The 60,948-nt window shown below is 35.7% G+C and overlaps 1 long non-coding RNA gene across 3 annotated transcripts; it reads right to left on the bottom strand.

The window, feature by feature from the left end:
- Window positions 1-14,225: 14,225 nt before the first annotated feature.
- Window positions 14,226-46,505, bottom strand: LOC119871553. 3 transcript variants are annotated; one of them, XR_005358526.1, is made up of 5 exons: window positions 46,169-46,505; window positions 34,883-35,062; window positions 33,086-33,256; window positions 26,250-26,332; window positions 14,226-16,299 (listed from the first exon to the last, which is right to left on the bottom strand). It is a non-coding gene; the product is annotated as an uncharacterized LOC119871553 (long non-coding RNA). The 3 variants fall into 3 exon arrangements; XR_005358524.1 differs by lacking the exon at window positions 14,226-16,299 and adding an exon at window positions 21,721-22,292; XR_005358525.1 differs by lacking the exon at window positions 14,226-16,299 and adding an exon at window positions 21,721-22,292 and having other exon boundaries at window positions 34,883-35,042.
- Window positions 46,506-60,948: the final 14,443 nt, after the last annotated feature.

The raw sequence follows: 60,948 nt of genomic DNA, 5'->3' as shown, positions 1-60,948 counted from the left end.
CAATGTATATTATGTAATCAATGCAGGAAGAAAAAGAGCTTGAATTGAAAATAGGGAAACCTGATTTGAGAACCCAAGCTTTCGCTGTGGGAAACTACTTAACTTCTCTTTTTTTCATGCTTATATATTTTAACATAGATCTAATCATTAATCATGAAGTAATTATTATCCATAACAATTGAGATGTTTGATAAACCAACATTTTAATGGTTATAAAATTTAAATGTGGGAGTTTTTCTTAACCTTTTCCTGATTCTTGGACATTAAGTTTAAGTTTTCATTATTATAAATACTGCTGTGATTTTTTTTTACAAAATTGTGACCATTATTTTTTTATCTTTTTTCATAGATTTTATTTATTTATTCATGAGAGATACAGATAGAGAGGCAGAGACAGGCAGAGGGAGAAGCAGGCCCCATGCAGGAAGCCCGATGTGGGACTCGATCCTGGGACTCCAGGTAAATGTCTGTCTACCTTCCTGAGAAACTGGAGGACAGACAAGAACCTAGAAATTATTTATAGCTATTGGGAATAGACGAAGGAGTTAATAGAGAAAAGAGATCCTGAAAAATGAAATCATTTTCAGGATCACGCCCTGGGCCAAAGGCAGGTGCCAAACTGCTGAGCCACCCAGGGATCCCCTACTGCTGTGATTAATATCTTTCTATATATTGGTTTTTTATTTCTTTCTTTCTACACATAAGATGACTTATTCAGGAAAAATCAACAGAAGTGTCATTTCTGTGTCAAAAGACCCGAATATTTATTTATTTTTTTAATTTTTATTTATCTGAGAGAGAAGGAGCACAGGCAGGTGCAGGGACAGAGGGACAAGCAGACTCCCTGCTGAGTGGGGAACTCAAGTAGAATAGGGGCTCAATGCAGGGTGAGGTAGGGCTCCATCCTAGGACCCTGAGATCATGATGCTTAATGGACTCATCACCAACATGCCCACCAAAGAGCCTACTATTTCTAAGCCTCTGATGGAGTGTTCTAACATTTCTAAGCCACTGATGGAGTCGGAGAGAGAATCTTACTCTATACTGTGGGGTGGCCTGAATAGAGGACACATAATGGTTTAGGCAATTCACTGTAATGATAGTTAATGTCAATCAGATGAAAAGAGACAAGTGGGCAGATCTCAGGCCATATTATTTAGAAACAGAAATGGCTATAGTTCCACTTTCCTGTATAAGATAATATGCAAAGAATGTTACAGGGTATTTGAAGCATTTTTTCCTTACATAAAAACTATTTGTTGAATTGAATAATATTTCACTTTGCTTCCCTAACACAGAACTCCGACTTAAAGGCACTTTTCCAAATCCTTTCACAAACTTTAGGAATTGCTTTATAAAAGCAGGCACAAAATCCAACCAGACTTGAATCTCAGAGCAGAGGAATATAAGGGAGGGTGAAATTTTCAGAGAAAGGCTGAATTGAATCTTAAGGAGATAGGGCCAGTAGCCAAGCTGCATCACTGAAACGACTTCATTTGGAACTTTCTCCCTAATCTAAAAATAATAAGGCCTTGGCATAACTAGGTCAGAACATTAGTTATAGTTATTTCTTTGATTAAAAATGAAGGAGAAGCAATCCTACCATTACAGGCAATATTTTGGTAGAGGTTTTCTGCTAAAAAGCAAACAACATGCATTTTATTTGGACTCACTCTTAAGATGTTTGGAAAGGAACTTTCCAAGAAGGAACATAGTGTTTTCTTCTTTTAGTCCTCTAAAATGGTGGAGTTCTAAGCTATCCTCTCTTTTCTTCCATGATAAGATTGTTGACAGATACATACAGGTCATGGGAAGTTTTGGGGGTTTGTTGTAGTTGTTTGCATGTTTGTTTCTTTTTCCTTTTTTTTCTTTTTCCTTTTTCTTTTTCTTTTCTTTTCTTTTCTTTCTTTCTTTCTTTCTTTCTTTCTTTCTTTCTTTCTTTCTTTCTTTCTTTTTTTTTTTTTCATGTTTGGTTCTTAAAATTAGACAAATAGAGGGACAAGAAGAGAAATTGTTTCCTCAGCAGTAATTTGGAATTGTGCCTTCTGCTTATCTTTTGGTTCGTCATTCTGGAAGTTTAAAAGCAACTAACCAGGAACATGTACACCCTAGCTTATGCCCAGGAGCATTGTCTGCAGTCCCCAAGTGAAGAGATATTTTCATTTCTACCCTGGATCTTGATTCAAGGAAAAGCTAGACCATCATGCAGTCAGGGACAATACTAAGAACTCCTGGTTGGGTTAAAATTTCTCTTTAGTTATATTCTTTAATTATATTCTATGAAATACACAGATTGTTTAATTCACTATGAATGAGAACTGTTTTATTTTTACCTTAGCCAATAATTTGTTAGGACTGAAACCAGGAACTGATAAAACATCCTCTTCTGTAATATCTTCTCCCATGTTTTTCCAGACTTAGTGGGCCATCAAAAGACTTCCATGTGGTCAGCTGCTAGAAGTCAGCTTGACTGTCTGAGGGTTCAGGTGAGAGGCTGAATAGGAAGCTCACTGTATATTACATAAATCTTCTACCTCTCTATTTTTAAATTATCATTTTCTCTTCAAATTCTGCTGATGTGATTTTTCTTTTCATTTCTAGTTATTTTCTCTTTTGTGATACGTTTGGCAACATTTGACAAAGTAAACAGTAAATGAGAAATCACATTAGAATAGAATAAGGTTTTCTGCCAGTGGATTCTTAAAATTAATATGTTTTTTTGTCATCACATCAGTTTTGATTTTTAACTTATCTATCTACTTGAAAACTAAAAATAAGTATATGCATTTGGGGGAAATCAATTAATAGAGCAGATTATAAAATGAAAAATCTTACTGGTGTATTCCCCAAACCCCATGCCTTTCTTCAGAGATAAAGTTCTTCCTGGCAGTTGTTTTCCTACAGGATAAACTTATTGAAGATATTATTCTAAGTGACTTGAGGACAATTAAAAGAGAGAGGGACACCTTTGAAAGCAACCAAATGAGGTCAGCATGGAAGATGATGAATTTTCCTAGAAACAAACAGAAACAAAAAGGAACAGATGAATTATAAAATGGATAAAATATCTGAAGAGACACCTCATCAAAGAAGATGTACATGGCAAATAACAATATAAAAGATATTCAATAGTTGTATGTTATTAGGAAATGCAGTTTAAAACAACAAGATAGCACTACACACCTATTGGAATGGCTAAAATTCAAAATACTGACAACACCAAATGATGACAAGGGGTGAGCAACAGGAACTCTCATTCATTGCTGGTGAGGACACAAAATGGTACAGCTGCTTTGGAAGACAATTTGGAAGTTTCTTACAAAACATACTATTACTATATGGTCCAGAAATTGTACTATTCAAATTTACCCAAATAAGTTGGAGAATTATGTCCACATAAAAACTAGTACAAGAATATTTATAGCAGCTTTATTCATAATTGCCAAAACTTGAAAACAACCAGATGTTCTTCAATATGTAAATGAATAAGTAAACTGAATAAATACCCAGACAACAGAATATTAGTCAGTGCTAAACAGACATGATATATCAAACCTTGGAGGAAACTTAAATGCATATTACTAAGTGACAGAAGCCAGTATGAAAAGGCTACATACTGTAAAATTTCAACTATATGACATTTTGGAAAAGGCAAAACTATAGAGACAGTAAGAAAGGCAGTGGCTGCCAGGGGTTGAGGGGTATTTGGGAAAGAAGAAAAGGTGGAACATGGAGCACTTTTAGAATAGTGAAACTATTCTATATGACACTATAATGGTAGATACATGACATTTTACATTTGTCAAAACCCACAGAACTGTATAACACGAAGAGTGAACCCTGGTATAAATGATAGACTTTAGTAATAATGTATCAATATTGACTCATCAGTTCTAACAAATGTACAACAATAATGTAAGATTTTAATAATAAGGAAATATGTAGTCTCCTTTTTTAAAAAATAACTCATTCTGTATTTTGTCACTCATTTTTGATGTGTACTTTATTAAGCTTACATTTTCTTTCAGATCTTCTAAAGAGAAAGGACCATAGGGATATTTTCCTTTCTTTGGGGATAAATTCTGTTTTGTTTTGTTTTGTTTTACTTTGTTTTTGGAGGATGGAAAATGTCCTTGGAATTTTTTGGTATCTATGATATTCTCTACTTTTGATGCATTATAATCAGAAAAAGTATTCCATATTTATTTGTGGGGAAAGGGAGCTGTAAAATGTATATTCTCTGTTATCAGAATATAGATTTCTATATTCTGATATTATTATATCAATCATGAGTTTTATTCCCTGGCAGTTATATTATTTTTAATTTTTTTTAACTTTTATTTATTTATGATAGGCACACAGTGAGAGAGAGAGAGGCAGAGACACAGGCAGAGGGAGAAGCAGGCTCCATGCACTGGGAGCCTGACGTGGGATTCGATCCCGGATATCCAGGACTGCGCCCTGGGCCAAAGGCAGGCGCCAAACTGCTGCGCCACCCAGGGATCCCCCTGGCAGTTATATTATTAATTTTACAGAAAGTATAAAAAGTTCTGTTTCTTGATATATCAACTTTAGATAGTATTTATTAATTTCCAGTAAGACGAGACTTAAACCTTTTAATGTGTATTTATCACTACATTATTTTTGCATTCTCTGGGCTTATCTAATTTATAATCTGTGTACATTTTCCTACCACTGTTTAGATCAGCTCCATATTTCATTGGAATCAGTATTCACCACTAGTTCTTTTATTTTGATGTCTACTGGTGACAGGGAGCTCATCAGCAGATTTTTTTTAAACAATTTTTGTCTACTATATTCTCAGAGTTCTTTGTAATGTCTGTCTGCTTCTTTATATGTGAACAACGGTGTGGCTATATTAAAAAAAAGGTCTTTGAATTGTATTAATGGATTTCTTTTTTTTAAGATTTTCTTATTTATTTGTGAGAGAAAGAAAGCATGAGTAAGCGAGAGAGGGAGAGAGAGCACAAGCAGGAGGAGGCAGAGGGGCAAAGGGAGAAGCAGACTCCCCACTGAGCAGGGAGCCTGATATGGAGCCAGATTCCAGGACACCAGGAGCATGACCTGAGCCGAAGGCAGACGCTTAACCAACTGAACCACCCAGGCGCCCCTATATTAATGACTTCTTTCTGTCTTTTCCATTCTTTCTTTTTTTGGCTATTTATTTTGCCCTAGTTTTGCATAGGATCATGCTGTTTCTTTTAAATTTATTCACGTTTATATTAAGTATCAGGACCTTGGTTTGCTCTGATATGGGTGAATTCTCCAAGCCAATTTTAGTTTTAGAAAGATACATCAATGACTTGGGTCAGAAGACCATAGCCCTCAGGAACTCAAAGGACCATAGAACTAATGTTTTCAAAAACTTAAGCCCAGAGAAGCAAATTTCACAAAACTCCTAACTTTAATACAATTTTCTTTTCATTACAACAGTGTTTCTCAACATGCTGAAAGATAGGTGGCTCAAATTTTGAATGTACAAAAGTTATTAAGGCGACATTGATTTCAGGTGATGCACTGACCAATATAACCCTTGAGCTTTGGTTTGTCCTATTTCTAAAATCACCTATTTAAATCTGAATTTATTACCCACCAAATGTCACTTATTTCAAGGAAAACTTCCTCAGCTCCTGACTACTCATTTCAAGGAAAATTGGGCTCAACACCAAGCACCCTCTACTCAGATTTGGCTTTTGAATACCCTTGTTATTTGTCATATTTGCTTAAAATTTGCTCAAGCAGTGATGATATTTTACTAGTAATAATGACAATAGCTATTATTATTGTTATTGATAGATTTTATTGGGCACATATCAAGTACTAGCTATATACTTTACGGTATTATTTTATTTAAATCTCATGGCAATACTAAAAGGGATGTACTATTATCCTCACTTTACAGAAAAGGATACTGTTATTAAGAGAGTTTAGATCTATTTTATAGACATCTTCTATAGGGTGTGGAAGGTTATCTAGCCATGAAATTATGTATTCCTATTCACAGTGTTACTGGCCTCCAGGCATGATTACACATGGGAATAAACTCTGTGGATAGCTCCAGTAGATATGTAGAATGGTTATTTCATCTATCTGAATATTTTCTCCTTCAAAATCTCCTCCCTCCCTTTTGCTTGCCTGCCTTCCTTCCTTCCTTCCTTCCTTCCTTCCTTCCTTCCTTCCCTCCTTCCTTCCTTCCTTCCTTCCTTCCTTCCTTCCTTTCCTGCCTTCCTAGTGTTCAAAAAGTTAAATGATTAACTAAACAGTTCCCCAAACACTTCAGATTGTTCAATTCTTCAACAGTCTTTATTCCTTTGCATGAAACCCAGATAGTGCAACTGTTAGTCATCAGCTCACAAATCTCTAGTAACTTCCTATTGTCCACAGGTCAGTCTCCAGTCTAGAGGCAACATCCTGTAGCCTATGTTCTTTCTCCATACTAGAATCTCTAGTTTCTCCTTTCGTCTCCTCTCCTCTCCTCTCCTCTCAATATGTTCACAGTTCAGTTCTCTTTCAAGTCATGTATATATTCATATTCATTGCCTATAAAATTTCTCTGACTACTTGGCTTCTTGAAATTAATTCTAGAAAGACTAATTTTATCGTAAGCAGATAATGAATGAAGCATAAGATTTTATAGCTGAAAAGACTTTAGGAGTTTTGTATTTCAACATCTCACTTTACAGATGAGGAAATGGGGGCTTAGACAAGTTAATTGATTGGCTCAAGTTTGGATACTAATTTTTATCATGGTAACTGACTTTCAGTACAGCGCCTTAATTCCTTTTAATTTTAAGTAAAAGAAACATTTTAAGGTCTATCTTAAAATCCACAAACCATATTTTTTAAAATTTAATATTATTTATTATTTGTATTGCTACTCTATTAATGAAATGTCTAATAATATTTGGAAAGAATGACTGGATGAATATTTAAGTACAGTCTCCACTGTATCTCACAGAGGTATTTTATCACCTTGATACTTTTAATAATGGCCTTTGCTCAATTTAATGTCCTTATAAACATAATCTCTACATAAACAGTTTTACTTTAAATTGATATTATGCATTCACTGAAAACTTGATAGTCTATAAATTATGCCTTACTAAATTGTCTTTCTCAGAAAATAGAACAACTTTTAGATGATAGCTTAAAACTTATGACTTCACTAACAACTTCAAGTTCTTCTGAGCTAATGCAGCAGTTCTACTTGTAAATAAACATCCACCTATCCTGTCTTCTATATTCTCCTCTGTCCTACTTTCACTTCTGAATTGGCAGTGGTGACCTTCAAATGAAACAATAGCTAGCAATAATGTTATTAGGCAGGCTGGCTTCCTGGCCGGCTAGAGGGCCCAGATATATTCCATGCTGAGGTCTTCACTTTATTCAAGACAAGACATTTGTTAGACTGATGGGATTAATGCAAGCACACTCATCTGCACTGTTAAACACTGTTCAAAGGTTCAAATATCACAAGTGGAAGGGAGAATAGCCATTGGATATGGAAGGCTTTATTGTTTATAATTGAGAGCTGTGGAAGCACCTGTCTCTACACTGTACTCTGAAGGCTCCACTTTATAGGTGCCAAGTGTGGTGAAACTCTTCAGTGGTGCTCTTTGAATGAACCAGAGGCAGGACAACATGGCAGTTAAGGACGTGTATGAGACTCACATTTTGATAGAGCTAGAGTTGAGTCCTGACTTTACCACTTCCTATGAACCGCTCCACAGGGAAACTTTAAATCTCAGTTTCTCCTTTGTAAAATACAGATAATTATGAATACTTAGCTCATTGGGAAGCTATGAAGATTAAATGAGATGATGCATACAAAGTGTTTAATGCATTGACCTACTCCTGATAAGCCCTGGTTAATAATAAATCATTGAGGCAAAAAAAAAATCCCTGATTGGTAATCCTGCATTAATTCTTGTCCCAAATTTTATATATTTTTTAAAGACTTTATTTATTCATGAGACACACAGAGAGAGGCAGAGAAATAGGCAGAGGGAGGAGAAGCAGGCTCCATGCAGGAGCCCGATATGGGACTCAATCCCTGAACCCCGGGATTACATCCTGAGCCGAAGGCAGATGCTCAACCGTTGAGCCACCCTCTTGTCCCAAATTGTAAAGGCATGGCTTCTGAGGAAATGCTAAACTCCTGCCATTGATCAACAAAGTATGAGTTGCCTGCATCAGATATGCTGAGGCAAGGTACATAAATGCAAGCAAGCATTTCTCAGACTCTAAGTCATATCATACACGTCTCTAGATCTCAGATGAGCTGGCAGGTTTTTCAGAACAATTATTTAAATGAATGAGTTTGCATTCAGAATGTCCTGCAACAAAGTCCAGGAACTGCATTAACATATATTGCTTGGCTTCTAAGGAGTTTGATTATTTATATCAAGTTGTGACCAATTCAGAGGCATCATGGCAAGATGATTTCCTCTGACAATGCTGTGCTTTTGAGCCCTAACAGATGGTCTGTGTTGTAGTTATTACATGCTTGTGCCCCTCTACCATGAGCAGGAGCTGTATTTCACTTACCATTTTATCAGTGATACATAAGAGTGTGCCTAGGACCTAGAAACTACTTCATAAAGACTGGGTGACTAAGTGGGTAAAATATGAATTCCAGCTATGTTATTTCATTACTCCCTAAATAATCTTCACACTGTCTTGTCAATATGCTAGTGACTGCCAACTAGTCTTCAACTGCCAACTAGATCAACAGAACACACTGTTCGTTCATATTCTATAGAGTGTGATTTCAAATATGCGGAGACCCCACCCCCATCCCTCAACACGGCAGTGTAGAACAGGAGTGGGAGCATGACTTCCAGAACCAGCCTACATGGCTTCAAATCCTGACTTTGCCACTTCTCAGCTCGTGACTTCAGACAAGTCACTTAGTACATCTGTGCCTAGTTTTCTCATCTCTAAAATAGAGATAATTATTGTACTTACATTAATAAAATTATTGAACAGATTAAATGAGCTAATATTTGTAAAATGCATAATTATTGACTAGCATGTGGTTAAGTACTATATAGTATTAATTATTAATATTTTTACAGAATAACAATAAGCTCATAATGCAAACTATAACCAACCAGCTCTCCGAATAATTGTTTTTTTCAACTTTTTATTTCAATTTCAGTTAGTTAACATAAAGTATAATATTAGTCTCAGGTGTAGAATTTAGTGATTCATTACTTACATACAATACCTAGTGCTCATCACAAGTGTCCTCATTAATCCCCATCACCAGCTTAACCTTTCCCCCCCACTGGCCTCCCCTCCAATAATCCTCGATTTGTTCTCTATAGTTAAGAGACTGTTTCTGGTTTGCCTCTCTTTCTTTTTTCCCTATGGTGATATGTTTTGTTTCTTAAATTTCACATATGAGTGAAACCATATGGTATTTGTCTTTCTCTGACTGACTTACTTCACTTAGCATAATACTCTCTAGCTCCATCCACATCATTGCAAATGGCAAGATTTCATTCTTTGTTATGGCTAATATTCCATTGTATATATACACTACTTCTTCTTTACCCATTCATCAGTCAATGGACATTTTGGGTTCTTTCCATAATTTCGCTATTGTTGATAAAGTTGCTATAAATATAGGGGTGCATTGTATCTCTTTATATTAGTATCCTTTGGGCAAATACCTAGTAGTGAAATTGCTGGATCATAGAGTAGTTCTATTTTTAACTTTTTAAGGAAGCTCCATACTGTTTTCCAAAGGGGCTATACCAGTTTGCATTCCCTCCAACAGTGTAAGAGGGTTCCCCTTTGCCTGCATCCTCAATCTCTGAATGATATACAGGAGCATTAAGTGATGGTTACACTTATAGCTGGAAGAAGCTCTTCCCCCACATTTGGGCTGTATTGTGCTCTGTATCTCATTGTATTATTTCCTTGCAAATCAAACATTGTGTGGCATTTATATTAATTAAATTTGGTTAAGCCAAATACTCCCTCATTCAGCTATCAGGATAACTCTGTTTCATACACCTAGTTTTCTTGGGTAGTTTATGACAGATGTTAATTTGACACTAAGTGGTAAATTTAGGTACATCTTAGGTACTGAATAATAGAGTCATAAGATGCAAATAAAAATATAGATTAAACAAATTATGTGCTTAATCAGGATAATTCCATGGGTTTGCTGTGGAAATAGAAATGTAATATTATCATTCTAGCTTCTATATCTGTGCTAGATCTACTGTGCCCATTGTATCTGATTCAAAGATAAAGTTAAATTCCATTTATATGCTTAATATATCTAATATAAGTATTCATTCTTAAAGTAATGTATTCTATAAAAGTCTATACTTCATATAACAAAATTAATAATTTTAATATCCATTCTTTGCTTAATAGTTTTCCTAGTTTTAATTTTTTAAAAAGGGTATTTCAAAGGTTAGAAATAAAAAGAAAAAAACACTCAACCCTCAAATGGAAGATTACATGGCACAACATTAAACACAACAGAAAGAAGGCAGTAGGAGTTGGTATCTTTTAGATTCTGTGTGCCAAGCAGATAATCTTTATTCAAATGTCAGTTACAAAATCAGTGAGCCTCATAAACTGTGACTAGATAAGACTAGACAGACACCAAACTTGCCCTAGCAAGGTGAAGGGCATCTAATTTATAATAACACTTGACTTTTCTGAAGTTTAATCTTCTTTCAACCTCAACAGAGCTTCCATGCAGAAGTAAAGGAAAATAACCTTCTTGACGTGGAAAGGATTGTCTCTAGCCATTATCAAGCAGATAGCATTTTATTCCTATTTAACAAACAACATTTCCATACTGGATTAAATAATATCTTCGCAAAATTCATGTCCACCCAAAAATCTATGAAGATGGCCTTATTTGGAAATAGGATCTTTGCAGATGTAATCAAGTTAAGATGAGATCATATAGGATTAAGGTGGGCCCTACTCCATATGATTGGTGTCTTTATAAGAAGAGAGAAGTTTGGACCCAAGGATACGGACAAAGAAAGACCATCGCCTGATGGAGGCAGATATTTGAGTGCTAAGAATCCAGCAATCACCAGCAGCTACAAGAGAAGCATGAGATTCTCCTCTAAACTCCCAACAAGAAACCAACATTGCTGACACTTTGATTCGAACTTCTGGCCTCCTGACCTGAGAGAAAATAAATTTCTATTGTCTTCAGTCCCCTAGTTTGTGTTAATGTTACATCAGCCCCAGGAAACCAATTGCTTGGTTGCTTAGTTACCTGCCTTCCCATCCCAAGGTTAATTAAAGCAGTTAATGAAAAGTGATATGAATGTATATTTTGAAATAGCCCTTAATTCTCAAAATGGTTTAACAGTTGTACTAGTTCAAGACAAATGGGAGTTCTCTTTTTGGCTGGTGGGACCCCATCAATATCTATGCACAAGTTGATTGACAGAAAAATCAGAACAATCAGAGTGAATGTATGTGGGGATAAAGGAGAGGTGGACAATGCAAGAGAATGACATGGCAACTCTCCCCAAACTCCTGGCCTGCTAGCTGGTTCATCAGCACTTGTGGAGGGACGGGTTTAAAAGCAGAACCCAAATCCCCTGTTTTCATGAGCAATTGCCTGAGACATTGGTGTTTCTAGGATCAATGAACCAAGTAGAAATCAAGATGAAGGAAAGTTTTTTCTTCCACGTTTTATTGTGCAGCTCTTGTACTTGGTCTCTTGTCATGAGGACAACATAGGTGAATTAACATATATTAGAACAGTGCTTAGAACTGGTCTGACATCAGTAACAATTAGAAAAGAGAACATAAGCAGACCTATTTCCAAGTACATGGAAGACTCCCCTAGGGATACTCCAAAATAACAGAAGGATTGCTGGGAAGTAGCAATATGGATATTCTTCTTATGTCTCTAAGAAGAGACAATAACCCAGAGGAATTTGTGTTATTAATTAATATTCACTAATTTAATACATATGTGTTGAATGCCTTCTAAATATATAAACTCACTGAAGGGAGAGATCATGTTTAGCCATGCTACCCCAGTGCAAAAGCAGGCACTGAGCTGTGACTGAGTAGCTGGATGTACCATGTATTGCAACTGAGAAAGGAATACAGGGAAGAAGACAAGACATCACTGCCCTGTATGACAGCAGAGCCAATAGGTGTCAGGTTAAAATGATAAACTTGATCCACATTAACAATTTTTAAATAAAGTTTAAAATTTTTCCCAGTGTGACTAAAATAAATCGTTCTGTGGGGTACTGGAGTGGCTCAGTCAATTTAACATCTGACCTTGGCTCAGGTCATGATCTCAGGGTCCTGGGATCGAGCCCTCACACCATTCTCTCCACTAAACGGACAAGTCTGCTTGTCGCTCTCCCTCTAAACCCCCTACCCTTTGCTTGTGCTCTCTCTTTCTGTCTCTCAAATAAATAAATGAAATCTTTAAAGTAAAATAAAGAGTTCTGCTATAATTATCTGGAAAATTAATTGACGTGGAATAGTTCATTTCTCCTGAACTCTCAGATAAATCAAATGAGAATGAAATTAGGAAAAGCAACCGAAAATTAGTCATTTCAAGCAACTGCTCTAAAATGAATGCATTTCCTTTGAAAACTCTCAGAACATAAATCCCTAACCATTGAAGTAGGTTTTACTAAATTCGGGCAAAGCATTTTTTACTCTTACAGCTCTCTTTGAAGATAGAAATACATTGTAGCATACCCAGTCACAACTTCTTGTTGGAGTCAACTGGAATTTATTTCTTCCTGTAACTTACAGCAGAAGTAGGCTGATTTTTCAAGCAGCATTATTAAAAATGTTACTTTGAAAAAAATCAAATAGTCTCTTCTGATCTTCTGCAGACAGAAAGAGTTAGAAAAACATCACCTATTGTACTATCCCTTGGGCTTTTGACTGAACTCCAAATATTTTGGCAACCTTTCTCTGGTCTCCTTACCCTGTAAGTACTTAATGTTGCCAGTTTCCTGTAATGTAAATGCATTACTAGAACAACATGACAGCTCTGTGTACAAAACATTTTGCCAGGGCGTGCAAGATGGGAGCAAAACCCTTGGAACAAGAGTTTTAATAGAGTTTTAATGATAAATAGAAAGGGACTGAATCTCTCAACTCCCATATCAATTAATAATAAATTTCTTTGCAGACTTACTGAAAAAAGAGAGTTGGGTTCTAAGGTTCAGGAAGGGCATGCCCAGTGCCAATCCTTATCTTAAAGAAGGGAGGAAGTCCATTGCCCTGTGGAGGAAATGGTTCCATTGTCCATTTTAAAATGGCAATGTAATCTTAGTAAAAATATATGTTGTTATACTGTAGCGTGTGGCATGTAATAGCTCACCATGACACTGCTCAGAATTCGGAGGGATCATCTAATAGTTTTAGAGTGAAAAATCATAATTGTAAACAAACAATAGAAAGGAAATTTAATAAACATTTAGCATAGATGCCTAGTTAAAATACTTAATACATATTAGTTCCTTTCTCTGCTTCTTACTTCTCCTTACTGTTTGTTAAACTTACAAAGTGAGTATTTACTTCTAAGATTTTTAAAAATTTTATTCTCTTTTCTACCTGAGTTGGTGAAAGGAGCACACTTATAATTAATGCCTGATAATTATTCTGGATGAACTTGCTTAGTAGTGGGACACTTAGATAATGTCATAAGTAATAGAGCCGAGACTATAGTTCAGTGGGAACACAAAGGAGGACATAGCTATGAACCTTTAAGATTAGATTGCTATCTTTTGTAGGAATGAATCTTTTAACATGTATTATCTCTCACAGATATTCAATTAGTTAAAAAAAAAAAACCCAAAACACCCCAACTGATCTCTCCTTCTTGTTCTTTCCCCAAGTGAGTTCATTATCTTTTGCTGGTTTCCATTAATTTTTCTGACTACTATGTAAATAGAGCTTTTAAATAAATTATCCTCAATTACCATCCTATCAGGACATTGATACATCTGTCATTTTTCCCCCTCCTTTTGTTCAAATATATTTCAGGAAGTAGGAGAGAGATGACCATATAACAATCTAGATAGTGTATATTAAGATAGCGTATATTGGGATCCCTGGGTGGCTCAGCGGTTTGGCGCCTGCCTTTGGCCCAGGGCGCGATCCTGGAGATCCGGGATCGAATCCCACATCAGGCTCCCGGTGCATGGAGCCTGCTTCTCTCTCTGCCTCTCTCTCTCTCTCGCTCTCGCTCTCTCTCTGTGACTATCATAAATGAATAAAAAATTAAAAAAAAAGATAGCATATATTATATGTATTACAGTAATAGGGGCTGACAGTGGTCAACATTCACCATTGATAAGATACAAAGAGTGAAGTGGGGAACAGAAAAATGTGATTTTTAATTCAAGTTTAACTTAAATTCCAATACTTAAATAGAGAAGTACAATATGACCACACTTTATTTCCATATTTTCCCACAAAAATGGGAGGGATGACAGGTTGAACTTGCTTTCCTCTTTGCTTCCCATTAATGAATCACTTTTATTTCTATCATCTCTTTGGCCATGCTTCGTGGTTTAGATGGAAGGGTAATGCTGGCTATGACTAAACATAGCATATTATGGGGAAAAAAAAAAAAAGCACAGGTTAAGTCAAGGATGCCTTTGGCCCTTGGAAAAAGAAAAACATGGGAAATGGAAAAGTGAAGACAGTGCCATGTAAATCTCACATCTGTCCCTGAGGCATGCTGTCTTTCTAGAATGAACATTCAGAATGCTCCAAAAAGCCTGCCAGGATTTATCTATCTGATGATTGCTATCCACTTCCACTGCTTCACATGGGGATCAACAATATAAGAAGAGAAGAAAAGAAAGAGGCCTTCTTTGTCATTGTGAAATTTGGGGCAGGAAAGTGAGTGACCCTTAGGCAATTAAGTGCTGTATTTCACTCCTTATTTCAATTGAAGAATGAATCTACTTCAATAATCATTATAATGTTCAGCAATGATTGAGGAATTATACTATGTGCCAGGAGCTAGACCAACTACTTAAAATAAATATATCACCTCATTAATCACAACAGCTCCATTTATGTAATAATAACCCTTTCTACATGAGGTTCTTGAAGCAGTATTTAATCATATTATATGAAGTTAAAATGGGAATGTAGAGAACTCAGGATTTAAGTTCCAGCCACCTTAATCCCTGGGCTAACCTGGGCTCCATATGGAGTATTACTCCCAAGAGGTAAGGGGACTTGCAAGAATAGTTGACCAGTTGGAGGATAAAGTCCATTAGAATTTATGGAAATTACCATGGTCTTTTTTTTTTTAAGATTTTATTTATTTATTCATGAAAGACACAGAGAGAAGGCAGAGACATGGGCAGAGGGAGAAGCAGACTCCTTGCAGGGAGCCCAATATGGGATTCTATGTGGGATTCTATGTGGGATCGATCCAGGAACTCTGGTATCATGCCCTGAACTGAAGGCAGACCTCAACCTCTGAGCCACCCAGGTGTCCCTCCATGGTCTATTTTAGTGAAAGGACTGAAATTTGTTTATATTTGAGTGATAATGCATATATGACTTAGAGTCTAGTTATTAGAAAAAGTATTGGCTAAAATATTATCATTAAATGTATTGCTCCACATTCTCGCACAACCCATACAAAACTAACTGGGTAGCCACAAAATTAATCTAACAGTAAATTTTTTTTTATTTTAAGATTTTAACTGCTGGAAGATTAATCTTTTCCTAACTACATGAACAATAGCTCCATCCTCTCACTCAGAAGAATAATGGATCATCACATTGACTTTTTTCCCATTCAGAAACTAGAGAAATTTACCCTGCCTAAGAATCTGACCTGACCCAAAATATAAAGTGAGTTTAATTTGAAAGCTTCTTATCTATCTGAAGAAAGAAAGATGACCACTGTTTTAGCTTGCAATCCCCAGAAGCAGATCCCAAGACAAGGATTCAAGAATAAGATATCATTTGGTTGGGGATCCCAGTAAGCACTATTAAGGAAGGAGGACATAAGATGGTAGGAAAGTGAGATCCCCCACTGAGGCTTCCCTCCAGAAGTTAAATTCACTAAGGAATTTGGAAAGAACACTTCTCAAAGTAATCCATCCAAGATCAGGTATTTCTTTACCAAATCATTGTCAGTCAGGATAAAAAATCTTCCTGCAGAGAATCATTCGAGTTTACAGAATGCAGCTTTTGGTCTCAGCTACAGTCATCAAAGTTAGAAGTCATTGGAATTGTCTGTTGCTTACATAGTGATAGGTTCATGAGCAGAATCTGAAAACAGGAGAATAAACAAAGGAAAACTTTTACTCCAGCACATTGTATAATCAAGTCTAGGAGCAAATGTACTAATTATGTTGTAGTTAGTAAAATATTTCTCTACTTCAGTAAGAATTTATACTATAGTCTTTCTAAGAATTAATGGTTAGCCTAGGAAGATGTTTGTAGAGGTGTATTTTTGATCCATTTAGATTATCAGGAAAAATGAGACATGCTTGCCACAGGTTTTGCTGTGGTATATATATCCCATTCTGTAATTCATCCATCCTCATCCCCCAACTCCTCAGTCTTTCTGAGATGAATAACTCAGTATTTGGGCTCTTATACTAATGGATTATAAGATCCACAGGTTTCCTGAGGGTAGGAAGTGAATGGTTTCAGACTTATACCAACCTGTGTAAATAGGGAATGGGGCTGTCATCAAGGAAAATTTGAAGGAGGGATCCTTAGAGAAGAGGGGAGGATCTAAATATAGTGGCACAACCAAGAATTGGGTTATAAGTATCAGATAACTCCCCATGAAGTGCTTAATATTTTTGTGTTTTTCCTTGGATCATGAAAGAGCCCTGTTTGGCATTAAGTCTTAAATGCCTCTGATCTTCACTGCAATTTTTTTTATTGACCTGCAATCTTTCAGTAAAGGTTGATAAATACCAGATAGACTTCTGTGGCAATGATGGGAAGTATATCCTCTCCTGTATTTATTCATCACTGAATAATGGCAAAGAGATAGCCATATCTACTTATGTATGGATGGGAGATTTTAGTCCAAGAATTTCAGGGTAGGACTATCAGCAAAAGAAAGGATAGGCAGTTCATTGGAGACCTGGGACCAAGGGGAGGAATATGTAATAGGATAAGTGACTCATTGTAGATATGAAACAGTTTCCTAAATATTCCAGAGAAGGGAATGCGAGTGTTTGATACTTGCCTTATAATTAGCAACTAAGAACAGCTGTAAATAACAGTCATGACCAACTCTAGATTCAGTAATGATGCTGCCCTGATAGCTACACTTATTATTGTCTTCATTGCTAAGCTTCATGGGAGCTCAATTAGAGCTCAGGAAACTCTAGTAATGAGTTAAATTTAGCATACAAATGTAAACTTTAAGAATCTTTACTCCCTTAGTACTTAACTTAGTAAATATCCCTTACATATGCATAAAATTAATTCCTGTGGAACTGTGTGCCATTTTCCTGTATAATCTCGAGAAAACATTAGCTTTATATATGATCACTTCTCAAATAGGCAGTAACCCAGGAGGCATGACCAGATTTTGACAAAAACTGTTGTAACTTAGGAATCAGTTATTATGACCAATATCTTCTAAAACATGAAAAAGAACCATAACATGGGAAGTAGTATGAGAAGATAAATGCATTAAAGAATTAACATATTTGGAAACCATGGATACTGAGAAATACATATGTAATAATATAAGATAGGAGAAATAAATATAATCAATGGGAGTATGAATTGTAACTGAATAGTGCATAGAATCTCACAGTGGAATCCTTTGGGCAAAATAAAAATAGGAATATACCAAGGAAGGATGAAACTTATTCCAAAGAATCATATCTTTTAGAAATAAAGATGGAATAGCATTATATGTCAAGAAGATGTAATTTAAAATAGCTTTGTTACCTTTTCTGTTTATTAAGTAATACGCAGTTGTTAAAAAAACCCAAACATTCGAGAATTAGGAAGAATAAAAGTACCACTAATGTCACCATCACATATTTATGTATTCTAGAAGACATATTTATATGTACATTCACATAAACCTCCATATTGAAGAAAAAAATGACAGAAAGTGTTTGCCTAAAGACAAATACAGGACAACATGGGGATCTTGTTAGAGGTGACTAACTGGCTGCTTAGATGGAGAAACTGGACATTAGGGCTGACAGTTCACAAGCTAGAAGAGGCAGGGTAGACTAGTAATGGAAATAGTCACAAGAGTTAATTATAGAAATTTTAACAATGACAATGAGAGCTACTATTTATTATGGGCTAACGTTATGCCAGGTACTCTACATGAATTATCTAATACCACAGAACAGTGAACTGGATACTATTTCCTTCAGTTTACAGATGATACTAGATAATTTGCCTCTGTATGCATAGCATGCAAATTACATTAGTGGTCAAGGACTTAAACTCCCAGACATGTGCTAGAAGTTTCCTTCAGGACGGCACATGAAATACTCAGGAGACTGCTGACCGTGTCATGACCCTTATAGCTGGGGAAATCATCCAGGACCCCCTTTGGCCATCAGGATAGAATTTGTTGTTGAAGTGATGGAAGAAATATTGAACCTGGGGGAACAGGGCATTTCTACACCGCTCTTGTCTCCACTATAGCAGCTTCTCCACCACACCTACTCCTCTGGGTTATGATCATCTTACATCTTATTCTGAGATGGAGAAATATCAGGTTGCTCCCATGGACTGCACTGTAGCCCTGGGAAGCTTGGGAAGCAAGCATCTGACCTGTCTGGCTATTAGGGTAGAGGCCGTCTGTGCTGCTCACCACGGCACAGAGTAGAGGACTCCACAAACACCAGAAGGAGGTCAGGTCCCGGGATGCCACGACACAACAAATATCCAGCAAACAGAGGGAGGGAGAAGACTATCTCATTAGAGGAATTTGCCATAGTGGAAGGAAATACTGAGAGGAGAAACATTTAAAAGAGAAAAGAAAGAAAAGTCTGCTATGTGTTAACTTTTCCTCTTGTACTTCCTTTTGTTTTCACTACCTTTATATTTTTTTCAAGAATTGATAATATAGTCATTTATTTTTCACACATTTTTTCTCTAGTCAACACATTTTAAATTTGTAAGTCAGAAACTACCTGCACCTCTTAAAAATATTCTTTTTTCCTATCCCTTTATAAGCAGTGTTTTTTGAAATGTCCTTTAGGTGTCCTGAGGAGATAACTTCAAGAGATGAGAGAGCTCTAGGCCATTTTATTTGTTTCATTTAATTATTTAAAATTTTTTAAAGCTATACTGAGGTATAATTGACAAATACAATTGTAAGATACTTTAAGTTGCATCATGGTGGTTTGATACACATCTATTCCCTCACACATTATCTTGTTCTGTTTTGTGGGAGGAGAGTGGCAAGAACATTTAGGTTCTACCCTCTTAGAAAATGTTATTTATATGATAGTTCCATTATTAAGTTTATTCACATTACTCAATTAGGTGGCAACTCTTTAGAAGCAATAAAAGGCTATTTGCTTGATAGTAAGCTATTCTGTTGCTTTAAGGGTGCATATAGGAAATAAGTAGTTAGTTAAAAGGATTTAAATTCTATTGGGTCTTTGCAAACAAGAGACAATACCAGAGTGCACCTTTGAACTTCAAAGCTTTCAAAATGGGGCAGGGTCAGAAGAGTTTAAATGGGAAAAGAGGGAGGAACATGGAGACTGAGTGTATTTGTTTTTGGAGGGTGAGGATACAGATGAAACTCTGCAAGGAAGCTAATTTTTTTCTAACAGCAAACCAGAGAAATAGGCCATTCGTCCTCCCATCAGGTCATCATATCAGAGGTATGATTTCCTGATGGTTTTGTAGGGAGTGAGTTACAAATTTGGTTTTAAAACCTATCTTCAACTTGTTCGAGTGTCAAGAGCTCTTCCTAGATCTTGTATTTTCAGCTCTTATTATAGCTATTAATGCATCTAAAAGTCACAAACATTTTAATTAAACAGTTAATATTTTACTTAAGATATTTAATTGTTTTGAGGTAAAGTAAAAAAAACAAAAACACATATCTCATGGAAGATTTAACACATTCCTGAAAGCAGAAACTCAAACCACTGTTTGTTCCTTCTCTAGTCATAGCAATATAGTTTTTCTCTTCATTTGCCATAAACATCTACCATGCTGTCAAACAATTTTATACAGAAGTGCCAGTTGAAAGAATAGGCATATAATGAAATGCCTTTACACTAGAAAATATCCTTTTCAATAGAATTGGTTCTGTTCAGGTCTTTTTTATACTGCTGAATTATCTAGTTTTTGTTGTTGGTGGTGGTGGTTTTCTCTTTCAGATAACAGAGCACTAATGCAGCTGTGGACCATTCTACTCTAAAAACTCTTGATTTGGGTGCCCTGCTGGGCAGAAATCACCTTCTATAAAACTATCATACATTTACAGTTTGCCTGATTGGTGTCATACACTTTATGTATATCACTTAATCTCTATAGAAAATACCCTTAGTGACAGCAGAACAGAATGTCGTGCTTCTTGCTACACCTTTTCTTCCTGGTTGTTCTAGCACAAGCCTTACTTTATCAACATTATCAAGAATTTTTAGGATTTCAGCACTAGATATCTATTGAAAGAATATAAAAGTATGCATTGAATTGTATGTTTCTTTTATCATATTCACAAATAACATATCCCCTTGAAATGTGACCATTTACATTGAATCAAAAATTACATTCTCATTTTCCTCTGTTCTTGCTCTATGAGGCTGAACTTGACTTGTGGGATAATAGACTAGCATCATTTGTTGGTGAAGTTCAAGCTCATTGGTAAGATATTTTTTGCTATTTATTTCAATATTAGTTGCAGTTTTTCGTGGCACCAGTAGTTCAGGGACAACTGAAAGCACTATGCATATTTCAGTCATCTAAGGTAAATTCCAATTCATTGCTAAAACAGGCATGTTAATGCAGGAGGTCAAATCGTATAACATAAATGAGTGCCCAATAAATACTAGCCATATAGTTTGGTAATGATGATGATACAGATGTTGGTTAACTATAAAAAGTTAAAAATTTTGCATTGCAACTAAATACAAGTTTCAAAAAAGGTAAAACTCTAGTCTTCCCTTTATCTCAGGCTATTTTAGGAAATAAAACAGAGGGGAATATTTTTATTTGGAAAGTCTAACTTCGAGGTAAGAATCAAAAGGAAATGTAATTTGATTTAGAAACAAGCCAAAGCAAAACCAAATGAAGAAAAAAACATATATATAATAGAATACAAAAATGTCAACACTGCCTAGAGACACACGGTGAAAACATTTTTGAGGACAAAAATCCACTGGCTCAGCTTCTTTTTGTTGTGCCCAAGATCGCGAATCCGAGAAACCACCAAGGAGCCGACACCGATGCAAACACACGAGGGTTTATTACAAGCTCGAGCTTGGGTCCGAGTATACCCGACACAGCGGAGCAGGGGCTTGGACCCCCGAGGTGGGTTCCAGCTTAGTTTTAAGGGCTGGTCTAGGGGACCTCCAGAAAGGGTGGAGCAATTCCTCAAATTCTGTTTACATTTTGATATGGGGCCTTCAAGGGCATTGAGCTCTGTTCTCATTCTAATAGGGGCTTCCTGCCCTTAGCTTGGGCTCTGTTTTTATTCTAATATGAGACTTTCTAGGACGTTAAACTGTAAGCTGTTTTCTTCCTGTAACTGACAAGTTCAGTTCTTATTCACAGGGGCCTGGGATGGCTGTACTTGTGATAACCCTGAACTTAAAGTGGAATGGCCTTAATTTTCTCGGCCTCCACATTTTATCAATGGCTTTTGCCAGAAACTTGCTCATTGGCATCTCTAAATATCTATAGATGTATTTATTTTACTCTTTATATCTCCCTTAGCTGCTGATTTACATGCACATCATCTTTCTATCTATGTCATACTAAAAAGGACAAGATGAATGTCATGGTCAATATTGAGTATCAAGTTATCTAATCTAGTGCAGGGAGTGCAGGAATAACCTATTGGATGTCTTATTTATCTCAAGTCATAACATTTACATTAATATAATCTACTTTCTTGTTTCAGAACTTTACTGTAAGTGGAAGAACATTTTAAAATTCTCTTTCTAAAAATATTGAAATTTCAAACTGTCGAGAAGGAAGTTATTTGTTTTTAATTGCACAGAACTTTATAGAGAGTCTTCTCCAATATGCCACCCGGAATGTTTCTTCTGGAATGACTTTTCTTCCTTCGCATTTCCTTTCTTTGAAAAAAATGAAACAAAACAAAAAACAGCTTGATTTTGCTTCCCAATTTATGACAAACTTTTTATATGATATTGAGCAAGCCATTTTGGTTTTGTTTTATTCCTTAAATAGCAAATGACTTGTAAAGATAAAATGAAAATTTAAAAACAAAAACAAAACGAAAAAACTTTTAAAAGCAAAATAACATTATTCTATAATTTTATAATAAATATTATACATCTAAAATCCAAAAGAATTTCCTCAAGTATTTTTAGTGTCCCATCTCTCATGGTAAATTAATGCTCAAAACATAATTATATATATATATATATATATATATATATATATATATATATATATATGGCATCAATGTTTTTAAGCTACTTTTGGCTATGGACTGATCCATTTGGGTAGACTATCAGGAAGTTTCCAGATGGTCTTTATCACTTTACTACTGGTAGAAACTGGTGCTGGTGGAGAAATTTGACATGAAAAGTTAAGAGAATTCTGTATCACTGAAGTTGGAGGGCTGGCTTTCATTCTTGACTCTTGTCTGCAATTATGTCATTGTGACCAAGTTAAATCTTCTCTGGATCTCTGTTTCCTCATCTATTAAGTAAAAGATTTGACTTCATGATTTCTAGGATCCATCCAAGTTTTTCTCTCTTCCATCCCTTCACTGACAATTTAGATATATTCTCAGTCAAGATTCAGTAACAAATATATGAGGAAACAAGAATAAAATATTGTTTCAAATTTTTGGTTTTAGTTTTAGTTCTTATATATTTGAATTCTTGCCACATTTTTTCAAATGTTCATAATGCGGGCAGCCCAGGCAGCTCAGCGGTTTGGCGCCTGCTTTCAGCCCAGGGCGTGATCCTGGAGACCCGGGATCGAGTCCCATATCAGGCTCCCTGCTTGGAGCCTGTGTCTCCCTCTGCCTGTGTCTCTGCCTCTCTCTCTCTCTCCCTTTCTGTGTCTCTCATGAATAAATAAATAAAATCTTTTTTTAAAAAAAAATGTTCATAATGCTTTAAACAAGCTGGAAAACAATGTCTCTCATTAGCAGGATGAATAAAATTATGACATAGTCATATCACATGTATGACTACATAGCTACATACAACATAGGTGAATCTTAGAATACTCAATGAATAGAATAGAACATAAAAGAATACTTATGGCTTTATTCCTTTTGTGGAAATTTTCAAACCAGGAAAAACTAAACTCTATTGTTTAGGAGTGCTTATATAGATTACAAAACTATCTCTTTTAAAGGAAAGGAAGCTATTATTCCAAACATCATGAAAGTGTAGAAAATTGTTTTCCACTAAAACTTTTGATTTAGTTTGCATGGTATCTGTGGATTATGTTCACACCTTAGACAATGTTGTTTATTTTATTGAGGACACTGTGCTGCTTCACCTAAGGATATACCAAATTGATTTGGTACCTAAGTAAATGAAACCTAAAGGAATAATATAATAATCAATATTAGCATAGCTACGTCTACTAGTAGGGACTACTACTAGTAGCTGTGTCCTTTCTTATAGGGAACAGACACTGCCATAGAAGTCTGTATTTTCCTAATTTTAATCTGATGATTTCATTTAGATGATATTAAAGTGTAAGTTATGTTTGATTAGATAAGGACAACTCAAAATAAATTTATGTTATCAAGATTTTAAGCATTGACTGATAAAACACATTGCAGTGAATTTGCCCACAAGATGTCGTATTACATATCAACCTCAATGTCATATTACATAATGTGAAAAGGGAATTTATAATTTAACCCCTCCCTTCCCCTCCCTTTTCTCTACAATATAAAGATAGGTATTAGAAAGTGCTGAGGAAAAAAGAAAGGCAGCTAAGAAATTACCCATGAGACACTTATAAATGGAGTCTAATTTGTAATTTTACAAAGTGATGACAAAATGTTCACCTTTCTCATGTTTTCATGACTTTAATAAAGCCATTAAATGATGGCCCAGATTTTACACTCTGATATCTTACCTGTCCAGGTAGATCGATATTCTTGCTCCGACTTCCTTAAAAATGAATGTTCTATACATCCCTTTCCATCAGGAACCTATTGTCTAAGACTATATGGTTTGTTAATTTGTACCAAGGCGTTAACAGATAAATAATTGTATGTCATTCCATTTTCCCAGGTGTATTTCTATTTAATTAATACTCAGACCAAAGTACACACCAATTTTGAGAATTCTAACCTCTGAGCTGGTTGGGAAGAGATATATTTTTACCAGAATGGGAGAAGATATTTTTTTGCTCTAATATCCAAAATTATCAGTGGATTTTTTTTACATAATTTCAATGTACATATTTTCATATATCCAAAGCATTACACTACCCAAAACTTTCTTCAGTGTTAATACCACCTGAGCTTTCATTTATTCAATAAAATTTTGTTTAGTTCATTTTTTTGCTGCAGTCCCTATGTTGGACACTAGAGACAAAGATTAATAGTCTTTATGATGAAGTATTTCACTGTGGAATTCACAAACTGCAGTGGATACAAAGTTGTACCAGTAGAGCAAAGTACTATAAGAGCATTGAAGGGGAGCACTAACAAATTGAGAGAGCTGGGAAATGAAGTAATCTGTAAAGGGCTTTCACTATGCCTACCTAGCTCCTAATATACGCCCCAGGCTGCAGTTCATACCATTTTCTCCTTGTCATTAATTTACTGAGTGGGTAAGGGCAAGGAACTTTTCACATTAGGCTTTAAGGGGATACACATATAAAATAAAGGAAATGGAAAAACCATCTATGATATTTCTATCACTTCTAATTTACAGCATTATAAGGTTTAAAGAGGAAGGATTACATGAAAAGTAATAACCTTTATTTTACTGAATATTAACCTGTGTATTATTTAAATATTTCTAAAGTCTCTAAACAGTATTCTAGATATTCCTATAAATGTCTCATGAACACATTTAGCTGCCTATTGTGTGGCATCTAACATTTCCTTCCCATTGGTATAATTTCCTATAGTCAGTCAGTTATGCTTCAGTAACAAACAAACCCTGAAATCTCAGTGTCTGCACACTTAAAAGTTTTCTTTTTGTTTATTTGTTTCAGATTTTTATTTAAATTCTAGTTACTTAATGTATAGTGTAGTATTGGTTTCAGGAATAGAAATTAGTGATTCATCACTTGCGTATAATACCCAGTGCTCATCACACAAGTGCCCTCGTTAATGCCTATCTTCCACTTAGCCCATCCCCCACCCAATTCCCTTCCAACAAACCATAAAAGTTCATTCTTACTCAGATTATGCCAAATTCTCTGAGGATCAGAAAACCATTCTGAGACAGCATGGAATTCTCCTCCAAGATGTAACTTGGAGTTCCAATCTAAAAAAGGTTCCACCATCTTATCATATTTCCAACTCAGTAAGTGACCTGAAGAATCATTAAGGCAAAGAAAGAAATTCTGGAAGGACTTGCATTGGTTCTTGAATGCCTTGGCCTAAAAGTAAACAGGTCATTTCTGCTCACAGAGCATTGACCAGAAGTAGTCAAATAGCCATATAGGCTCACTTAATTGTAATGAGACTAATAATGTGAGGAGCACATGGATATTTGGCAAGAAATTAACATCTCTGCCTCATTTTCCATGATCATTTCCATAGCCATTGCCTCCGTGGATTCTTTGTGGCCAACAAATGTCAGAGTGGTGCTTTATTTTCTGGACACTCAATGCATTAGAACCAGACAGTACTCTATCCTGCAGTGTGGAGCACCTTCCTGCCAGCTTTGTGCTACACATCCTTTTTGGCCACTTAAATAATGCTACTGGTGAACCAAACTCACAAAGCTTTTAATGGAAATGTTTTCACTTCCCGTTCATAAACTCACATATTATAATAAATTTATATGTAATTACCTAATGGTTATCCAAAAAAATAGAAATCACTTTCTCCTTTCTAGGTTATATACTCCTACCTTTAACTTTTCTTTCAGTCATTCTCTTCATAGAGCACCACGTTCAGGCCTTATGATATGAGGCTTGTGCTTTCCTTAGGGTTCTGTCAATAAAAACAGATTAAGGTTTTATTAAAGGCATGAGCTGGAAAATACATACCAGTCCTTAGTCTAGTTAGAAGTTTAATTCAAGCCAATTCAAAGAGACATGGGCATGGAACACAGTGTTTGCACCATTTCTAGGCATGTTATATTTAAGGAGATCAATGTAAATAATTTCATGATCAGTTTATGCTGTGGGGAGATCCCTATCACATCTCAGAACTTTTTCCTCTTACCAAAACTTCTTACAAGGCATTGGAAGGCAATCCCTTTTCTGTGCATAGGGAAAAAATAGTGAGGGCTATATGTCACACCATTATACCTAGGTAGTTTTCTCCCCATTGTTTATCTTCCACCACAGCTAACTTCACCTTTTGTATCTTTTGTGCATTTCATCAACATTTTAACTCTAACTTTTAAAGGTTTGTTAGCAAGAATGTTTAGAAATCACGCTATATGATGGGTTGAACAAGTTTGAATTTTTTTTCTCTCTCTCTACTATGAAGCCTGAAAGCCACTGGACTTCAGCAAATCCATGTCTGTTTGAATCAACTAATATTCCAGCTATTGGAGAAGGTTTTATCTCAGAGCTGCCTCTGGAAAATTCCTGTGCTATATGTCATAAGCCAGGCTCTGGCCTCCTGTCTGAGACACTTTCCTGATGGGAAAGGCCACCCAAGATGGGACTATCCCTCAGGCTGAAAGAGATGGAGTCAGGTCAAGCCAATTTCCTAAACTGCCAATTTAAACAATGACATCATTTCACATGCCAAAAATCTATTTGTACATAATCAGGGAAAGATCAAAAAAAGAAACTATAATAAGGATAATTTCTAGTGAGTTTAAATCCATGCCTGACCATGTTTGTTTACATTATTTCTCTCTCTGTTAACTTTTAGAATGTTAGCTCTTTGAGGACAGAACAGAGCTTTTTAATATTAGGTACACATTCTGTCTTTATGTGACAGCTTAATAAATGTTTAACATATAATTAGGCCAAAATTGTCCTTATAGTTTAAAAAAAAGAAGTAGTCCCTCTTTTGGGTAGAATGGTCCCATTTAAAGAAGAAAAAAAAACTTTAATTTTTTTTTGAAATAATCATTGGTTTTAACTACGGTGTGTGTGTGTGTATGTGTGTGAAAACTAAATTTGTTAGTACAGATCAATTGAGTTCTCCTAAGTACTGATGTCATTATTTATACATAAATTGTTAATAAAATTATACAGAATATAATTATTAAAATTCGATATTTACAATAGTATTAGAAACAGCCTCAATCTGGGGAAAATATTTAGACATTTAACAATATACAGAAATATGTGAAAATAGGAAATTAGGCCCTTGTGAAGCAGAAGGTTTTGAAAAGAAGGGGAAGATCTAAAGAAGAGAAAGTTATCATAAAATTTTGGTAGTTACCAGGATAATTATATGAGTTTAAGAATTAGTTAATTATACTAACCTAGCAATAAATTCAGAGAAATTGTCAATCAGTGAAAATTCAATTACTTTCACCACTTTGTCTAAAATTTTCTTGATTTTTATCCTTTTTTTCCCCACTCTGAGTTTTTACTTTGAGTTTAATTCTGAAAGAAATTATTTCCCAATCTATCTCAAATTAGAAGCTCTGATCAAGAGACTAACTAATGCCTGAGGACATAACGCTGAAGAGCATAGTCAATATTAAGAGATAATATTGCCCGTAGACCCTGGGCCTTGAAACTTAGAAGACATTGCTGCAGTCGACTTCTAGCTATTGCCCTTTCCAGCAGGTGAAAGTCTGCAAGGTCAAGAGGATCTTTAATCTAGACCATTCTCTTAGTACCCCTGAACCTGGAGTTCCCTACCCTAAGGCACCACGCCCACCAGGGTCAGTGCACATCTCTTTAATAAGTCTCTCAAGGGCAGACTATTATCTATTATATTTATGTGCTTCTGTCTAAAAAGCATATTTTTGCAAGTGTACCACATAAAGTAGTATAATATTATTTGAAAATAGACTCTATTAAGGTACAGAAGCTTAATATAAACCCATGACTATTCAACAAAATATAAAATAAATCAATGGTGAATATAAAATGGAATCTTAAAATGTACATAAATAATTATAAAGAACCAAGAAAAGAGGAACATTGGACAAACTGCAGATGAGCAATTAGCACATGAGTTGCAAATGGTAGATTTAAAAGCAACAATCATACTGATAACTATTTTAACTATAAATTATATAAACATACCATTTTAAAAGGCAGAGATTATTATGCACAAAAATAGACCTATATGACATGTACAAGAAAATCAGATAGATGAAAGTAAAAAGAATGAAAAAAGATACACTATTTACTCAGAATATGTGTAAACATAAGAAAGCTGGAATGGCTTTATTAATATCAGACTAAGTAGATTTTGAAATAGGGAAAATTACCTCAGATAGATATAGCAAAAACTGACAGAATTTAAAGAACCTACCATCTCTGTCAGAAGACAGAGATGACCTGAACACTACTGTCAACCAACTTGATTTCTAAAGGAACTCAAAAAAGAATAATGCATGCTCCTTCAAGTTCATATGAAACTTTCACCCAGATATATGCTGAACCATTAAAGGTTAAGTAAACAAAAAGGACTGAATTTTTAATAATTTATAATTAATGTAGTTAGTAATTTTACGTATTTATTTTCTTCCAAGTTTTTACTTAAATTCCAGTTAGTTAACATATAGTGTTATATTAGTTTCAGGTATGGAATTCACTGATTCAGCACTTAACATATAATACCCAGTGCTCATCACAAGTACCCTCCTTAATCCCCATCACCTATTTCACCTATCCCCCTGCCCAGCTCCCTTCTAGTAACCATCAGTTTGTTCTCTATATTTAAGAGTCTGTTTCTTGCTTTTCCTGTTTTCCCCTCTATGTTCATCTGTTTTGTTTCTTAAATTCCACATATGAGTGAAACCATATGGTATTTGTCTTTCTTTGACTTCTTTCACTTAGCTTAATACACTTCAGTTCCATCTACATTGTTGCAAATGACAAGAGTAATTTGATGGCTGAGTAATATTCCATTGTATATATACATCACATTTTCTTTATCCATTCATCAATTGATGAACATTTGGGCTCTTTCCATAATTTGGCTGTTGTTGATAATGCTACTATAAACATAGAAGTGCATGTATTCCCTTTATATTAATATTTTTATATCCTTTGGATAAATACCTAAGTAGCACAATTGCTGGATCATAGAGTAATTCTATTTTTAACTTTTTGAGGAACTGCCATACTCTTTTCCAAAGTGGCTGCACCAATTTGCACTCCCACCAACAGGGTGAGAAAATTCCCCTTCCCCTGAATCCTCAGTAACATCCGTTGGTCCCTGTGTCATTAATTTTAGCTCTTCTGATTGGTGTGAGATGATATCTCATTGTAGTTTTGATTTGTATTTCCCTGATGGTCAGTGATGTTGGGCACTTTTTCATGTGTCTATTGGCCATTTGTACATCTTTGAAGAAATGTCTAGTCATATCTTCTGCCCATTTTTTAACTGGATTGTTTGTTTTTTGGGTGTTGAGTTTTATAAGTTCTTTTTGTATTTTGGATACTAACCCTTTATCAGATATGTCATTTGCAAATATCTTCTCCTTTTACTGCCTTTTGTAAATTGTATGGTAGTCTGCCTTTTAGTTTTGTTGATGTTTCCTCCGCTGTGCAGAAGCTTTTTATTTTGATGATGTCTCAATGGTTTATTTTTGTTTTTGTTTCCCTTGCCTCAGGAGACTCATCTAGAAAGAAGTTGCTATGGCCAAGGTCAAAGAAGTTACTGTCTACATTCTCCTCTAGGATTTTAATGGTTTCCCACCTCATATTTATATCTTTAATCCATTTTGAATTTATTTTTGTGTATGGTGTAAGAAAGTGGCCCAGTTTCATTCTTCTGCATGTGGCCGTCTAGTTTTCCCAACACTATTTGTTGAAGAGATTGTCATTTTTCCATTAGATACTCTTTCCTACTTTATCAAAGATTAATTGACCATATAGTTGTGGGCTCATTTCTGGGATTTCTTTTTTGTTCAGTTGTGCCTGGTTTTGTACCAGTACTATACTGTCTTGATCACTACAGCTTTATAATAATATAATTTGAAGTCCAGAATTGTGATGCCTTTAGCTTTGCTTTGCTTTCTTTTAAGATTGCTTTGGTTATCTGAGTCTTTTATGGTTCCACACAAATTTAGGATTGTTTGTTCTAGCTCTGTGAAAAATGCTATTGGTATGAATATAGGGGTTGCATTAAATGTGTAGATTGCTTTGGATAGCATAGATATTTTAACATATTTGTTCTTTCAATCCATGAGTATGGAATTTTTTCCCCATTTCTTTGTGTCCTCTTCAATTTCTTTCATCAGTGTTTTATAATTTTCAGAGTACAGGTCTTTTACAAACTCTTTAGTTCGGTGTATTCCTAAGTGTATTGTTTTTGGTGCAAGTGTAAATGGGATAGATTCCTTGATTTCTCTTTCTGCTGCTTCATTATTGGCGTATGGAAATACAACAGACTTCTATGCATCGGTTTTATATCCTGTCAGTTTGCTGAATTTAGGTATTATTTCTAACAGTTTTTTTGGTGGAGTCTTTCAGGTTTTCTACAGAGTATTGTGTCATCAGCAAATAATGAAAGTTTGATTTCTTCCTTGATGATTTGTGTGCCTTTTATTTCTTTTTGTTATCTAATTGCTGCAGCTAAGACTTCTAGTACTTTGTTACACAGTCACGATGAGAGTGGACATCCCTGTCTTGTCCTGACTATAGAGGAAAAGCTCTCAGTTTTTCCTTTTTGAGGATGATATTAGCTGTGGCTTTTTCATATATGGCCTTTATTATCTTGGGGCATGCTCCTTCTAACTCTACTTTGATGAGGGTTTTTGTCACAAATAGATGTTATACTTGGTCAAATGCTTTTTCTGAATCTATTGAAAGGATTGTATGGTTCTAATCCTTCATTAATGTGGTATATCACATTGATTAATTTGCAAATATTGACCCACCCTTGGATCCAAAGTATAAATCCTACTTGATTGTGGTGAATGAGTCTTATAATGTACTGTTGAAGTTGATTTGATAGCATTTTATTGAGAATTTTTGTGTTTATGTTCATCAGGGATATTGACTTGTGGTTTTCTTTTTTAGTGCAGTCTTTGTCTCATTTTGGTATCAGGATAACGTTGACCTCATAGAATGAATTTGGAAGCTTTCCTTCCATTTCTATTTTTTGGAATAGTTTGAGAGGAATAGATATAAGCTGCTCTTTAATTGTTTGGTAGAATTTACTCATGAAGCCATCTGGCTCTGGACTTTTGTTGATTGGGAGATTTTTGGTTCAAATTTTCTATTTCTTTCTGTTTTGGTGTTTATATATTTCTAAGAATTTATTCATTTCTGCAATATTGTCCAATCTGTTGGCATGTAGTTTATTATAATATTCTCTTGTAATTGTATTTCTGTGGTGTTGGTTTTGATTTCTCCTCTTTCATTTGTGACTTTTTTTATTTGGGTCATTTGTCTTTTCTTTTTGAGAAGTTTGGCTGAAGGTTTGTCAATGTTATTTTCAAAGAACCAGCTCCTGGTTTCGTTGATCTGTTCCATTATTTTTTAGTTTCTATATCATTTATTTCAGCTTTAACTTTTATTATTTCCCTTCCTCTGCTGGCTTTAGGCTTTTTTTTCTAGCTTCTTTAGGTGCAAGGTTACGTTGTTTATTTGAGATTTTTCTTGCTTCTTGAAGTAGGCCTGTATTGCTATATTCTTCCCTCTTATGGCTTTTGCTGCATCTCAAAGATTTTGAACTGCTGTGTTTTCATTTTCATTTGTTTCCATGTATTTTTAAATTTCTTCTTTGATTTCCTGGTTGAACCATTCATTGTTCAGTAGTGTATTTATGGTCTTTCCAAAGTTTTTCTTGTTGTTGACTTCAAGTTTTATAGTGTTATGATTGGAAAATATGCATAGTATGATATTAATCTTTTTGTACCTGATGAGGCCTGATTTGTGACTTAGTATGTTACCTAGTATGTTCCATATGTATTTGAAGAGAATGTGTATTCTGCTTCTTTAGGATGGAATGTTATGAATATATATGTTGAGTCCATGTGGTCCAGTGTGTCATTCAAAGCCATTGTTTCCTTGTTGACTTTCTGCTTAGATGATCTATTAATATAAGTGGGGTGTCCCCACTATTATTGTATTATTATCAGTTAGTTCCTTTATGTTTATTCTTAATTGTTTTATATATTTGAGTGCTCCCATGTTGGGGGCATAAATATTTATAATTATTAGATCCTCTTGTTGGATCATCCCTTTTATTATGATATAGTGCCCTTCTTCATTTCTTGTTATAGTCTTTGGTTTAAGATCTAGTTTGTCTAATATAGGTATTGTTACTCTGGCATTAATATAGTTAGTAATTTTAATTTTATGACCAAAAGTAAATTAAACTAGATATCAATACTGAAAGTTATTCTATATGTTGGCAAATTGAACACCAATAGAAAATAAATTTATTAAAAAAATAATTGAAAGTGTTTTTAATTCCCAAATATTTATAAATAATACAATACATTTAGAATAAAAAAATTACAAAATACTTTGAACTGAATGATAACAAAAAATAGCATCAAAACTCATATTATGAAGTTAAAGTGGTGTTTTGAAGAAAGTTAAATGCTTATACTAAAAAGGAAGAAATGTGACAAATAGTTACCTCAGTTTCTACTTTAAAACCTAGAAAAAGTGATGCCTGGGTGGCTCAGTGATTGAGTGTCTGCCTTTGGCCCAAGGTGTGGTCCCAGAGTCCCAGGATCAAGTCCAACATTGGGCTTCCTGCGAGGAGCCTGCTTCCCCCTCTGCCTATGTCTCTGCCTTCTCTCTGTGTCTCTCAGGAATAAATAAATAAAATCTTTTTAAAAATAAAGTAAAATAAAATAAAAAACTAGAAAAAGAAGAGCAAATAAAACCCAAAGTAAAGAGAAGAAAGTAAGTGATAAAGCTAATATTGGAAATCAATAAAATAGAAAATGTACATATAGTAGAGAAAAATAACTGTAACCAAAAATAGCTTCTGTGAAAAGCTTAATGAAATTGGTAAAACTCTGGAAATGTTGATCAAGAAGAATAAGACACAAATTATGAATGTTAGGAATAAGTGCTCCTATGGACATTAAGAGGATAGTAAGGAGGAGCACCTGAGTAGCTCAGTCAGTTTAGCATCTAACTCTTAGTTTTGGCTCAGATAATGATCTCAGGGTCAAAGAATTGAGCTCTACATTCAGGCTCTGTGCTCAGTAGATAGTCTGCTTGAGATTCTCTCCCTCTCTCTCCTCCATCCAGCTTTTTTTTTTCTGAAATAAATAAATGAATCTTTAAAAATAAAATGGAGGATAGTAAGGGAATATCATGAAAAATAGTATACAAATAAATTAAACATAGGTGAAATGCACAAATTACTTGCAAAACACAAATTAACAAAACATACATAAGAAGAAATAACAAATCTGAATAACTCTATTTAAGTTAAAGAAGTTGAATTTGTAATCTGAAATATCTGAACAATGCATCCAGTCCTGGATGACTTTACATAATTCTGCTAGACATTTAAGGAAGAAATAATACCAATCTATCACAAACTCTTTTAGAAAATAAGGAAATAAATGAATATTTTCTGCTTCATTTAATGAGACCAGCATCACCTGATAAAAAGTAACCAGAAAAAAAAGAAAGGAAATAAAACTATAAACCAATACCTCTCATGAACATCAATGCAACAATCCTCAAAAATGTTTTATGTGAAGTTAAAGGCAGGCATGGGATTAATTCAGAAACTGAAATTTGGTTTAGCTTTTCATTAACATAAGTGTAATTAACTATTCTATCAGAATAAAGATAAAAATATGATTATCCAAATAGATATAGAAAAAAAGCATTCAATACAATTCAATACCCAATGATGATTAGGTAGAAATAGTAGGGAATTTTCTCAATTTATAGTGTCTGCAACAAAATTACACACCTAACATTAGGCTTACTAGTAAAAAATTAAAAGACCTTCCATCTCCTAAAATCAGAAAAGTGGCAAATATAATTATGTTCATCATATCTATTAAACATTGTAATAAATGCAGCCTATGTAATAAGATAAGAATAAGGAAAAAATATATAATTTGAAACAAAAAAAGTAAAACTGTCTTTGTTTTCAGATAATAGGATCATGTATACAGAAAATTTTAATGAATCTAGAAAACAAAGCTTTTATAACTAATGAATGCATTTAGAAAGATTGCAGTTTATAGCACTGACACAAAAAAATGTACTATGTACTAGCAAAAAAGACTATGTACTAGCAATAAACATTTAAAAATTAAAAGCAATATGACTCACAATATCATCAAAAAACCTCAAAATCTTCAGAGAAAAACGTTTAAAAATATGTGCATGTTATGTATACTGAAAGCTACGAAACATTGCTGAGAGAAATTACACATAAAGAAATGTAGAGACATACCATGTTTCTGTATTGGATGATCCCATACTGTTAAACTGTCATCTTCACAAATTGGTCTCTGGTTTCAATGGTAAGCTAATTAACATTCCAGAAGGCTTTTTTTTTTTTTTTGTAGAAATTGACAAGTCGACTCTTAAACCTATATGGTCATGCAAAGGATCTAAAATAGCCAAAATTATTCTGAATAAAGGAAAAAAGAGAATTTACTATAAAGCTATAGCAATTAAGACTGTGATATTGGCATAAGGACTATACACATACACACACACACACACACACAGAATAATAGTAATAATAATAATAATAATGTGTGTGTGTGTGTGTGTACCCAGAAATAGACCCACCTATACTTGAGCCAATACCAAATTGATTTGGGGGTTTTCTGAGTTAGGCTGTATATTATAACCAGCCCATCTTTAATGTGTTCCCCAGACATTACCAATTTTCTTGAGTTTAGTCCATGGTAGAGTCTTTAAAAAATATAATAAGAAAAATAAACACTTGCTCCATATTTTTTACCAACAACATTCTCTAACAATATACTCATTAACATTTCTCCCTAGAAACACAAATATAACAGGGGAAAAAATGCAGAGTTTGGAGAACATTCCATTTTTGTGGAAGCAAAGTGTTGGAGGTCCAAGTCATGTGTTTTGTACTGACACTTTGCTCTGAATTGCACCTAAAATGCCAATGAGAAAGTGGTGAACTTTATACATTCTGTGGGTCACTCTGTCAGTCTGTCAGCCTCATGAGCTTTGATATGATTTCCTTCAGTGTTTGCAATCCATTCAGTTAGGTCTGTTTTCACTTTCCCATTGGCAGTTTTCTATCCTGAGTCACATTGACCTCTGTCTGCCCTGAAATAAGGAGGGGGCCAGCTTGGCTGTTTGGGCGCCTGCTGTGAACATGTGGAGAGGAAGTAGTGACATACTTCAGAAGGCCCAGTTTGCAATGTTCCTAAAGTATTTCCTATATGCAAGAGGTCACCCACCAATATCTTTGCATTCTGTCTTCCTTAGGCCATCATTTTATCTTACTATTAGAAAGAGTACAAAGAAATGTTCCTGTGTAGAGCCTGAATCATCAGCAGGTTTTGTGACACTTTCTTAGGCTTTTAGAGTATACGTTCAGGAAAAGAGTTCATAGCATGGCATTTGACCAAATTCTTTATGCTATAGATCTAATGACCAGTTCCACTATGTTCTATAAAATATCAATATCTCATTATCTTATATATTTGTCCCTCCCTCTGGCCACACCCTCTGAATAATTTAGCTAGGTCACCAGCTGTTCTAAACCTCTATGCTGTCAAACCTCCATGGCTTAAATAAACAAAGGCCTTTTTTTCCCCTTTAAAAAATGAGTTTTGGGTGGGGGGTAACAGAGTGTTAAAGTTAGTTAAATCATTAAACTTATTTGTCTCTTTATTCATACCGTTTGAAGAAAGAAAAGGGAGTTGGTTCATCTTAGGATTTGAATTCACAAAATCACAACTATTCTCATCTTTAACAAATGATTCCCAAGCAAAATTCTGCCTTCTTTTGAAGGCTCATACTTTTGCACAGAGGCCAGCCAACAAGCAGCTGACTAGGAGGGAGATTTCCAAAAGAGCAATCTCTGCCCAGCTCACAGGAAACAGCCTGTGAAGTGTTTCCAGACCAAGACTTCCAAAGAAGATCTTTGCCAGCTAGTTGTGGTCCTCTGGTGTTCAGGATTCTCAAGGTCTCTCCCTCACAGCTGCCTAAATGCACAATGGAACTTCTGAATATTCCAGGGGCAGGTTTAAGCATACACAAGATGGGGTATGGAAGAGAAAAAAGGAGAAAAGGGGAAAACATAAAACAATGTAAAAGCAGAGAAAATTCCAGATTAACTGGAAAGTGTTGCATAGTTGTGAACAGTTTACAATGGGAACTGTAAATAAAGCATATTAGCTTTATATAAAAGCATAAAGCAACATTAGCTGTATTTGAGACACTTTAGGTGACAAATGGAGCATAAGTCAGGGAGCCTGAAGGTTAATCTTGCAATGCAATGTAGGCTGGAGTCTTCAGATGGAGGTTGTATTTTTATGGGTCTGAGGTAAACATCAAAGGGAAATAATACGGATAAAAGAAGCATTATAGAAAAAAGAATTCAAAGTGCTTAGGAGTTCATTTAGATATGGAGTTTGAAAGGAATGATTCAAAACAGATTTAAGTACTGGACAAACCCAACAGACAATGCTGGTTTAACTGGACTCTCTTCTTCTTTAGGTTTTGAAATATATAAATGAAAGTTTGTAAATATTTGCTGAGAAACCGTATAAGTTTAACTGAGTTTCTACCAAATTAGTATCATCTAATGTAGACTATTATGCAATAATATTATATGATAGTTAACATTTTCTAAGAATTTTTTGTTGTAAAAATATTAGTACCATTGTAGAAAGGGGGATAAGGACTATAGAGTTTTCCATTCTTGAATCAGCTGATATTTCTAATTCATTTACTATTGCTTTTCCCATTAATCTGCATATGTACTTATTCCTCCCATTATCCAGTTTAGATCCTGTAACCATTACTATAATCATTACTCTTTATACACTCTTAATGTATACACTCTTAATTCTGCTGTTGTCTCCCATTGTCATACTCACAAACCCCAATCTTAGTTAAATCCAACTGTCTGCAGTCTCTGCCTGTGGATGAACAGTTAGTTTGGGATGACTGGAGGAAAACACAAAACCATGCTACAGTTCCCAAGTACTTGATGGCAATACTACAGATTCCCCTACTCAGTTCATTTCTTACTCTCCAAGATCACTTTTTATATCTTCTCTTCTCCAACCTCCAAATTCCTTCTCCTCCAAATCACTCTGATGCCTGTTCTTCTCTTTTCACTAATAAAATCGAGGTAAGCAGAATAGGCCTTGCTCATGTTTTTACTACCAATTATAAAACTCTCTGCCTCTATTCTGGTGCATTCACCATCCCTCCTACTACAGTGGATGAATTGTCCATGCTTGAATCTATGGCTCATATATTACTTGTACACTTGATGTTATTCTTCTATCAAGGACTTTGCTCCTGGAGTTATTCCTTCTTGCCTCCATACTATTGCTTTTTTCTCTATATTACACTACTCTCAACAGCATAGACATGCTGTACTGTATCTCATATTTAACAAAGCAAACAAAAGTCAGTGTAGACAAATAAAACAAAAAACTCAGAAAGCTTAACCCCATCTGTCCTTTCAGCTACTGTCCTACTTTTCTATTTCGCTGTCTGAGCTACAAGAACTGGTTGTTTATTCTTTGTTTTTAATTTCTCACTTCAAATCTCGACTCATTTTAATTAGAACTTTATTTTCAATAGAAATCTCATTTTTCAGGATCAATAAAAAAAATGAACACCGTGTTGCAGAACCCAATGGTTTAGTCCCAGTCATCTTAATTGAATTCTTAGTAGCATTTAATAAAATTGATCATTACTTTGGGAACATGTCTTAAAATGGTTTCCTCCCTTGATTTCTGGAATACTATACTGCATCCCTACCTTCCTAACTGCACTATCTTTTCTGTGGGATCCTATTGGCTTAGTGCTTCTAATACTCAGTCATCAGAAATCTCGATCTGAACTCTCTACCTGGTAATCTCATCTAGCTCCCTGCTACCCAGATTACTCCCACATTTCTATCCCTAGCTGATCACTCCTGTGAGTCTTGGTCTAAGATATGTAACTGACTATGTGACATCTCCATTTGAATGGATATTGAACACCTTCACCTTAACATTTTCAAAAACAAATTCTCTTTATTTCATCTCCCCAAGCATGTTTTTCCCATTTTCCTCATCCCCGGAAATAATTCTGCATTTACCCTGCTGCTCAGACCCAAAATTTGGGATTCAGCCTTTCTCTCACACCTAACTTGTCAGCAAATCCTGCCAATATATCCTAATCCATTTTCTCTTACCATCTCTATAATTACCTCTAGAAGTCAGTTTTTCATTGAGCTGTAAGCAAAATATTCTAAGGAGTTCTGGCTGATTGTAAGATGTTATATTTTTCTAATTTTCTTTGGAAGACTGTATATATCTATTTATTTTAGTCTCATTTCTGTTTTGGAGTTAAATGATATCTCCAAAGGGTATCACAAGTGAAAATTTAAATTTTAAAACAATTAAGAGCACATTTTAGCTAATTAGGGCTTTTAGTTGTCAGGAGGAGGTTAAAAAAGCTTCCCCACCACACGTTAAGGACCCAAATCAATCTATGGAATGACCAATGCTCATGAGTATTTTAGTGCTTAGTAATTAATAATGTTTGGTAGCAAAATGGTCATAAGCCACATGGTGAGAGATTCATATGCCAAGTGCCAGAGGTTCTAGTTCTGTTTTTGCCAAGAAGGCAAGTCACTTAACCTCTGTATGTTTTTTCTTCTCTGCACTGGGTACAGCAACTGCCCTTTATTACACAGAGCTGTTGTGCAGATAGAAGATGAACATGTGTAGAAATAGGAAAGAAAGAAAGGAGGATATTTTAGAAAAGGAAAGAAGACATTTTAAAACCTCAATTTCCTGAAGCACAGCTAGCAGTTGCCAGCTATTTATTTATTTACATTATTTTTTACTTCTTTCTTTTTAAAAAATTTACAATAAATATGAAAAACTATATTAGAATGAAATAAACTTAAGTTGAAAAAGAAATCTTCAATCAAAAAAAAAAAAGAAATCTTCAATCATTTAGTAGTCTTTCTGCATTCTACTTCATGGTATCAATACTAATACTAATTTTACATTCACAGAGCATTTCTGCTTTAGGCCAGGTACTGTGCTGAGTGTTTTTACAAAACTTCTTGTGGCAAGTGAGAAATATATTTCTTTGAAAGCACCTTTAGTTATAACATTTATGTTGTCAAAGAGACTCTCCTAACAACAATGAAAATTGATGCCCAGCATGATATTTATAGATATTTTTAACAGCAAAGGGTTGAAGCAAAATGGACTAATTGGTGAACTCTTGGTTAAAAGAAAAAACTAATATATATATATATAAAATCGTGCCCTAAGAATTCTGGTTAGTTGAGATTCAGGAGATTTTAGTTTTACATCTGCATTAGTCCGTATAGATAATCTGGAAATTTCCAGACCATGAAGTACTCTTAGCTGAGGGTGTGTTATTATTGATGTTTCACAGGCTTTTTTATCACATTTAAACATTGTGATTTAATTAATTGGCCAGCATTCAGATTACAGCATCATTGAATAGATGTCTCATCCAATGCCTCTGATAGCCTGCTGGACTTCCTTCTAGCCTGGAGAGAGAGATGCCTTTGAATCCAGTGTTAACTCTCAATGCAGTCAGTTGTAACCCAGGTTGTAGACTAACACAAGGTAAAGAGAATGTGTATTTTTCTTTCTCTACTAGGTAAGAAAAATCTAGAACTTTAGAACTTTACTAAGTTCAAATCCCAGTCTGCCATTAACTGTGTAACTTTATATTCCCTATGCCTCAGTTTCTTTATCTGTAAAAATAAGTGTTATAATAGTTTCTCCATCATGGGTTGTTATAAGAATTAAATTAGTTAATATTTGCAAACCCTTTCTGGGAGATGAATGCCACATAGTACATACCACATTATAATTATAATCATCATCACTATTACAGCATTCAAACCATGATAGACTGCACAGTATGCTTGTTCTAGAACTGAATTCAGGAGAAACTTTACCCATGGAACTTACATATGGATGTGGTTAGAGGCTGTTGTAGCCCTGATTGCATCTCAGGAACTGTTTTTACTGCTTTGATGTTCCCCACTTGTCACTGTTTTGGTGTTGCTGCTACTGATCTTTGCTGGAGGGCTATTCATGGGCAACAGAACCCATCTCTCCTAGGTGACCTGAGAGTTACATGCCTCTCTCTTGGAATGGCCTATATCCAGTGACTGACAGATACAAGGCTATAAAATTCCAACCCCCTTGTTTCTAGGCAGAACAAACTGATATAATTTATGTTTCAGATCTCCACGTAGAATCAGGCTGAAACTAGATTATATCTGCAATCAACTCCTTGCTAATTTGCTTGCTTTACTTGGCTAGCCTGCCTCACTCCCATGTAGGATTTTCCTGAGCATATTCTCTCAGTAAATCACTTGAACACAATCCTCATCTCACATTCTTCTTCTAAGGAACCCAACCTACAAGAATAGATAACTTGATAGACACTATTTTTATTTGCGATTTTGTGTAAGATCTTTTATTGAAATGTAAAATCTAGTATTAATTCTTAATAAAATGTGTAGTTGTGATACTAGCTTCTTTTTTTTTTTTTTTTTAAGATTTTATTTATTTATTCATGAGAGACACAAAGAGGCAGAGGGAGAAGCAGGCTCCATGCAGGGAGCCCAACGTGGGACTCGATCCCGAATCTCCAAGATCACACCCCAGGCTGTGGGCAGCACTAAACCGCTAAGCCACCAGGGCTGCCCACTAGCTTCTTTTTAATTCTCATAGTTATCTCAAACATGGTTATATTTATTTCCCCCCTTATTGTTGAATTTAAAACTTTTTTCAAATATGTAAAACAGTAACATGTCTCAAAATCCCAAACCAGGTAAAAATGAATATTTGAAGAAGTTACATTTACTTCTTTATCTTTCCATTTCATTTCCATATAGTTCATGTGGATACCCAATTTCACTGATGTCTTGTTTAACCTTTTTTTAAAACCAGTTTCCTATTTTTTTAATTTGGTTTTGGCCTTGCATCTATTTGTTGAGTTCTTAATTTTAGTTATCATATTTTAAATTTTCAGTGTTTCAATGGATATTTTTCAAGATTTTAGATAGAAGATTCTACGTCTTGGCTGAAATTTTTCATCTTCACCTTTATTTTCTTGAATATATTAATCATAAAGTCCCTACATAATAACTTAAAATCTGGATTTCCTGTAGATCTTTTCCCTAGTTTTCATTCATTTAGTCTTGTCATTTGGTATGCCCAAAGTGATGAAAGACATCAAATCAGAGATTCAAGAAACACTAATAAACTCTGAGTAGTATAAATAAACAGAAAATCACAGTTAAGCACATCAGTGTCAAGCTGCTGAAAAACAAAGAAGTTTTGATTGAATGCAGGACCTTGCTTATTTTTAAAAAATCATTTAACAATCAGATTCTTTTTCTAAAGAGAATTTACTAAAGAGAATTTTTCTTAGGAGATGTTGTTTCTGGCATGTAGTTTACCTAGAGGCAATTTAGCATGATCCAATCAGGGACTAAGGGGCCCCAAGGCCCTATGTCAGGTTTTTTGCTTTTTTTTTTTTTTTTTTTTTTTTTTAGGGCTGATCTCTTTCTGGTTGGCTCGTTCTTAGAACCTAGTCTTCTGGGGTTTCAAATGAAATCCTTGAATGTTTACCAAAGTTCCATCGTGGCAAGATTTGAACTCTAACACTGCATCACTAAAACTAAGACTGCCAAAGACTCTACTCAGTTTTTCAATCTCTCATCCTTGGGAGAAAAAAGCGGTCAAATACTTTGGTTAACCTCTTGGTGCTTCCTTCTATATAATATTTTGACTCCTTAAGTCTTGATAGTAGTAGTAGTTCTCTAATGCCTTCACACATTAAAAAAAAAAAAAAAAAAAAGACTGTGCCCACTTTTTCTAGCTATTCTCCCCAGGAAGGTTAGTCTTGCATAAGATAGTCCACCAAGACCATAATGAGAACCCTTTAGATACAATATTTTCATGATATGAATTATTTCTAGATTTAATATTATACTCAATATTATTCCAATTAATATTGCACTAAGAATTTTATTTTCTTTATTTTTTATTTTATTGTGGGAGAATCAAAGGAAGTGTTACAACATGATACTGGGAATCATCTAGACTAAACATCTGAGAATTGATATGAAAAAATTTTTAAAGGGGACAGTAACAAATTTGGGATGGGGTATATCTAATCCTGCCATAGCTTAAAAATTAAAAAATAATTAGATGAAGTTAGGAAAGTTGAAGCAGTTTGATACTAGAGATTGAATAGGTAGATTAATGGACAGAAGAGAATCCAGAAATAAATCTAAAATAAACATAGAAATTCTAATCATATGTATTTCTCTGTATATTTTCTGTTCTGTTTCTCTGGAGAACCCTAACTAATATGGATTTTGTTATCAGGAAGTGGCATGCTTCATGTAAAAATGTGGAAGTGGCTTTGGAACTGGGTAACCTCAAAGAGTTTGAGCTATACGTTAGGGGAAAAAAACCTTCATTGTCTTGAAGAGACTGTTGGGAGAAATATGAATGATAAGGGTGCTTTTGGTGAAGTCTCCGATGGAAATGAGGAATATGTTAGGGGAGTAAAGGGAGTCTTTGTTGTAGGGTGGCAAAAAACTCGCTGAATTCTGTTCTAATGTTTTGTGGTAGGTCGAACTTGTAAGTGATTAAAACGGATATTTAACGGGCAAGATTTGTAAGCCAATCTTGAAGATGCTGCCTACTTTCTCCTTGCTGTTTATATTAAAATTGAGAGAAGAGAAGTAATTTGAGAAAGGAATTGTTATGCAAAATGTAACCAAAACTTGCCCCTACATTCTTAAGAATCTCAGTGTATTTCCCTTGAACGTCCAGAGGTTGGACAAATCATGGGAAGGGAACAGGCCAGCTCCACAATTTGAGAAGCGGCAGGACAGGGGCTATGATGCATTCAGGAGAAGGGTATATCCTCCACTTTGTCGTCACTGCTGGTCCATACCCTGTGCTCAATTGAATTCCTTCCATTGTAGGTGCTTTAGGCAACACTGTCTTTTTCCATTGAAACTTCTGTCTTGTCCCATCTGGAATTCCCGGAACTCTCTGCCCCTTGTCTTTGTCATGGAACAGGCAGTTCAGAGTGCTAAGAGCAGGGCTGTGGACTGCAAACTAGGTTGGTAAGCAGGAGTGTATCATGAAGTCTCCAGGAATGATAAAGGGATTAGGGGCTCAACAAAGGGTTAGGGCAGGGAGCGGGGTAAGGGCCCCTGTGGAAAGGTAGGCTCACCCCTGCAATTACCAGCACTCCTGAAGGCCTGACCCCAGCCACAGAAGACAGGGGCTGTCTTGGGTCAGGTGAACTCATCTAGAGCAGAGGTGTGCACCTGTCCAGATCCCCCCCAAATTCTTCCTGACCTAGGTTTCCTCAAGAGATGTTTCCTTTTCACTGACCAGGAGAATTTGAGTACCCAATACAAATAGGTGTGCATGAAAGGATGCACACCTATTTTCTTTCCAGGTAAACTTTTCCTCTAACCCAACCAGCAGGAAATGGGATCTTGAGTTATGATGCCAGGACCCATCACCCTGAGCCTGGGCCCTGGGAAGCTGCTGTGCTGACAGGAGCATGGGTGGAGAGGGGAGAGAAAGAGTCTGCTGTGTATCCTACTGGCAATAACTCAGGAGAGCCCTGCTGTGTGAGTCAGTACTGGTGGCTAGTGTGGCCTGCCCATCTACCACTGGACACTAAATAGCAAAGGTTTTGACTTTAGTGGTTTTGTGCTTAATTTTTCTTGACAATTTCTCTTGACAAACCCTTAACATGATAGCATAGTGACTCCACAGGTTGTTCTTGTAGTAAACAGAAAATAAATAGAAATTTCTATCCCCCCTCCCATTCCCCTAATATGGAACTGGAACCTGAAGAATCTAATTACCACTACTACTTTAGGTTCTTCTACCTTGATGCATACTGAGGCACCAGCAGTTTCATTGACCACTATTTTTGTACCTCAGTGCAAGTGTCAACACAGTCAAGAAGGTAAATGACCTTTTAGTATTATCATGAAAATAGTTTTGACCTAAATGAGTCCTGGAGAGCCCCTGAAGTGTGAGGGACCACATTCTGTGAACTGCGACACTAGAATGCCAATTAAAACTAGGTAGTAGACACAACTATACCACACTGTCTAAAAAGAAGTATTCAAAAGTAAATAGCAGACCATGTATTTGATTAAATAAGTAGAAAATTATACCACATTCAAAGCTTCTTAACTTTCATGAACACCTGAAAATGCACACAGTTGCAAAATTTGTATATAGACTCCTTGAAATGATCTGCGGATCCCAGGTTAAAAGCCTGTCAGTGGGTACTGTGCATTATTCTTTAACATTTTTGTTGTCTCTCTCAATGCCATTTCAACTTATCCCACTCTGCCTCTGTCTAAAATTTCAAATCCCAGTGTTTTGTAAAGGCTGCTAAAAACACTTGCAACTCCTTTTGTTGAATCAGCTTTACCCAAGGAGGTTCAGATTTCTTTTGTGTTCTCCCACTTTTCTCCCTCCCTTTTACTTAGCCATGATGCTATCTTTCTTTACTGTCGTAAATTATTGAAAAGAGTAATTCCCCACTGCCACAAATCATTACAATGCCTCTTGCCAACATTTAACACTAATCCTTAAATTTCATTTCTTTCAGTTACTTACCATTTCATCTCAATACCTAAATCTACTCCATCAGGGTTAAAACTAGCAAACAACAAGTCTACATTTAGCCTCAGGCATAACTGTAAGTCAAGAAAATGCATTTTTCTAAAAAAAAAAGTCAGTAATAGCATAAGGCATAAGCATGTGCATAAGAAAGTATTAGAGAAAGTATATGCATGAAAGTTCATGGCCATGCATCATGCCAATAAGTAACATATTTCTTCTTTAAAATAAAGTTGATCTTTATAAATATTGGGCAGCTATTTGGGTTCTGTCTACAATGCTACATTATTTATTCTCTACTGTTTTCTTAAAACAGAAAACATCTTAAAAAGAAAGAAAACAAAGCAAACATACTTGCCTTTTTATTTTCCAGAAGTCTGGTGTTATAATCCAATTTAATAAGAATTTATTAGATACCTACTAGACCCAAGATCTATGCTAGGTTTTATATGAAATGAATAAAAGATGATTCCTGCTATCTCAGTGCATACAATTTAGAAAAGAATATATGTAAAAAAAAAAGTAAGTAACCTGAAATATGATAAATTCTAATAAAAGTGTAAAGTCCTTAGAAACATAAAGAGTACGATTAATTCTGTTTGGGGCATCACTAAAAAATTCATGGAGAAAATGGAATTTGAGCAAGACCTTGAAAATTGTATAAAATCACAGGTGATAGAGATAGGGAGGAAATTCTAGGTGAAAGTAATAGATATAGGGAAAGTGTTGGAATGTTTCAGGAATGAAGAGTCTTTCAGTTAAGAGCATTAGGTAAGGAAAAAATCAGAGAGTGAGGGGTGTTCTTGAGGGGAAGCCCTCCTCATCTGGCCTTGTCTTACCTTCTCAGCCTTATCTCCTATTGTGCTTCTCCTTGCTCTCTCACGTCAGCTACTTGGGTCCTCTTTCAGGTCCTTGAAATCAAAATGCACCTCCCGCCTTTGCCCACACTCTTTGCTATGTATCCTTGCCAAGATAAATCTTACCTGTTGTGCAGAACTTAGCTCACTTCCTATCCTTTTTTTTTTTTTTTTTTTACTTCCTATCCTTAAGGAAGTCTTTCCTGATTCATCTGACTAGGTTAAATCCCTATTTTATACTCACTCATGGTATGCTGTCATTCTCCTTTATAATACTTAACTTTTAAAATGAATTTTATAAGTATGTATGGTATTTTTATTAATGTCTGTCTTTTGCCAGACTAAGAGTTCCAAGAAGAAGGAATGGTGACCGCTTGTGTTTACCCTTTTATGTTGAGGTCGTAGCACAGTACCTGGCAGATTGCAAACAAAATGAATACTTACTGAATGAGTGATGAATGAAGGTGGAAACAAATTAATAATACACAAAAAAAGGAAGATAGCTACAGCAACACAGTTTGCCAACCAAAAAGATATGAATAGAAAAAACAATTCTAAAAAGTTGCTTTTGAGTTGTGAATTCAACTAAGTGTTTTTCAAGTGTTTACAACTGGTTTCCAGTGTTCCCTTGAAAAATTCGTATTTTGCAATTTTGAAACCTTGCTATGATGCAAGGAATTTGGATCAAAAAAATAATTGGTACCCTTGGGGAATAAAACTCTGTGGCATAATTTTAAGGTTTCACTTATTTTGAAGCAAGTTTAGAATCTCCTGATTTACAAGAATACACAGGTCAAGCCTTTCTCACCTACTGCAAAAGAGCACAGGGCAGGCACACCCTGGATGCTGAATATTTGTCAGCTGGAAACAAATGTAGCCAAAAAACTAGGTCCTTTGTCCACAAAATCACTTCTTGTTCTGCACTGTAAATGAGTCATTTAAGTGATGACAGGGTGAATAATCACAAAGCTTAGTTCATTTCTTATCAGAGAAAAAAATGACAAATTTGAAAAATGAACAGAATAATATTTGGTGTTTCAATAATAAGAGTTTCATTTGACCAAATTTCCCATAGATTCTAGAACATTCAGTGATAGGGGAATTATTTCTAAGGAAAGCAGAAATTGTAGCCTTGTTTTATTAATATTAATGGTACCAGAATAATCCATTGCATCTCCCCAGACAAGCCAATTCCTCTTTTTCTATTCATCCTTCCTGTGTCTCTAGACTTTTAACCCAGCACACCCATACCACAAGCCTCAGGCTTATATAACAACCTACAGTAAACATGTGCTCCCCAGCTCAGAGATTTCCTAGTTTGCAAACTCATTGTAATGTGGCCAGGCATGGCCAATAGGGTCTACAAACACTCCCTCCCTTTCTTTTTGTCTTCCTAGTTGAGCCCCTCGACAACTCTTAATTCGTGACCTGCTTGAATTTTTACCCAACCATTTTGTCACCGTCAGATTGGGTAACATTGCCTCTCAGCTATGTGCTCCCTGTCCCCCATCATGAAGTGCAGAACTGCATGCAGCCCAAGCCTGAAGACCAGGCTTGTGCAACCAGAAAGATATTGCTCTGACCCAATATTCCAATTTGCCTTGGTGTAATCCAAGACCTAGAAAAATATGATTAAGAGTGTCCTGGTTGGTCTATGCCATGGCCATGCCACCTAAGAAGAAAGAAGGAACAGAAAGGCACTCCAGCTCTTAAGAATCACTTGATTATGGAAGCCAAGAATGCAAAAGAAACAGCTGGGAACATCCAAGGGCTGCTCTTCCACAATTTTAGGAAAGAAATGTTTTGAAAATGTGTATCAAAGCAAGCATAATTACCCATTTAGTGCACCTAGGTCCCACCCATTCATTTAGAGACTTATCAGTGGCACTGAACTGTGGTTATAAATGTGAATAGCCTGGATCTTTTCGAATTATACATGACTGGGCCCACCCAGAGAAATGAACCTAATTCTCTGAGGGTGGGGGTAAGTATATATATTTTGAAAAAAGTTCCCAGGCGATCTGGATGCCATCCCTGCTTAAATACTAGACTTGAATAAACCAGAGATATTGAATATTAATGTAATGCTTAGCTGGTCTCATTCATCTGCCTGGGGAAAATAGTCTGGAATTTCTTTCCCAATGGGAGAAAATGAAGATCTGTATCATATGGATTGCTCTGTAAGGAACTAGGTAAAAAAGGAGGAAAAGTAGGCTTACCACTGGGATCCCCGGGACAGGGCCAGGCATTGGAAGGATAAGGTTCTAGGTCCATATATTTCTCTTGTGTGAGGGGATGGAATTGAGGAGGTGATGGGAGGCAAGGGAATGCCTAATAGTGCAATCCCAGTTTATAATACCTTCTAGATAGCAACAGTAAAGGTCATTTCAACAGTTTGGGTAGGACAGGGACTTTCTTTATGATTTTGACAGTGGGGATTCTATAGCCATCGCTGGCAACAGCAACATTATAGTAACAGATATTTGGTTTCTCCATGGCTATTCCTGTCCACAAATCTTAGGGAAGCTAAAGTGGTAGTCACAGCTTCTCTACCAGGGGAGGTGTTATTGAGAAACAAGATTCTATGCTGGGGACTTAGGAAGTTGGACTGGAGTTGATGGAGTTGTTGCAAACTTTCCCAAGCAATTTAGTTTTCTTATTTTCTTCTTGGTAGACAAGAGTATATGCCAATAAAATTTGAGATGGTAGGGGTTACTCCCCCAATACTTTGTAATGAAAGTGTCAAATAATATTTTCCATACATATAGTATTTATTGGGCAAAATTCATTAACAAGGCTAAAACAAATCTATTCTGTAAGTTTGATGAAGTTCCTTTTCTCTGTCCTTTAAGATGCTCAAGCATACCTGGTGCCAGAGGTTTCCTGAGACAAACTCTTCAGTCTGTGCCCTCTAGTGGGCATGAGGCAAATAGATATCTCAATGCTATCTCCATATACTCCCTTTTTCCCTTCCTTCCACTCACTGTTACATCCCAGGAGCTGTTCTCATCCCCAGTAACTTTGCCTTGTTCCTGCTCTCTTCCTGGAAACTAGTAAAACAAGTTTAGAAGATGAACTTTTTCTTGGTTTCAAGAACATGTGCAAATGCTTTTGATATAATATTAAAGAATAAGAAAAATTTAATCAAAGTACGATGTTAACTACATGAAAGAAAGATTACATGGCAAAAAGACTAGAAGGAATAAAGACCTGAGGTTAACCGTGCAAACTGTATTTTTGGGGTGCTAGAATGACATATGATTTTCTCCTGCTTTTTGGTATTTTTTTTCCTGAAATTTAGAATTCCTCTATTTTAAAGTACCTTTAGTACTCTGATAATCAGGAGAGAAAAACAATTTATCCAAAAGACTAAGATTGATGCATGAACACAGGTTGAAATACCATAATTTGCAATGCAGAGTTTCATTTAATGATATTCATACTACAGAATAGTAAAAATTATAGCAAAGGAAATTAACATTAATAATCCTTTCTGCTAAAAAAAAATAATAATCCTTTCTGCTAAGTACATTTATGTAGATTTCTAAAGATTTTTTTCATTCGGTGTTCTTACCAAATAAATAAAAAGAGGAATTTGCAATCCTGATTTTTATAAGTATTAAAGGATTTCAAGAGACTTCATTGGTTTTGGTTATGATTTCACACCATCATTGGTCCTCCTCATAGGTGTCTAAACCCTTCTTACTGGGGATAATCCATTCTGGAAAATAAACATATTAGCTCACCAGCTCACCACAGCCTTTAAGTTCCCCATAGTTGACACTCTACCACTTATTTAGCTCCATTACCATATATTTGGCCAGTGGAAACACTCCTTTCCATACCATCCCCACTTCTCTGGAAGTCCAGGTTCCTTAGGACCTTGCATGATCTTAGGCTCTTAAAAATGGAGTTGTTTTCAAGTGGTGAGCTGTTCAAAGTACAGTCTTAGGGCAGAAGAAGGCCTTCATCCTGTTGAACAATCAATAGGCGATAGGATATTGTTAATTAACAGATCTCATGAGATGGAATCAAGAGATTCAAAGATCATCTCATAAAAATAGAGTAGTCTTTGGGTTTTGTTTTGCATCTCTTCAGCTTCCTATCTCTGGAGACTTCTCATAGCTCCTTAGAGTTTGAAGATTTCTTCTCTCTTTTCTCTTCTCCCAGGAAACCATTTTTATCTAGCAAGGAACAAGAATGTTCTGTCTGTACATATGGAATAGAATATTACTGGTTTATACCTAAACCAATGGCTTTTTAAACTTAAGAGGTAGAATTGGTCATCCTTGTTTTCTTAGTTATTTGGAGATCTCTTTTCCCCAACATCAGCAAATGAAGGCTAGATAGAAAGAATATATACTGATGAATTCCTCATTGTTTTGACCTGTGAGAAATTGCATAATGCACTGATTTGGTTCCTACTTGCCTTGTAGGCTTATCTACTTCTATTATAATGACACTGGGCCAGTTCCAGAAGTGTCCTGACTATGCAGTGTCCTTTATTATATTCATTCTTACTTGCTCTTCTCTTTACCAGAATGATCTTCCTCTTCCTCATCTTGCAAACCTCTTCAAAATTCAGTTCTATTATCCTTCTCTGAGTCCCCATGCCATCCTCTAGGCTTCCAGAGTAAGAAGAAGAATAAAATTCAGTTGGTCCTTGAGGTTAATATCCCAAGTTGCTGACTCAGCAAGTCTGAGTAACTCACTTGAAGAACAGGCTGATCCAGGGACTAGTCTCTATAGGCTCCTCCTTGATAACAAGGTGATTTTCTTATAGAATTTTCTGTTGTTAGGAAGTCATTTAAAGGACCCTGACCTTTATGTTTGAATATGAAGAGTATTTCAGGGGCATAGTCCTACTGTGGCTGTTTAGGCATACCACTCCATGACAAATGAGAACCCAGAGGATTATGTGCTTCTACTATCTCTTTGCTAGCAAGTTTGTCACCAATTCACTCTATTTTATATTTTGACCATGTGGTGACTATAGCATATGTGTCTAGGTACACATTGTGCCTGGTTCTGTTTTGTAAGAACCTTGCACATTGTTGTAATCAACTTTTTTGTTTGTATCCCCAACTAGACTATAAATTTCTTGGGGGAATTTAATGCCTTATTTGATTTGGTATCCCTAGAATCTGGCACAATTCTTGTACATAATAGGTGCTCAAGAAGAGATTAGTGACTATTTCCCTTTATTCATTAAGCCCAACATACATGCCTGTCATTTATTAAGCCAATGATTACCCAGTGTGTTTGTTGAATATCATACTTGAATGAAGAATGATAATCCTTAATGCAGGGGATTACAGCCCTGTATGCAGATAATAAGGGATGACACTAAATCAAACTGGAAAATTTAGGGATGTCTCTAATTACATAGTTAATGGTTAGTCTTCATATTTTTATGTCCAAGAACCACTTAACTTTAAAATTAATTACATGGTCCTTCTCCAGGCAAAATGATCTCTGCAATGACTCATGAACTGCTCATCACTTTTGTTTATGAGCTGTGAGAAGAATTTTAGGATTTTATTTGAACCTATAATTGCATGCGTATGTACTTGTTTTCCATTATTTCAGACCAAGACTCTAAAATAGTTATTATCTAAAATAAACATTAAGGTAATTTTTGTCTACATAACTTGACATAACTGGACAGTTGGGTCAAAGAGTATACAATACCACCCAGGAAAATGTTTGAATGGCCTTTATTTAATTGGTTGCGGGAATTCTGATTTTGATAAGTTTCATTCTAATGCTACATCAGATGTAGTTTCCTATGTAATAACATTGTTAGTGCTGAAAATAATTGTTCTGTGGTATCTACATATATTTTTGAATATTGGAAGAAATAAATTTGCAGACCTTCTAAAAATCAGAGCTCTCTAAATCACTATTACATGCTTTGAAGAAGGACATGGAAGTAAATAAGTTCTATGAAGGGATGTGAAGGACATCTGCTTGGTTGAATCTTGTGAGTGTAAAATTAACATATGTGCTAGGAGACAGTGGGAGAAGAATAATGTTAAGAAGAGAGAACAGCTAACATTTATAAAAAGCTTACATTGTGGCAAGACTTTATGTCATTATTTAAATTGTTAGAACCACCTTAAGTATGATATGCATATCATTGTCTCCAATCCACAGGTGTGGAAATTGATGCTAAATATGACCCAGCTAACATGTAGTGGCACAGGGATGTAAATCCAAACTGGTGATTGTTCTTCCACGTTGTAAAAATTTTAACTTATGCCAGTAAGTAATCTGTAACATGTCTTTTGAAGTTAAGCTATCTGGATTCACATCTCTTCTCCATGACTTACTAGCAGCAAAATTGGTTAAATTGCTTAGCCTCAGCTTTCTTGTCTATAAAGAAAGAATAATAATCATCTCACAGCATTGTTGTAAGGCTTATAGGGGATAATATGATTCAAATCTACACTCTATCACTTGTTAATTTCTCATCATCTGTTTCTCCATCGGAAGAGGAGACAATAATAACCCTGTCTCTCAAGATTATTGTGAAGGTTAAATGAGATAATCTATGTGAAGTACTAAGCACATAGTGTTTGATAATTATTAGCTAACATCTTCATTATTGTGCTTAATACATTGTAGTTATTGAATCTAGCCATTCTTACAGTAGAATGAAAAATAAATGGTTGAGTAAATAAATTAAGTTTGGCAGCAGAGCACTGCTGGGGGACCTAACTGGTACTAAGAAGTTTGTGTTTATTTATTCTCTTATATGTGTGCAATTATAAAAGGCAGGATTATATTTTGAATGAAATACACTACTTGAAATGCTCTTTTCTGTATATGAATTTCTCACCATTATTTGTATATGCAGAATTTCTGAGTCGTTGAGATGAAATGATAGAGTCTAGCTCACAGAGGATCACAGAGCTATCTTATGGAAGTATGAAGAGCTCAGTAGTCATTTGCGAGCAGGCAATATCAGAACCTGTGTTTTTGCTTCACAAATCTTGCTCTGGTTTCCTCCACTTCTCCTTCCTCTTTGCCCTCTTCTCTCATATCAAGTATAGATATTTATCTTTCTTCAGAGAAGATTTCTCCATTCTTTCTCCTGGCACTTTCCATATAGCTCACCTTATGAGTAGTAGTCTCCTTTGAAGCATGATTTCTGGGATGGCAGAAATGCCCCCCTGTTCCCCCCTACTTCCTTGATCTACCCAATAAACCATGTATTCCAGAGTTCACACTCTGCCCTTGCCTGACCAAATCGGGGACTGTTTAAGAGTTCTACGAGATGTAAATTAGGCTTTATCAGACACTTTTACTATTGGTGTTCTCATAGTGCTTCAAAATGTGATAAGGCAGGATGCCTGGGTGGCTCAGTGGTTGAGCATCTGCCTTTCGCTTAGAGCATGATCCCAGGGTCTTGGGATTGAGTCCCGCATCAGGGACCCTGCTTCTCCCTCTAACTATGTCTCTCTGTCTCTGTTTCTCTCTCTCTCTCTCTTTCACTGTCTCTCATGAATAAATAAATAAAATCTTTTTTTTTTAAGTGATAGGGCTTCCTCAGTAGTCCCTCAAATGTAGTTGGGAGGAATAGAATTGAAAATGGAGGCAATTCTGGACTTCTTCTTGGACTCCCTAAATCAGAATGTGTTATTTCTATCTATTGGGAATCCCTGTAAATTTTCACTGAAGGAAATACTATTCTACTAGATATGTGCCTTATCAAATATATCCCTAGGCTGAGCTTTTCAGAAGTTGAGACAAGTCTTTTCATTTTTGAGGCTTCCGCTACATTAAAAATTGAAACAATTGCTCATGAAGGGTTAAAATTAAATATTCAATATTGTTTGTGTGACCACTGTATTTACAGTGTCATTTAAAGAAAACATCAAAATGCTAAGTTTGAAGACTATGATGAATATCCCACTCTGATAGGTCCTGGTCCTAAGATTTGATGCTATATGAGTGGGGAGCTCATCGAGTGTTTGCAAGTTTTAAGATAGAATGAGGAAAGGATGTAGAAAGAAGAAACTTGCACTATCCAAGATAAACTGGCTACTTACAATTATGAGTCTATCTGGTTGACCTTGCTTGGGGTCAGTCTCTAGGAAAAACTTCTGTATTTACAGATTGTTTCTGAAAAAGTCCTGGATAACCTAATCTTTATTACTGCCCTCTCCTGTCTTATGAAGTCTATTAAAACAATTATTCTTCCTACATTGTGGTAGATCAGATTATTGTTCCCAACTATTCTTTCCTTCACTGTGATAAAGTTAATCATCTATACATTTTGCAGAGCCTTGCGGTGGGTGGAATTGTGCATCCTCACCCCCTGAATTTCAGCTTAGCTATGTGACCCGCTTTGATCAATAGAAAGTGGGTAGAGGTGTCAATGTGTGCGTTCTGAGCAGAGGCTTTAATGACATCACACCCTTCTGTTCACCCTCTTCTACAACCTCTGCCCAAGAGAATAATATGTCCTAGTGGTAGCTACTCCAATAGCGTGGGTCCAGCATCAAAAAATGCACAAAGCTAAGCCGAGCCACGCCTGATTTATTTGACTTGTGGCCCAAATGTAATGCAAGTAGGAAATAAATGTTTGTGAATTGTTGAGATTGTTTGTTATGGCAACAAAGATGACTAATATATGCATTTTCTTCTGTAAGTATCTCTGAGACAATGCTCTGTTTCTCTACTAGACTTGGAGTATCTTTGCATCCCTGAATAATTCATTCAAGGTTTTCTTTCAATCCAAATCTCTCAAAAGTAACAGGAAGGGAGAAAACTTCACCTTCCATAAAGTGCCCACTACTATTCAAACCAACAATTGCCCATTCACCCCCAGACTCCCACAGATGATTTCGCATAATAGAAATGCATTATTTAATTAACTAATATATTCAGTGTGTGTACAAATGCCCTTTCCAATATCTTTCCGGATCACTATTAATCTATTTCCCTTTGCAAACCCTTGTTCTGTGGGATAACATATTTTGTAATGAATTGGTGCCAAGCCTTGTGTATGGATGTTAAATAAATTCTTTATGCAGAAGTGAATTTTCCTCACCAACTGCTGCCACTTACTTCTTTCTTCTGGCAGAAAATACACCTGGCATAAATTCAGATAAGTTTCACTTGCTTGTCTATATCCAAGCATTTATGTTCACTCTAGTCTAGACTTTGTGGAGCATATTGGATTCCAATTATATGTCAGAAATGTCATCTTTTATTCTGACATAATACCATTGATAATGGGACTTCCAAATTTTCAGTTGAATGGAATGAGTTATCATAAATTGGATTAGTGAGCATAATAATTGTGATTTTCAAAAAAGTTCACCTTCATCTTGTATTCTGAGCTAATTACTGTTCTGCAATCAATTTCTTATTGCTTAAACTTAAGCAGTCAGACAGAATGGGTCTTAGTGTTGGCAAATAAGAACCTGGACCTATGAAGGGATCCTCTCTTCTATATAATATTCTCATACAAAACAGAACAAAAATGCAGGAATTTCTTTAAATAATATGTTCCCTTGAACAAAGGAAGATAAATGGTTTTTGCAAAGCAGTCAATATTCAAGAAAGAGGCTAGACAGACACATCACTCCAGTACATAGATACAAAAACAGGAGAATGCCAAAGATTGTTTGCAACAGGTGTACACTGAAAAAGGCTTTTGCACAAAGCATTGCATCTTATCAAGAAGCTAATATGAAGAGAGAAAAAAGACAGAAATTTCAGTACCTGATGTAAGGTAAAGAACTCTGGGCTGAGAGTCAGGGATACTGAGGTATAGAATCACCTGCTTTAGGAACTATGTCACTTTGAGCAAATTGCTTAACCTTTCTGAGCTTCAATTTCCTCATTGGTTCAATGTTGTGGTTGAATTAAGTGATTTCTAAGACCCTTTTGAGCTATAAATCTCCACAATCTAGAAAGAAAGAGGTGTAGTGTGTGGAAAAAAGAGATACAGAAGCAGATATTTCTATGTCATTTCCACAAACATTACCTTTTAATGATATATTTGCATATGTTATGTGCACACAAATTTTAAATTTCTCCTTAATTTGAATTTTGAGAATCAGGCTAGGAAAAATTAGGAGCAAGGAAATGTTTTTGCATCAACCATAAAAACTCAGTCCTCAAAAATATACATCTTAATTAGCACATATTTTCCCCCATTCTTCTACCACTGCCCCTTGAGAAGAAAAATCTTTGCCAACATTTAGAGTGATGAAAGCTAACAATTGCTTATTGAAGCATTGGTGGTTCACACTTGGTGATGATAATCCAATGTAGCATCAGTATCGCTTTCCATGGATTTATTTGATTGTGAAAACATTGTACTTATCACATCATCTCTGCTTGTTTCCAGACTTGAGTGTTAAAACTGATAACATTTTAGAGACTTGGTGCCTGAAGTTTGAATTTGTATCACAGCATCTCTACCAAAAGGTTGACTAACTTATGCTCAGGCATCTGTGGTGGAGATTCCTTTCAGGAGGATTTTGCATCACTGAATCAAATTATTTCTTTCTATAGTTTCTACCTGTTAATACATATTGAATTCTTCGAAATCACAAAGCATAAGAATACTAATACTTTCACAAGCTAGTGAATTAGTTTTGAATCTTTCAAAATCCTAGTCACTTTTTTCTGAAAGCATTTGAATTTGCATCCAGAGCTGAATTCAAAGTTCTCATTTGACATTATTAATAAGCCTAATATTGGGATGCCTGGGTGGCTCAGTGGTTAAGCATGTTGGCCTTTAGCTCAGGGCATGATCCTGGAGTCCAGGGATTGAGTCCCACATCGGGCTCTCTGCATGGAGCCTGCTTCTCCCTCTGCCTGTGTCTCTGCCTCTCTCTTTCTGTGTAAATAAATAAAAAATATATTTTAAAAAAGTCTAATATTTTGTTAAGCTTTTCAAGTTTACTCATTAAGCTCACTTTCATCTATAATAAAAGTATTTTAAAACTTTTTAGCCTGCATTTATTTGTAGTCATGAGATACATTTTTTGACCCAAATGAAAATTTTACATAATCTCATTACATTTATTTTAATATATTTGATTTGCTTTTTTAAAGATTATTTCTTTGAGAGAAAGAATGAGAGCAGAGGCAGAGGGGCAGAGGAAGAAGGAGAGAGAATCTTAAGCCGATTCCCCACTGAGCGTGGATCCTGACATGGGGCTGGATCATAACCTGAGCTGAACAGTAGGATACTTAACTGACTGAACCACCCAGGTGCCCTTTGATTTGCTTTTAAAAAATAATTCATGGGGTGCCTGGATGGCTCAGTTAGCTAAGCATCTGACTCTTGATTTTGGCTCAGGTCATGACCTCAGAGATGTGAAATCAAGCCCTGCATTGGGCTCTGTGCTGAGTGTGGGGCCTGCTTAAGATTCTCTCTTTCCCTTCCTTCTGCCCCTCCCCCTTGCATTCTCTCTCTCTCTCTCTCTCTCTCACACACACACACACACACAAAATTCATATTAAAAATACATGCACAAGAAAGGAGTCCAAGATGGTGAATGAGTAGTAGGAAAGCTTAGTTTTATCTGGTCCCAGGAATTCAGCTAGATAGCTATTAAATCATTCTGAACACCTGTGAACTCAACCGGAGATCTAAGAAAAGAATAGCTACAACTTTACAAATAGAAAAGTGACTACTTTCTGCAAGGTAGGAGGTGTGGAGAAGTGAATCTCAGGTGATATATGGGAATATAAACTGTGGGGGGAGGGAGCCTCCCTAAGCCAGCTACCCAAAAGTGATATAGCCAGGGAGCACAAAATTGGAATTTTTAGAAGTCTGCTCCAGTGAAGGATGTCCCCACCTAAAAAGTGCTCAGATGGTGTAATGGTATAGTGGGTGGTGATGTAATGAGGGTGAAATCCTAGGTAGGACAGTGTGGTCTCAGGATCCCCAGGGTGACAGGAAGACTAGGGGTACCTGAGTGCAGCAGAATTCGCAGCAATCTGAGGAGGGAAGCCTGCTGCAATCAGTGAGTCCAGTTGTGGGCTCTCAGCTCAGGGTTGCCATAAACGGGGAACACAGGCACAGTTGGCCTCACTGCTCTCTGAGCAGGGGTCCAGCAAGCAACAGAAATGACAAGATACCCCCTTTCCTCCCATGGGAGTAGCAGAGCTCACATGCAGTGTTTAATGACTCAAAATGGGGTAGAGTATCTGAGATAGAAATGCTCAATCATAGGATGGGTGAGCACAGAGTGTGGATGGGGACCAGGGAACCAGGAGATATTGACTGCTTTTCCCTGACTGCACTGAGTGGGGCCCTGAGTTTTTGGCTCCAGGGTTGGAGATTGGGAGGCCACCATTTTCACTCTCATCCTCTAAAGTGGTGCAGAAAGCCTTCAGGGAACAAGAGCCACCTAGAGCAATCAGGAGCAGATTAGTTAGCCTGGCAAGGGCAGTGCAATCCCATGAGGGCAAAGACACTTAAGAACAACAGGCATCTCCCCTAGAAGATCAGTAAGAACATCCAGCCAAGACCAAATCCACCAAACACTGAGAACTGCAAAACTCCAGCACTAGGAATTATATAGGATATAGAATTCACGGTTTGTTTGTTTGTTTCCACAATTCTTTAGTCTTTCGATTTTATTATTTTTCTCTTTCCTTATTCAACTAATTTCTTATTTTATCAACTCTTCTTTAAATCTGTTTAAAATTTCACCTTCAGTCAGTTACATTCTACTCTTTCATTGTATTTAATTTATTTTTGTATATAAGTTTTTCTTTTGTTATAGCTTTGGGATCTAGTTTTCTGATAAATGGACCAAAATACACACATGATCCAGTGTATTGCTCTAGTCTGTTCTCCTGTTTGATTATATTTTCTCTCTCTCTCTCTCTCTTTTCGGTTTTGGATCCTTTCTAATTCATTCAGTGTATATTTCTCTGGGGTCGTTGTTGCCAGTTTAGTATTTTGTTCCTCTATCTATTCTTCTCTGGGTAGAATTACAAGATGGAAAAACTAACCTCAAAAAAGAACAGGAGGCAGTACTGACTACCAGAGACCTAATCAGTGTGGGCATAAGTAAGATGTTGGAACTAGAGTTCAGAATTATGATTATAAAAATAATAATGGGGCTTGAAAAAAGCATAGAAGACACTAGAGAATCCATTTCTGGAGAAATAAAAATACTAAAATTTAATCAAGTCGAAATTAAAAAGGCTATTAATGAGATTCAATTAAAAAAATGGAGGCTCTAACTGCTAGGATAAATGGGGCAGAAGAGAGAATTAGTGACCTAGAAGACAAAATGATGGAGAATAAAGAAGCTGAGAAAAAGTGAGAGAAACAATTATTGGATCACCAGGGGAGAATTCGAGAGATAAGTGATACCATAAAGTAAAATAATATTAGAATAATTGGGATTCCAGGAAAAAGGAGGAAGAGAGGGGCATAAGTATTTTGGAGCAAATTATAACAGAGAACTTCCCTTATATGGGGGAGGAAATAGGCCTTCAAGTCCAGGAGGCATAGAGAAACCTCCTCAAAATCAATAAAAATAGGCCAATACCCCAGCATATAATAGAGAAACTTAGAAATGTCAGAGACAAAAAGAAAATCCTGAAAGGAGCTCAGGACAAGAGGTCTGTTAACCTACAAGGGTAGAAACATTAGTCTGGCAGCTAGACCTATCCATAGAAACCTGGCAGGCCAGAAAGGACAGGCATGATATATCCAAGGTGCTAAATGAGAAAAATATGCAGCCAAGAATACTTTATCCAGCTAGGATCTCATTCAAGATAGAAGGAGAAATAAGAAGCTTCCAGGACAAACAGAAAATAAGAGCATTTGTGGTCACCAAAACAGTGCTACACGAAATATTAAAAGGAATCCTTTAAGTCAAAAGAGAGAGCCCAAAAGTAACATAGACCAGAAAGGAATAGAGACAATATACAGAAACAGTGACTTTACAGGTAAAACAAAGGCACTAAATTCATATCTTTCAATAGTTACTCTGAATGTAAATGAGCTAAATACCCCAGTCAAAAGATGCAGGGGGAAAAAAAGATGCAGAATATCAGCTTGGATAAAAAAACAAGACCCATCAATATACTGTCTGCAAGAGACTCATTTTAGACCCAAAGACATCTCCAGATTTAAATGGAGGGGTGAAAAACCATTTATCATGCTAATAGACATAAAAAGAAAGCTGGGGTGGTGATCCTTATATCAGATAAATTAGATTTTTAAACCAAAGACTATATTAAGAGATGAGGAAGGACATTATATAATAATTAAAGGGTCCATCCAACAAGAAGATCTAACAATTGTATATATTTATGCCCCAAATATGGGAGCAACCAGTTATGTAAACAAATTAATAACAAAATTTTAAAAACACATTTATAACAGTACAGTAATAGTAGAGGACTTCAATACCCCACTCACTGCAATAGACAGATAATCTAAGCAGAAGATCAACAAGGAGATAAGGGCTTGGAATGACACACTGATGAACTTCACAGATATATTCAAAACATTCCATCCTAAAGCAACAGCATCTACATTCTTCTCAAGTGCACATGGAAAATTCTCCAGAATAGATCACATACTGGATCATAAATCAGGTCTCAGTGGGTACCTAAACATTGAGATCATTCCCTTAATATTTTTGGACCACAATGCTTTGAAATTGGAACTCAATCACAAGAGGAAATTCGGAAGGAACTCAAATACATGGAAGCTAAAGAGCATCCTACTAAAAAAATGAATGGGTCAACCAGGAAATTAAAGA

This window comes from Canis lupus, chromosome 4 (assembly GCF_011100685.1).
Source record: "Canis lupus familiaris isolate Mischka breed German Shepherd chromosome 4, alternate assembly UU_Cfam_GSD_1.0, whole genome shotgun sequence".
Classification (NCBI taxonomy): domain Eukaryota; kingdom Metazoa; phylum Chordata; class Mammalia; order Carnivora; family Canidae; genus Canis; species Canis lupus.
This window is presented reverse-complemented; position numbering and strand designations above follow the sequence as displayed.